Source organism: Oncorhynchus keta, chromosome 8, assembly GCF_023373465.1.
Source record: "Oncorhynchus keta strain PuntledgeMale-10-30-2019 chromosome 8, Oket_V2, whole genome shotgun sequence".
Classification (NCBI taxonomy): Eukaryota; Metazoa; Chordata; class Actinopteri; order Salmoniformes; family Salmonidae; genus Oncorhynchus; species Oncorhynchus keta.
In genome coordinates, this window is record NC_068428.1 from 21,583,053 (window position 1) to 21,648,052 (window position 65,000).

The 65,000-nt window shown below is 42.5% G+C and overlaps 2 protein-coding genes, 1 long non-coding RNA gene and 1 other non-coding gene across 8 annotated transcripts in view; 2 read left to right on the forward strand and 2 right to left on the reverse strand.

The window, feature by feature from the left end:
* LOC118387001 (adenosine 5'-monophosphoramidase HINT3-like) overlaps nt 1-1,297 on the reverse strand; it is a 12,574-nt gene extending 11,277 nt beyond the window's left edge. For both annotated transcript variants that reach the window (XM_035775077.2, XM_035775076.2), the window contains exon 1: nt 1,148-1,297. In XM_035775077.2, the coding sequence (XP_035630970.1) occupies nt 1,148-1,285 (138 nt within the window). In that variant the 5' untranslated portion in view covers nt 1,286-1,297. The remainder of the gene's footprint in view (nt 1-1,147) is intronic.
* Nucleotides 1,205-9,776, forward strand: LOC118387002 (uncharacterized). Of its 3 annotated transcripts, none has more exons than XR_004826327.2 (8): nt 1,205-1,354; nt 2,771-3,273; nt 4,312-4,885; nt 5,038-5,425; nt 5,544-5,722; nt 5,833-6,032; nt 6,148-6,425; nt 6,594-9,776. It is a non-coding gene; the product is annotated as an uncharacterized LOC118387002 (long non-coding RNA). The 3 variants fall into 3 exon arrangements; XR_004826326.2 differs by having other exon boundaries at nt 5,041-5,425; XR_008140814.1 differs by having other exon boundaries at nt 5,041-5,425; nt 5,839-6,032.
* Nucleotides 9,777-12,391: 2,615 nt separating this feature from the next.
* LOC118387003 (nuclear receptor coactivator 7-like) lies at nt 12,392-51,798 on the reverse strand. Of its 2 annotated transcripts, none has more exons than XM_035775080.2 (17): nt 51,272-51,798; nt 48,054-48,200; nt 41,461-41,621; nt 35,247-35,308; nt 34,674-34,781; nt 34,507-34,599; nt 34,279-34,404; nt 34,014-34,198; nt 33,421-33,542; nt 32,606-33,241; nt 32,363-32,525; nt 32,097-32,247; nt 23,545-23,673; nt 23,264-23,416; nt 23,090-23,185; nt 22,888-22,961; nt 12,392-15,836 (listed from the first exon to the last, which is right to left on the reverse strand). In XM_035775080.2, exons 2-17 carry the CDS (start codon nt 48,089-48,091, stop codon nt 15,701-15,703), a joined length of 2,433 nt encoding a protein of 810 aa, XP_035630973.1. In that variant the 5' UTR covers nt 48,092-48,200; nt 51,272-51,798; the 3' UTR covers nt 12,392-15,700. The 2 variants fall into 2 exon arrangements, with proteins under 2 accessions (XP_035630973.1, XP_035630972.1); XM_035775079.2 differs by having other exon boundaries at nt 33,421-33,575.
* Nucleotides 51,799-53,644: 1,846 nt separating this feature from the next.
* trnae-cuc (transfer RNA glutamic acid (anticodon CUC)) lies at nt 53,645-53,716 on the forward strand. Its single transcript has one exon. It is a non-coding gene; the product is annotated as a tRNA-Glu (tRNA).
* The last annotated feature ends 11,284 nt before the right edge of the window (nt 53,717-65,000 follow it).

The window sequence follows — 65,000 nt, forward strand, 5'->3', positions numbered from 1 at the left end:
TACCAAATACTAATTGAGTGTATGTAAACTTCTGACCCACTGGGAATGTGATGAAATAAATCAAAGCTGAATTAAATCATTCTCTACTATTATTCTGACATTTCACATTCTTAAAAAAAACATGGTGATCCTAAATGACATAAGACAGGGAATTTGTACTCGGATTAAATGTCAGGAATTGTGAAAAACGGAGTTTAAATGTATTTGGCTAAGGTGTATGTAAACTTTTAACTTCAACTGATAAATAAATATATATGCCGATTAATCGGCACTGGCTTTTTTTTGGTCCTCCAATAATCGGTATCGGTGTTGAAAGATCATAATCGGTCGACCTCTAGTATAGACAGGAGTATGCTATTTAGGCTATATCATTTTGGCAATTTAATTCAATTCACTGCTGGGGAAAACTTCCTGAGCCTTATGGACGCAATTACCATAAACTAAATGTGATTTCTGCCATTCTGAGCACAGTGGGCCACATTTTCCTAACGGTCACTCTGACCAAAATCACACAGGGTTCAGTGACAATGTCATCCAAAAACATGGCACCTTCACTCAATAATACCCACAAAACATAGCAGTCAGACAGATAAACGCTTCCAATTGTTCTTTCCATCATTATAAAACGAGGTCTGTGGGAAAAATGAATGGTGGAGAAACAATGGGAACCATTTCCTTGTTTGACCTCTAAGTTGTATGAGTATTGTAATGAAACAGCAGGGAGCAGGGCTCGAACCCTCGATCTTCGAGCCCGAGATCCGGAGCGCTATCGACTGTGCCGCAAAAGCATGCTCGTGCGGCAGTCGTTTTCCGCGATTATAAACCTAGGGTCGTTACAGTATTATGACTCCTATTGTAGTACTCTGTTGGATGTATATAAAGTATAAATTGTTATTATCTTCGGCTATGTGTGATGAAAAAGTTTTTATTTTAAGAATTAAATTAATGTTTTGTGCACAAAGATGATATCTAGTGTGTCTTATTAAGAACTTTCACATCTCTATGTGGACGTTTATGGAAATTGCGTCAGATAACTACAGTACCGAATCAAAACTGTAGCAGCAGCCGAAACAGTGCTTTTAGACCCGAACCCTGACTTGACCGCGAAATGCTTGCGTACGAGCCCATCCCCACGAAATATTATTACCTGTTTAACAATTTCCGTGTCCTTGTCTTGGTTTTCAGCAATCATACAGAACACGCAGGTGTCTTCCATGTCGCTGGATAAATGACTTTGTGTATCTTCGTGGCGTTGTTGTACAATGTCCCCTGCGCTGTTCTCCATTTAGCCGGTCCGGTTCCCGAGATCTATTTCCTGATGGCAGCCGTTTTCGATTTACCGCTTCCGTAACAGGTATGTCACAGATAGAACAATGATATATATATTTTACCTGATGTATAAATGTGAAGCATCCGCTTGGCGTTTCCGTTCACTACCAAATTTAGTATTGAGAAGAATCCCAGTGGACAGCAGTGGGAGAAGATAGATTTTGGACGAATTCTGCTAATTTTCTCATCGATGAAACATTTGATCTCAATACAGTTTTCTGTTCCCAAAACTAAAATCTGTTAACAGAGTGGAAACAGTTTTGTAGACTTTGCCATTTGCCAAAATATTTTAAAAATCATGTTGTTCAGGAGTGAAAATGCGAATTCACGGAAATATGGAGATGAATGCTCGAACAGGCAAATGTGATCTTGCTAGCTCGTGCTTGACTCTGCCCACCTCCCTACTTGTTCTGCACACTGACACATTTGTTCGCATTGGAAACGAAAGGATGTGGTCTATCTTGGTTTAGTTATACAAATCTGTGGATATGTTTACGTAGTAGCTCTAACGGTCCGTCTGCTTTGTATAGCTCCCATATATCATGGTGATACTGTAGTGTATACAGTTGCGCTTTCAAGACAACTTGGAACTCGGGGGGAAAAACGAGATCTCATACGTAACGTATGAGTATTTAATATGCTTATTGGTCACAGTATGTATATAGTTAGTATGCCAAAAATGCCCAAAATTCCCGGATGTCGTAATACCTTAGCCAAAATACGGACTGCATTCCAAACACGTAAAAGACACACCCTCTCCCCTCAAATTAAGTTCTGATGACGTATAAGACGTCTGACGAGTTGACAATTGCAGGGAAGGGGACGAAACCAAGCTTACTAGTTACAACATGTTGTATTACCACATAACATTACTATTGTTTGGCAAGGCAATGATAGAATAACTGAACCAGTCAAAAGTTTGGACACACCTACTCATTCCAGGGCATTTCTTTATTTTTACTATTTTCTACACTGTAGAATAATAGTGAAGACATCAAAACTATGAAATAACACAGGGAATCATGTAGTAACCAAAAAAAAGTGTTAAACAAATCCAAATATATTTTATATTTGAGATTCTTCAGATTCTAGTATCTGCAGAGCTATACTCATGTCAAAATTATAGGTTGAGCTTTTTTTTTTTTTTTTTTACCTTTATTTTACTAGGCAAGTCAGTTAAGAACAAATTCTAATTTTCAATGACGGCCTAGGAACAGTGGGTTAACTGCCTGTTCAGGGGCAGAACGACAGATTTGTACCTTGTCAGCTCGGGGATTTGAACTTGCAACCTTCCGGTTACTAGTCCAACGCTCTAACCACTAGGCTACCCTGCCGAGTTCACAACTAACCATCACAGTTTACCCGTAACTAAGGCAGGAAATGTACTTTTAATGAAATATTGTGACTAACCAAATTATTGTACTTGTTTTTTATCTTATAGGAAGAATTGCAGCATGTTGTTCACCTCGAGCACTCACAGAATCCACCCCTGCAGATACGCTGTAGTTCCACATGGCTGTCCACTGCTTATGTACAGCCTTCCACAGCTGTATGGGGCCAGGGATCACCTGAAAGGACTCTCTCAACAACAAATACAGGCTTGTAGAGAGGAATGCTTTCAGAGGTCCATACCATTGTCATGAGACTGTTTTTGACATTTCATGCCTTGCAATGGCAGAGAACAAATCTGCCTCTACCCACTACTTCCAATGAAACTATGGAATTGTATTTGTTCTTACGGGCTTACATGCTAACTCATCTGTAACACAGAGGACTAGGGATGAACTCTGTTATCCTGACGCTGAAGGGGACAGACCGAGGTGGCTGCCCTGCTGATTGAGAGGGGCGCCAACCTGGAGGAGGTCAATAATGAGGGATACACCCCACTCATAGAGGCTGCATGAGGGGGGCAAGAGGACATGGTGGCACTATTTTTGGCACAAGGTATGGGCTCTCTCTCTCGCTCTCTGGGTTTAAATTAAACTAGTTATTCTGTTTAGAGATTTCAATCATATTGACCGCCCAAGCTCATTGTTGAGGCAAAATAGGAAACCCCTCTTTTGAAAACAAAATGATCAAGTGATTATATTAAGTTAAGGTCATTATCTTACTGAGTTGATGCAATAGGAACAAGCTTGCTGTTCCAAAACAAATTGAAATCATTTTTCAATAGCCAACAGTGTGAATAAATTAGTAGCCCTTTAGTAAGTATGTTCCCAGCCAAGCCATCTTCAATCCTTCCTCTGTACACTCTTAGAAAAAAGGATTCTTAAAGAGTTCCAAGTAGAACCCTTTTGCATTCCATGTAAAACCCTCTGTGGAAAGGGTTCTACATGGAACCAAAAAAGGATATTCAAAGTAGAGGTCGACCGATTATGATTTAAGCACCAGCAGCTCACAGATTAATGCACCGGTACATAGCCCATCTATAATTTAGCCCAAACAACTACCTCTCCCCCTACTGTATTTATTTTGCTCCTTTGCACCCCATTATTTCTCTCTACCTTGCACATTCTTCCACTGCAAATCTACCATTCCAGTGTTTTACTTGCTATATTGTATTTACTTCGCCACCATGGCCTTTTTTTCTTGTTGCCTTTACCTCCCTTATCTCACCTCATTTGCTGACATTGTATATAGACTTATTTTTCTACTGTATTATTGACTGTATGTTTTTTTTACACCATGTGTAACTCTGTGTTGTTGTGTGTCAAACTGCTTTGCTTTATCTTGGCCAGGTCGCAATTGTGAATGAGAACTTGTTCTCAAATTGCCTACCTGGTTAAATAAAAGGTGAAGAAAAAAAAATTAAATTCACAAAATGTCAGTCCAATAGTAAATACAGGTCTAACTTTGTTAATTCCCTGACCAAGAAGACAACTAGACAATAGTTGAGTGCTCAAGGTATCAAAGCGTTATAATGATTGCTGTAATATTGTATGGTACAACCTTGTAGCTAACTGGTTGTGTTGTCTTGTGTAGCTGTCTCAGACGGCTTCAAGCAGAGGCCGAGCCCCTTCCAGGGTAACCCACTTGCTGCAGACAGTCCAGACACAGATCTGCTGCCCCTCTTCTACTTGTACCAGCCCCTGGAGTGAGTTGTGGAAGAGACGGAGAGCAAACTGAATGAGTTCAGCCAAAAGTATCTCAGCCATAGAGAAGGCTGAGCTGCAGAAGAAGAAGATCCTCAAGAAGAAGTTCACCAAAGAGTGCATGAAGGCCGAAGTCCTGAAGGGTGACCCGGGGCAGCCACCTACCTCTGTAGACCAGCTTCTTACCTTGGCCACTCAGCATTCTAGACTTTAGTACAGCAGACTACACCAACATCACCTGCCCTGCCCTACAGAGGCTGATGGTGAGCCAGCAGTAAATGTTGGGACAGTAGTTGACAGGCCTGGGACCTGGGCCTTCTCACTCAGGCCCCCGACAGACTCATAGTGGCCTTCCCCACACAGACTGTCACTGACACGCTGGTAGACATCATGGCAGTTATGTGAGCAGTTACTGTAGAAGCTGGTTCTTCACTTTCTTTCTTCTTCTAATAACAAGTAGTAAGGTGAGTGTTCTGTCCCCCATCCTTTTCCTTAATGCTGAACATGGTTTCAATACATTCAACATAATTCCCAACTGCTTCTAAACTAAATCTAATTTGATTTAGTTATAGGTTGAACGCTCTTTTATGAATTGTTCTCTCTCCCTCTGTTACAGTAGCAGTGAGCAGTAGAGTGTCTATGTTGAACACTACAACCTCGCCCATACCCACAGCACAGATGCCCATCAATTCAGTGTCCCCCCCCCCATGCTCCCCCTCTGGACATCGATGCACATCTACATCACACCACCTAGCTAGATTATTATATTTATATGTACATTTTTCTGGGAAATGTATAGTTTCTGTGTAGAAGTGGGAGTCTGTGTATGTAGGTGTTGGAGAGTAATCTCTGTCCCCTACTTTCACTCCTCTAATCCTGGCTACTAGAGCGGATCACATTGCCGTGGTGGTGATCCTACTGGATAAAGGCGAGGACATCGAAGCCCAGTCTGAGAGAATCAAAACACACCTCTCTCCCTGGCCTGCTCTGTAGGAAGACAAGAGGTGATGCGATTCACTAAAACACATTCTTCCCTGAACATTACATTAGTTAAATTGTTACCTTTTTGATAAAACACTAGTGGAAATTCCCCAATTATAACCTGTGGTCCATTCCTTCCAGGTGGCAAAACTGTTGCTGCTGCGTGGGGCCAACAAGGAGCAGTGTAGCATTTCAGATTACTCTTCTCAGCCTGGCCGCCTCAGGGGGCTGCATCAATATCAAGATCCTCATGAATGCTGGTGCTGAAATCAACTCCAGATACGACAGTTTATCAACCTCTGAAACACACAACCATCCCTGTCAGTCACAAAGATTTTTACCACTCTGAACTGTGTGTAATATCATCTCTGTCCACATGTTTCCACCTCTCCCTGTCTGTTCCTCTCTCACTGTGTGTGTTTCCTGTCAGGACTAGAAGTACATTGGGTAGCTCTCTGCTGATGCTGGCTGCCATGAATGGTCACGTCCTTGTGGTCAAGCTGCTGCTGGACATGGGCTCAGACATCCACACTCCCGTCGAGACCAAGCGCAACGCAGCACTGACCCTGGACTGCCAACATGGAGCACCGCTCCAAGTTGAGAGCAGCCACCATCAGCTGAACTTGGCAGGTCATGTTATCTGGGCTAGAGTCAAAGACATCAGAAATGAGGTTTGGTGTTAGACAGTGTGGTGTCCGTGTGGGGGCAGGATGTCACTGACCCATATGTTCTCTCTTTTAGACAGGTCTGACTCCTCTCATGGGGGCTGCATCGGGTGGCTAAGCTGTGGTGGGGCTGGTGCTGCTGGACAAGCACTATAGTGTGTGTGACATGGCGTCTCAACAGACCATCCTAAGTGGTGAACTAGACTTTTACCTCCGACACATTACATCAGCACCCGTCATGAATCTCATTATCTTCCTGAGTCCAACTTCATCCAACCCTCTGATATATAGCTGGAAATATCAGAAATTCTGAATATCTGCCTGCTTTTGTGGGGATGCCTGCAGTAACTTCAAAAGTGTAGGTACCTGCTTATCCTTTTTCCTCTAGAGTGTTTGTGACAGCACTTCTCTTGCAGCATCCAACACATTATCATATTATTGTGGTGTGAACTTCAATGTCCAGAGGGGTTGTGGAGTGACCTTTAACACCTGGAGGGGTTTGTGATGTGACTTCTGTCTTCTGCAGGGCATGTGGTGTGACATCTGTTGTCTGGAGGAGTATCAATTATAAAAGCGATCAGGTACTGTAAGGGGTCTAGGTTGTGTAGCTAATTCTGTTGGCTATATACAAATACCAGTATGTCATCCAGCTGATACGGAAGGGGTTCTCCAATGTGTGGCACAAACTCTCTCTGACACAGTTGAAGTCAGAAGATTACATACACATACAAATACATTTAACTCAGTTTTTCACAATTCCTGACGTTGTAAAAAATCCCTGTCTTAGGTCAGTTAGGATCACCACTTTATTTTAAGAATGTGAAATGTCAGAATAATAGTGGAATGATTTCAGCTTTTATTTCTTTAATCACATTCCCAGTGGGTCAGAAGTTTACATACACTCAATTAGTATTTGGTAGCATGGCCTTTAAATTGTTTAACTTGGGTCAAACATTTTGGGTAGCCTCCACAAGCTTCCAACAATAAGTTGGGTGAATTTTGGCACATTCCTCCTGACAGAGCTGGTGTAACTAAGTCAGGTTTGTAGGCCTACTTGCTTGCACACGCCTTTTCAGTTCTGCCCACAAATTTTCTATGGGATTGAGGTCAGGGCTTTGTGATGGCCACTCCAATATCTTGACTTTGTTGTCTTTAAGCCATTTTGCCACAACTTTAGAAGTATGTTTGGGGTCATTGTCCATTTGGAAGACCCATTTGCGACTAAGCTTTAACTTGATGTCTTGAGATGTTGCTTCAATATATCCACATAATTTTCCATCCTCATGATGCCATCTATTTTGTGACGTGCACCAGTCCCTCCTGCAGCAAAGCACCCCAACACCATGATGCTGCCACCCCTGTGCTTCACGGTTGGGATGGTGTTCTTCGGCTGGCAAGCCTCCCCTTTTTCCTCCAAACATAACATTGGTCATTATAGCCAAACAGTTCTATTTTTGTTTCATCAGACGAGAGGACATTTCTCCAAAAAGTCCGATCTTTGTGCAGTTGCAAACCGTAGTCTGGGTTTTTAATGGGGGTTTTGGAGCAGTGACTTCTTCCTTGCTGAGCGGCCTTTCAGGTTATGTCGACATAGGACTCGTTTTACTGTGGATATAGATACTTTTGTACCGGTTTCCTCCAGCATCTTCACAAGGTCCTATGCTGTTGTTCTGGGATTTATTTGCACTTTTCGTACCAAAATACATTAATCTCTAGGCGACAGAACGTGTCTCCTTCCTGAGTGGTATGATGGCTGCGTGGTCCCATAGTGTTTATACTTGCGTACTATTGTTTGTACAGATGAACTTGGTACATTCAGGCATTTGGAAATTCCTCCCAAGGATGAACCAGACTTGTGGAGGTCTACAATTCTTTTTCTGAGGTCTTGGCTGATTTCTTTTGATTTTCCCATGATGTCAAGCAAAGAGGCACCAAGTTTGGTAGGTCTTGAAATACATCCACAGGTACATCTCCAATTGACTCAAATTATGTCAATTAGCCTTTCAGAAGCTTCTAAAGCAATGCCATAATTTTCTGGAATTGTCCAAGCTGTTTAAAGGCAGTCAACTTAGTGTATGTAAACTTCTGACCCACTGGAATTATGATACTATGAATAAGTGAAATAATCTGTCTGTAAACAATTGTTGGCAAAATCTCAACACCCCAAATGTTTGTACTGTGTATACAGTTCTCCCACAGTTATGCCATCCTTCAAGAACACTTTCTTGAAAGTCAAAGATTTCATTAGACATCGTCCCATGGTCCTTGGATTTCCAGTGGGAAAAACAATGGGAAAAACAGTTGTTCTTTGACCCAAAAGGTCCTTTTTCCAATAAGTTTTTGGAACATTGATAATTTTAAATAAGTTCATTAGGCGCAGAGTTGACTGATTTCCTTATATTAACTGTAACTCAGTAAAATCATTGAAATTGTTGCATGGTACGTTTATATTCTTGTTCGGTATATCAGTCTGCTAATACAGGACTAGTAAAGCCCAGTGCACTGCTTTTGTGAAATTGTAAACTAGATGTATTTGTGATTACCATCATTTGTAACATGAGTCTGATAATTATCTATACAAAACAGTTAATCTGAAAATACTTGTGGAATGTAAAAATACTTGCTTGATATGTTTTCCAGTTTCTTGGAATACTTTCTAAATGCAACTTATTTGAAAATGACCTGTACCCTCACACACTGACTCGGTACCGGTACCCCCTGTATATAGCCTCGTTATTGTTATGTACATTTCTTGTTACTTTTTGATACAATAATTTTTTTTAGTAAACCCTAGCATTGCAAGCGCAATGCTCTACCAACTGAGCCACATCATCACAAACCAATTGCTGTCTCTAAGTACTAAATTACTGTATAGATCTTCATGGTGATGGAAAGTCTACAGGTACAAACCTAGATGACTAGCCTCTGTACAATACCGTTATATACATTTTACATTGTGGTTTGTAAGGATGGTAAATTAATACTGCACAAAATGTGGTTTTCCATGTTTTTTGATCAAGAAAAATATTTAACTTAATGTGGATGTTGTGCCTTTGCAACTTGATTTTTACCTAATTTCCCCCCCAATTTTGTGAATACGATCTTGTTTCATCGCTGCAACTCCCCAACGAGCTCGGGAGAGGCGGAGGTCGAGTCATGCGTCCTCCAAACCGCGCTTCTTATTAACACAAGCTCCCTTAACCCGGAAGCCAGCCGCCCCAATGTGTTGGAAACACTGTTCAACTGGAATATTTGTTTTGCTCTTGCTGTAGACATCTATATTGGTCCGTCAATACTAGTAAAGGCCCAGTGCATTACTTTTGATAAAAATATTTACAAAATAATATTTTTTAAAGATTTTTCAGGGGGTGCTGCACCACTCTCAGCATGGCTATGTGTCTATGGCCACAATGCAACAAGGGTATATTTGTGTGCATGCTGCCCAAACTGCAGCCATACCGTTAACTGCCAAAATAAAGAAAGCCCTTGAGTAAACAAAGGATACAAAGTATACGTTATGGTGTGGGGTGCATTTTCCTGGCCCACTTGTATAATCTATGCCAAGGTGCATTGAAGCTATTCTGGCAGCCTAACACCCTTTTAAGACGCTGTTGGTGTTTCCTTTATTTTGGTAGATACCTGTATGTGCTTGTGATTAAACTTAATCCAGTTATTTTGTTTAATAAACTATTGATCCTCTGTGGCTAAATTATGCTCGGATATATTTTTGAACATTGAGAGCGGGCCCCTGTGGTCTAATATATACACACACACAGGCTTGTGCCCAGCCCGACTCATACAATTGACCAGTTACAATTATTTATAATGCTTTTTTTATTTTTATTAATCACTTACCCAATCAAGGCAGGGCTCCCCAGTTACCCACGTGGGTCCCCTACCTCCTCCCCTCATCTGATGATTAGCAGAGCGGAATCACCCACTCATTGAGTGCGGGCTCCTGTGTCCCCCAGTGGTTGGCGGTTGCAGTTTAAAAAAACAATAATAATACAACACTACATATTTTGGGGTTCTGAGGATATGAAAATATACTTGTTCATGTTCATGGAGTGCTGAGGTTTAGAGGGTCAACACCAGAAGTTAATGGTTATAGGAGGAAGGTATATAGTGGGTGCAATTAAGGTTGGAATGTTTAGGGGAGCGATTACATGGGGCAGGCATTGATAAGGGGAGAGAGCCATGGATTAGTGATTGAGGGGGGTTGAGGTCAGGTCAGGGTCACCTTAACCTCTCTGGGATCATTCGGGACGCTAGCGTCCTCCTCGCCAAAAGCCAGTGAAATTGCAGGGCGCCAAATTCAAAACAAAAGAAGTCTCATAATTAAAATTCCTCAACCATACAAGTATTTTACACCATTTTAAAGATACACTTCTCGTTAATCCAACCAGTGTCCGATTTCAAAAAGGCTTTTTGGCGAAAGCAGAACATCATTATGTTAGGTCAGCAACTAGTCACAGAAAGCATTCAGCCATTTTCCAACCAGAGAGGTGTCACAAAAAGCAGAAATATAGATAAAATTAAATGACTAACCTTTGACGATCTACATCAGATGACACTCCCAGGACTCAATGTTACACAATACATGCATGTTTTGTTCGATCAAGTTCATATTTATATCCAAAAACCTCAGTTTACATTGGCGCCATGTTCAGAAATGCCTCCAAAACATCCAGAGAAATTGCAGAGAGCCACATCAAATTACATAAATACTCATCATAAACTTTGATGAAAGATACATGTTTTTACATAGAATTAAAGATAAACTTGTTCTTAATGCAACCGCTGTGTCAGATTTCTAGAAAAGCTTTACGGCAAAAACACAATGTTCAATCATCTGAGAACAGCGTTCAGCCACAAAAGTAAGCCATACAGTTACCCGCCAAATTGTGGAGTCAACAAAAGTCATAAATAGCATTATAAATCTCCACTTACCTTCGATTATGTCCATATTTATGTCCAAATACCTCTGTTTTGTTCACTATTCCAAAGGCACAATGTACGAGTGCAAAATCCAGAGGAAAAGTCAAGAGTTCCATTACAGTTTATAGAAACATGTCAAACAATGTTTACAATCAATCCTTAGGGTCTTTTTATAATAAATCTTCAATAATATTCCAACCGGACAATAGCGTGTTCATTACAGAGGAAAAAGAAGGAACAGCGTGACCGCGAAGTAAATAACTGATTGGCCTAAGCCTAGTCCATTTGTTGAAACAGCTCTTATTTGACACCCTTTCACAATAGAAGCCTCAAGCAACTTTCTGAAGAATGTTGACATCTGCTGGAAGCCTTGGGAAGTGCAACCAGGCCCCATAGACACAGCATATTGGATAGGCAATCACTTAAATGAAACTACAAAACTCCGATTTCCCACTTCCTGGTTGGATTTGTCTCAGGTTTTCGCCTGCCATATGAGTTCTGTTATACTCACAGACATTATTCAAACAGTTTTAGAAACTTCAGTGTTTTCTATCCAATACTACTAATAATATGCATATATTAGCATCTGGACAGAGTAGCAGGCAGTTTACTCTGGGCACCTTATTCATCCAAGCTACTCAATACTGCCCCCGTGTCACCAAGAAGTTAAGGGAGAAATAAAAGTTTATGGCCCGTATCACTAGTGTCCTGCCTAGCAGTAAAGAACGATGTTTGTACAGATGTGTAGGAGGAGACTCAGCCTAGGAGGAAGGGTTAAATATCAGTGCTTGTGTGAAAATGTTTTTGTCTAATGCAGCTGTGTTGATCCTCTGGGAAGAATACACTTGGTTAAGCTTTCATAATGTCCATTGAGTTTTTACTCTGCGAAATTAGAATCTAACAGTATTATATATACACACAGTACACATTTTCTTCTATGATTACTTTTTTCTTCCAACTGGCCTAGGCCCAGCCCCGGTAAACGCCTGCATTAATTCGTCCCTGGCCGCAAGTTGAGTGCAAATGCCCTGGTCATGGCTAGAAGGGATGCATCTTTTGTCAAATTAATGTCAGATTTTACTTTTCGTAGCAGGTTAGGATAATTAGGTTAAGGTCAGGAAAAGGGTTAGCTAAGATGCTAAATGTTTCTACTTCTGACGTTAACTTGCCAAATGCTGGATCCCTTCTAGTCATGACCGTAGATGTTGAGCGATTTACTCAGTTAAATCCTAAACTACTTGTCAAAATTGAGTCAGCTTTACTTATTAGCCTATGGGATAAATACACAAGTTGCATTTGCCTATGTAGCCCACATAAGACAGTAAGTAAGCAAGCCAACCTTGGACAAGTAAGCAAGTGGGGGGAAAAAAAACAATTCTCAGTATGTAACGCTATTATTTGTTTATTTCGTTTTAAACGTGGCAACAACAGAATAAATACATCCCTGGTGGTATTCACATATGATACTATGGTTTTTGGATTCACAGGAAATAAAACACTGGAAACATTCACAATGAGAAGAACACGAAACATCTATATGACAAAAATACATAAAACAAAGCCATACCTGTAAGGATTGTGGATAGTGGGAAGGCAGGAACAGGTTCAACAGTTACAGTAGTCATATCATGCAGTAGGCCCAGTCATCTTACAGTAACTAGAGACAGAAATTAACACTCCCTTTATCGACATCGGTTTGGAAAATAAAAAGGAACCCTCAGTTGCACAAGATCAACAGAACGTGTTGAAAAAAGGTATATCCCTTTCTTTCCCAAATAAAATACCAGTGGTGACCCATCCTTCCCTGTCGTAGTGGTAGAAAGTGACAATAGTGATTGATGTTAATTCCACAGACCAATCACCTCGAGTTATTGAACTGTCCCACAAGCCTGCAGTGCAAAACGACATCCCTCCCTACTTCCCTTGTCTCAATGGACTAAACCCTCTCACTCTGTAGCAAATCACCCTACTTACCAAAATGCATTACAAAACCAAGAGAAGGTACAGTTGGTCAGAGATGTGACAGACTAATACTGCCTTGAGAACCTTCAATCTATTTCCTGCTTGGGATTTATCAACCTTGTGGCCGATGATGGGACTTCCTTTAAAACAAAACAGAAAATTGAAACGCAAAACAAAAAAACATACAATTCTATATGATGAAACAAACAAAACAGATACAAAAGTAAAATAAAACATTTGTTCATTACAAAAACTCCCTCTTTACAGTACATTCTGAAAGTATTCAGACCCCTTCCCCTTTTCCACATTTAGTTACATTACAGCCTTACTCTAAAATTGATTGAATTAATGTTTCCTCATCTACACACACACACCCCATAATAACAAAGCGAAAACAGATTCAGAAATGTTTGCAAATGTATTACAAATAAAAAAAACTGAAATACCTTAAGCATTCAGACCCTTTGGAAAGCACACACCTGTCCATATAAGGTCCCACAGATAACCATGCATGTCAGAGCAAAAACAAAGTCATGAGGTTGAAGGACTTGTCCGTAGAGTTCCGAGACAGGATTGTGTCGAGGCACAGATCTGGGGAAGGGTAACAAAACATTTCTGCAGCATTGAAGGTCCCCAAGAACACAATAGCCTCCATCATTCTTAAACAGAAGAAGATTGGAACCACCAATACTCTTCCTAGAGCTGGCTGCCCAGCGAAACTGAAGGGCCTTGGTCAGGGAGGTGACCAAGAATGTGATGGTCACTAAAACAGAGCTCTGGAGTTCCTCTGTGGAGATGGGAGAACCTTCCAGAAACAACCATCTCTGCAGCACAAGCAGGCCTTTATGGTAGAGTGGCCAGACGGAAGGACATGACAGCCCGCTTGAAAATTTGCAAAAAGGCACCAAAAAGATTCTCAGACCATGAGAAACAAGATTCTCTGGTCTGGTGAAACCAAGATTGAACTCTTTGGCCTGAATGCAAAGTACTGAGAGAACCTAGTTGAAAACCTGCTCCATAGTGCTCAGACTGGGGTTCACCTTCCAACAGAACGAGCCTGGACTTGAACATCTCTGGAGAGACCTGAAAATAGCTATGCAGCGACGCTGTGCTTCAACACAGTACTGAGTAAAGGGTCTGAATACTTACATAAATGCCATAGTTCCGTTTAAAAAAATATATATACACATTTGCAAAAATGTCTAAATCCGTTTTTTGCCTGGTCATTATGGGTTATTGAGTGTAGATTGATGGGGAATAAAAACATTTTTTTAATCCATTTTAGAACAAGGCTGTAACATAACAAAATGTGGAAAAAGAGAAGGGGACTGAATACTTTCCAAATGCACTGTATGTTCCCTTAGTGGGCAGTTGTTTTGGAAAGCGAGGGTCATGAAATGCAACATTCTCATTCAGTCTATATAGGACTGGAGACATGAGAACAATACAACCTTCAGTGAATGCAAACCTCTTCTCTTTGTAAACAATTACTCCTATATTTAAAGTGGGTTTGGGGCAAATGTGTGTGTTAGAGAGAGAAATTAGTCTCAAAAGCACTACCTAAAACTTCTTCCCTTTCACCTGCTTTCTCTTTTCACATCAGTTCCTAATATCTCAGGGAAATCAGATTATTCTGGTTGATAACAAAAAGGAGCAATCTGATTGGCGAGAATTGATGGTTATTTATTCACTTCACCAGATGCCTTATTCCCTTTTGATAGGCATTGTACACACTATTCGACACTTCCCTAATACAAAAATCTCACAATGAATTGTTTTAGTATTGTGGTTTACAGTCACCTATGACGGACTCAATAGCAAGGACAATAGCATCAGAATCGCCTCTGATCCTCCAGGAACTTGAGTCACTCTACTTCTCCCCCTCCGAGTGGGTAGAAGTTGAGTTCTGCAGGCAGGCTGCATGCTGGGATAGCTGTGGCATTGTAGGTATAAAAAGGTGCCTGCATACTAGATTCGGTTTGCTCCTAGCAGAACTCAGCTAGACGCACATCTGTGCCTCACATACTCCCTTAAATGACTGCTTGAAAATGAAGAAAAAAAGCGGCAATATTGTGTTTTGTCCCTCTTGAGACGCCGTAGCAACATAGTCAATATACACTTCCTCAAAATAGTTTGAATAAATCAGAGAAATTAACAAATGTGTAGTTATTTTTAGTTTTTGCCGAGGTCTTCGTCATGCAATTTTACATCTAGCTAAGATGTTTGGTGCAGTATTTTAAGTGAATAAATGTGCATGAAAAGTTGTAGTCTCTCGTTGAATGACAAACACTTCAATGAAGAATCACTACTTTTGACCAATCACTGACAAAGGCGAGTAGACTTCGGCTAGTGAACTTAAACTTGTCTCAAGAAAACAAATGTGTGTGAACAGTTGGAAAAAACCCTGCCAAACACCAAAACTAACAAAAACGTCACAAAATCTTGTCATAATAAATGCGTAAACCAGCGCGCCACATTTCGACTAGGAAGCATGCGAGAACCATAAGGCAGCAAATAGAGAGAAAGGGAAATACACCAGCCACAGCTTTTCACACCTCCGCCACACTCAGGACAAACCAGGTTCCAACCACATCAAACCGGCTGGCATAAACCATGACATACACCATCTGAAATCGTCAGCTCCGCATTCTGATAAAGGGGTGGGCGTTGAAGCTAGGTCTAGGTTCCCACAAGTGTGGGTGGGGTTTGGCAGAGACTGGAGGTGGAGGGAGGCTACTCGAAGGCCCAGACCTCCACACTGTGGATGGTGAAGTCCTTCTGGATGGCGAGGGGCTGGTTGTGGAAGGTGGCACAGCTAGAGGTGGTGCCGTGGTACAGGTCAGCATCCACCCACAGCCCTATCTGACCTCTAGGGAGAGAGACAGGAAAAAAGGTCAGACAAACTCATAACGACATGGCAACTAAGTTGACTTCAACAGAGAGCAGGTCACACAAAGATGCTTACGTGGCTTTTTGTCAAGCAAAGCATGACAGCGAGGGTACAACGCTGCGTACAGAAATATGAGGCAGAGACGGGCTACATCATCATGGTTCAGAAGAGGGTGAGTAAAGAGGGAAATGTAAAGGGAGGTGGAGTGTGAGCAGTAGCTACATAGTGTGCATAAAATAACACATGCGCAGAACATGATCTGGATCCTTAGCTTTCAGAAAGAGGTTTCCGTAGGGGTGGGGGCTAAAACTTAGTCACAGCCTATAATTTAATAGGCTAGCTATTTCAGGTGATACACAGACATCAAAATATCTGTCATGCCATTCCCTAACCTGATCACCAGAGCTTTTGTGTATATAAGCTGCCATTTGTTGTCATTCTTATAAGGCCCAGTGCAGTCAAAAACGAGTTTTGTATGAACAAAAATAAACGCAACAATTAAAGATTTTACTGAATTACAATTCATATAAGGAAATCAGTCAATTGAAATAAATTGATTAGGCCCTAATCGATGGATTGCACATAACTGGGAAAACATATGTATCTGTTAGTCACAGATGCATCCCCCCCCCCAATTTAAAGTTAAGTTTTCTTGTTTTTCAATCAACCAACAAAACACATTCCACATTCACAGATGTGACAGGCTTTAAAAAAATAAGTCAAAAAATAATACATTTGAAAAAATAAAATTACAATTAAAATGAATGATAGTCAAATAAAAGCATTTATTTTTCTTAATCTATATATTTTCCTTGGTACATAACACACACACACACACACACACACACACACACACATACACACATACACACATACATACACGTACTCAAAAACCAAATTAAAATAAAAACACACAAAAAAACATAACACTTGCAGCAGCACTATGAAGGTTCTTATCAGCTATTTCAAGAATTCGCTGAGACGACGGGCCAGTAATTAGTTTAGGTTTTACAGTACCTTACACAACATGTATCTGCACATTTCCCTAGTCACCCCATTCACTCTGTCCAGTTTGAAATATAGTTGAATAGTGGAGACCAGAGTCTATCAAACTTGGGCTGTCTCTTGTGGACATCATAAGTGAGCTTTTCAAGAGGAAGAAAGTCAACAATCTGGTCAATCCACATTTTAAATGTCGGTGGGGGGGTATTAGAGGCCCACAATAGAAGAATACATTTCTTAGCAAAGTATGTAATAGTCATAAGCAAATTTTCTCTGTCAGGATCAAGAACAAAGTCCTGCTGGGCATTAAGAAGATAGATACACGGGGTCATATCAAACTGTACCTCTAGTATTTTCTGTGCAGCAGTATGTACAGATTGCCAGAATCTGGCAATCTCCCTACAGCTCCAAAATACATGCATATAGGTTCCACTTTCAGAGGTACATCTTTTAGTTAGGAGACATATCTGTTTTCATTCTATGGAGTCTCAAAGGCGTATAATAAAATTTGTACAAAAATGTGTAATTAGATTCTTTCATTTTTACACTGGTAGAGGAGCAGTATACCCTGTCGCAAACCTCCGCCCATAACTCATCACTGATAGTCAGACCAAGGTCCTTTTCCCAGATTATTTTCAAAGGAGTAAAGGAGGAGCTTCCTTTCTCAGAAAGGAGTCTATAGATGTAAGATATTTTGCCTTTAATGGATTGTGCTGTGACAAGAAGGGTTTCAACTTCATTCAACAGAGTTCTAAACCTCCTCTTGGAGGTAAATGAGGAAATGACATGTCTAATTTGAAGATATATTTTTTTAAATGGGATCTTGGAACATCGAATTCACTGCAGAGCTCTTGAAAGGATTTCAGTGTAGTGGTTTTCTGATGAAATAGGCCTGAAAAGGTCCTGATTCCTAGAGTATGCCAAAGATTAAAGTTGGCATCCCTCAGGGCTTTTGGCAAGTCTGGGTTGCCTACTATAGGCGAGTGAGAACATATTTGGGAGGAAATGCCCAGGTATTTCTTACAGTCCCTCCACGCTAGTAGGGTGCTGTAAATCGCAAAGGTTTTGGCTAAGTTATTAATGAATATAATTGAGCTTAAGGGCAATGAACCACAGGATTGGGCTTCTATCTGAATCCACGTTGACTCGTCTGTTTGTGATCCATGTTAGCATGTTGCGGATTTGGGCAGACCAGTAGTACAATTGAAGGGAGGGAAGGGCAAGACCACCTTTAGATTCAGGTTTTGATAAAGTGGAAAACTTGATCCTAGGTTTTTTATTGCCCCATATAAATTTGGTGATGCTTTGGTTAGTTGTTTTGAAGAAGGAAACTGGGAGATAGCATGGGAGCATCTGAAATAAGTAGTTCAGTCTAGGGAGGACGTTCATACGCATTACATTAATTCTTCCTACTAAGCTAATTGGGAGGGAGATCCAGGTTTGGAGATCGTTCTTGATTCGATCCAGGAGTGGAAGATAATTTTCCTTAAAAAGGCTATTCAGATCTGGTGTTATGAAGATCCCGAGGTATTGAAACCCCTGTGTTTTCCATTGGAAAGGACAAAGTGTCTTCATAGAACTGGTGAGTGTAATATTGAGAGGGCAGACAGTGGATTTGTTAAAATTGATCTTATAACCTGAAAACTTGCCATACTGAGCAATTGTGTCTAAAATGAGAGGGAGGGATTTCTCAGGGTTGGATATGTAGAGCAAGACATCTGCGTAAAGCGAAATCTTGTGCTGCAGGCCACCTGCAGAAACACCCATAATACTTGGATTGCTCCTTATCAGCTCTGCCAGAGTCTCCGCCCCCAACAAGTAGAGCAGCGGGGACAGCGAGCACCCTTGTCTTGTGCCCCGTTCCAGAGGGAATCTGTCAGAGTTCAGTCCATTAGTAGTCACCATGGCATTTGGATGAGAGTATAGTGATTTGATCCATTTAATAAAATTTGGGCCCATATTGAACTTTTCTAAGACTGAAAACAGAAAGCTCCACTCCATCCTATCAAACGCCTTCTCAGCATCCATTGAAGCCAGCAGGACAGGAGTCTTTTGTGCGTTTACTTGATCAATAATATCAAAAAGACGGCGAATGTTATCAGAAGAGTATCTGTCTCTAATAAATCCAGTTTGGTCCGCTTTTATTATTTTGGGAAGAACAGTGTTTAGTCTTTTGGCAAGCAATTTGGTAATTATTTTATACTCGAAATCCAACAAGCTTATGGGCCGGAAGGACGAGCAGGATAGGGGGTCCTTGTCCTTTTTTAGCAACACTGTAATGCGAGCTGTGTGCATTGAGTCTGGGAGAACTCCGTTTTTGCAAGAATCCTCCAGCATTGGCATGAAGATGGGGCTGAGCTGGGACCAAAAAGCTTTGTAGAACTCTGGGGAATCCATCTGGGCCTGGGGACTTATTAGGTGGCATGGAGGTAATTGCCTCCAGGATCTCCTCAGGAGTGAAGGGGGAGTTGAGATCTTCCTGGTCAGTCTCTTGATAGTTTAGGTAGCGAGATTCCCTCTAGGAAAGAGTGGAGTTCTGCCTCCGTGTGTTTTCTCTCAGAGGTATATAGTTTGCAGTAAAAATCATGAAAAGTTAAATTGATCTTTTTTGGGTCATATGTGATCTTGTCCTCTGCTGTTCGGATGGCCATAATTGTACGCTCTGACTGCTCCTTTTTTAATTGGTAAGCAAGCAATCTACTGGGCCTATTGATCTACTCATGGTATTTCTGTTTAGTAAAGAAAACCTTTTTTTATCTCCCGAGTATAGTCCAAATTCAGTTTGGCTTTGGCTGCTTTAAGATGACTCCAGGAGGTGCTGTCTAGGGATTGTTTATGTATTTTTTCACAGCATTCCAGCTCCCTCTCAAGATCTAGCCTGTGTGCTTCCATTGCTTTTTTATTAGAAGCATATGCAATTAGATGACCTCTTAGTGTGGCTTTAGCAGCATCCCACATTGTGGCCGGAGAAACAGGAGAATCTTTGTTGTCTTGTGTGTAGTTGTCTATCCATGTAGTTACCAATGTATGGAACACGTCATTTGATAGCATGGAGGTGTTGAATTTCCAGCTCTTTGACCTCTGGATGTTTTTGCAGAGGTCAAAGCGGAGGTGGACAAAGGCGTGATCTGAAAGTGCTATGGGTCCAATTGTACAAGTGGCTGAATTTATGAAACTCTTTGGGATAAAAATGTAATCTATACGGGAGTAGGTGTTATGGACATTAGAGTAGTATGTATAGTCCATAGATGAGCTATTATTCTCTCTCCAGATATCTATCAGTCCCATCTCTTTAGTAAGAGAGTTCAACATCTTTGCAGATCTAGGATTTGTGGTGGGGACTTGAGATGATTTGTCTAGGGTTGGGTTAAGGGTACAATTAAAATCTCCGGCCACCACACCAAAGGAGACACAATGCTCATTGAACAGGGTTATAATTTTTGACATGAAGGCAGGAGTATCTGTGTTAGGGGCGTATATGTTTAATATAGTAATTGGTTGACCATATAGTGACCCAGTTATCAAAATAAATCTCCCCTCCGGATCAGATATGTTTTTGTCTATTATGAAGGGAACATTTTTATGGATAAGTATGGCTGTGCCTCTACTGTTTGATTTGAAAGATGAGAAATACACCTGTCCCACCCAAGCTCTGCGGAGTTTGGCATGTTCAGCATCACAGATGTGTGTCTCTTGTAATAGCGCAATGTCTGCTTTTTCCTTTTTTAGAGCACATAGTATCTTTTTTCATTTTATTGCATGCCCTAGACCATGGCAGTTCCATGTCAATAGATTTAAGGTACTAGTCATCGTCATCGAGCAGTAATCGAACTTTAGTGCAAGTCATCTCTGGGTAAAAGTGGATAATAGTTAGAGCTGCGTTCACATAAAATAATAATCTCTGAACACCCCAGCCGAGTTCCCAAACAACTCGACATCCCGTTGGATCTATTACCCCCCCCGCTCAGTCTCAATTCTGTGTTCCGAATGAAACAAAAACCGGGAACAGTTAGCAACGCACAACGTCTCCCTCTCCCCACCAAAGAAATGCCTCATCCTCTCCACCCCGCATTGAGTAAATAACACAGTTGCCCTCGTCCAGACCACAGTAAAAGAGGGGAGAAAAATAAACTCAATAGCCCAGCCTACATATACCTCCCCCAAGGGACATAGGGAACCCCAGATAATAATAGCAACAACAAAAAAACAGGGAAATAAAAGTAGGCTGAAACATTAGTAGTCCTAGGTTAGGCTATACAGCCCATCCCTCTCAGTTAAAGGAAAATAAATATAAATTGGACGGCTATAATGACATAGGGGGTGGGTCTCTGGATATCGGCTATATGTCGTCTTACCTCCTTTAGTAATGGCATTAATCGCATTTAGTATTTGGTCTGTTTCTCATTGGCCAGGATTGTCTTTCAAAAAACGTTTTGCCTCTTCGGGAGTTTTGAAGTGTCGCAAGGCTCCTTGGTGAAGAATCCTGAGCTCGTTTGGGTATTTGAATCCCCTGAAGATGCCTCGGTCAATGGAGTATTTCTTCACTTCGTCAAATTCTCGGCGCTTTCGGCGTATTCCAGCTGACAGGTCCTGGTGTAAAGCGAGTTTGGCGTTTCCCACTGTGATGGTGTTGTTTTTCGCCGCCTGTAGGACTCGTTCCTTGTCGGTGAATCTCAGGAAACGTATGGTGATTGGGCGCGGTGGTTGTCTGGCTGCTGGTGGGGGCCTCAGTGCTTGGTGAGCTCTCTCGAGTTCTATGGGCCTGTCGGTGGACAGGTGGAGCCACTCGGGAAGTTTGTCTTGCAGGTAGCGGATCAGTGGCATGTTTCCCTCTTCTTTTTCACCCAGATTGAATAGAACACAATTATTCCTTCGCCCCCTGTTTTCCAGGTCCTCTGTTTTCTCTTCCAGATGCTCAATTTTCTTTTTAGCATATGCTATTGTTTCCATGGCATCTGTCAATAAGTTTTCCATGGATAGGATTCGCCCCTCTGCCTCAACCATAAACGCGGGGCGCCTGGACATCTTGTTGTTGATGTCAGGCAAAGCGTTTTCCAGGATCGTCACCTTGCCCCCTATCGCACTGAGCTGAGAGTTAATGGCATCTAATTTGGTGTTTAGTTCTGTACGTTGGGATCTCAACTCAGAAAGGATGTCTTCGACAGAGTGCGAGGTTGGCATTCGTTGTGCCTCGTGGGGGAGCGGGTTCTCTTGCTCCTGGCTAATGGCGCTAGTTTTCTCTGAAGCTAGCTTCTTCTTGGAGGCTTTTTCCGTCGCTAATACTAGAGTCCGGGTAAAAATGTCACCTGTTGTGTCGCCTTTTGTAGCCGCCATGACTTTTTCTTACTAAAGCTAAATGAGTGTGAACTTGGAGTGGAGGTAAGATTAGGAATTGGAAACTACTTGTGCGGAGCTCTTAGTTCATGCAGCCATCTCGTTCAAGGGTCACGTGATCCCCCCCATTTTTTTGTTTTTAAAAAGGTAGGGGCGTGGATCAGAACACCAGTCAGTATCTGGTATGACCCCCATTTGCCTCATGCAGCATCTCCTTCACATAGTTGATCAGGCTGTTGATTGTGGCCTATGGAATGTTGTCCCACACCTCTTCAATGGCTGTGCCAAGTTTCTGGATATTGACAGGAACTGGAACACGCTGTTGTATACGGCAAAATATGTGATGGCAGCGGATGAACGGCATGACAATGGTCCTCAGGATCTCGTCATGGTATCTCTGTGCATTCAAATTGCAATTGTGTTCGTTTACCGTAGCTTACTCCTGCCCATACAGTAACCCCACCGCTACCATGGGTCACTGCAAACCACTCGCCCACACGAAGACAAACTTGTGGTCTGCAGTTGTGAGGCCGGTTGGACGTACTGCCAAATTCTCAAAAACAAATGAGGTGGCTTATGGTATTGAAATGAACATTGAATTATCTGCCAACAGTCTGGTGGACATTTCTGCAGTCAGCATGCCAGGGGCACGCTTCCTCACATTGCTCAATCACATATATTCAAATACACTCACCCTCCTCCTCCCATCTGAAGAGAATCTATGTTGCCTTTAACAAAGTAGGAGTTCTCCCCAGTCCAGCGGTACATCTGAGCAAAGGAAAAGCAACACATTGGAAGTCAGGGAGCAAAGCAAATGGCATTCAGCTCATATAAAGCATTAAACTTGAACATGGCTATAAGGATAACACACAGAGATTAATATGACTATGTCTGACCTTGATCTCAGGGCAGAAGCTGAAGAGGAAGGTCTCTCCCGTGCCATAGCAATGCTCACTTACTCTGAAAGGATGGGTAGAGTATCCCCCAAACAACTAATGGGGGGGGGTAGAGAATTTTTTTAAACTCAAGGTTCCAATACAAATTGGGCACCATTGTCAGTGTTTGTGTACCTGGTTGTCCATGTCTTTGATGACCAGTAGCACAGGGCTGTCCACATCCAATAGGCTCCTGTACAGGGTCTTTAAGCTGGTCCCGTGTTCTGCCGTACTGTAAGCCAGTCTCCATGGATACCCCTGCACCCGCGCCGGCAGCCGACACGCAAGCTGTGGGGAGAGAGAAAAACAAATTCTGGGAAGTGTGTGTCGATGTGCATTTCTGCACAGGTTGTGTAGGTGAAGTCACATGTTTATTTTCTTGATTGAAAGTGTTGTGAGTCATGGCGTGTGTGTACCTTCTCTATGTGTGTGTCCTGTAACAGAGTGCTAGGGTCACTGAGCATGGGCAGTAGATCCCCCGAAGGCTCCTCCCCTTCGTAACTGCCAAAAGTCTGCCTGCGCGTCGCCTCGTTGATGGTGATGATCTACGAACACAACCATGTACTGTTAGATACCTTAACCGTACAGTCAAAACATACTTAACCGTAGTATGTGAGGATCTTAAAACATCTAAGGTTAAAAAGATGCATTCAGTATTAGTTGATAGAGATTGATAACATTCATATAATTGTGTTAAAGTTCAAATCTGTCAAAGGGTACGAATTGTGAGAGTAATGTGTAAACGTTATATTGATTACTTTATTTTGTGGTGCCTAAAAGTGTTAATCTGTGATCTACGAAATGCTCTTAAGCTATGAGCCGGAGATCGATTGCTCTGGTCTCCACGCATATTCCTGGGGAAATTCGCGGTCTTTTCTCATTTAACTAAATGTTGACTTGAGAATACAACACCGTATCACTCTCGTGATTATTTCTCTCCTGTTTTCAGGTACTTTATTGATGATAAAAACAGTAATTTAAATGTTATAACTAGCAAACATGTCAAGAGTGTTTAAGGTGTGTTTTAGTAACGTCTTGAGGAAGTTAGAGTTAAGTTTGAAGAGAGTAATATTAGCCCTGCTCGGTTGAAGTGAAGAATAGCATCGTACTGAGAGTAGCTGCCATTTTATGTCGATTGTGAATGAACATGCGTGTTGTTAATAAGATATTTTGCTGTGTTATTTGTATAATGTGTTTTTCTGTTATGTAATGTGTTACTTTTGTGAAATGATTGAACTAAATGTTGACTTGAGAATACAACACCGTATCACTCTCGTGATTATTTCTCCCCTGTTTTCAGGGGCGTAACATTTTTGGAGGCTCCGCTGAGATTGCTGCTCAGATGTCCAGTTTCCACACCCTGGCCGCTGAATTCCGAGCCAGCTAAATCTCCACATAACAACTCAGGCAGGCTGCAGTGAGGAAAGTGTTGCTGTTTGGGGGAAGTTGGAAGTTAGTGGTTAAGTACGTGTCAACTGATGCCATTGATCGACCATCAGAGACAGTAAGGACCATCTAATTCAGAGTCAACTCCTGCACAGTAAAAGTTCCTCCTGTTCTGTCAACATGACAAGCGCCTTGGAAGAACTACAGGAAGAGGTAGGAGAATTACACACCCTGACTAAAGACAAATTACTAGAGATATGTGATTTCCTTGAAATATCAGGCGAACAGAGAAGAGATGTTAAAGACAAATCCCGCATAGCATTAATGACTCATTATGATGTTCCTTGAGAGAGAGGAAGTCACAGAGTTAGAAGATGGCGGCATGTCGGAATTGTTGCTACTTAGAGACGAAATAACAGAGATGATCATTGGCAGAGATAACAAAACAGGGCAAGTTGACCATGATATTGAACCAGCCGGAACACATCACAGAATAGAGGAACTGAGAACTGTAACCCCACAACAAGGGGTGGGAACTGAGCAGATTACTGCAGCCAAAGTCAGTGATTCTCTGCGTCAGCCCCAACACCATGCCAATCTTCAGGGGAGCGTGCCGCTCTCACCCAATGCACAGCCCAGCTCATACTGGCGCAAAGAGTTTAAAATTTCTGGTCAGATAGGTGAACCGGGCCAAAAAGAAAAACAGATTTTTTCCAGCCTTGCCCATCAGATTGAAAATGGACTTAACAGAGGATATCCTGAGGTAGAAATAGTAGACGCAGTAGTCAGGGCTATTTCTCCAGGCTCACAGCTACGCAGCTACTTGGAAGGTAAACCCCAGCTAACTCTTCCCACACTTAGATGTATCCTGCGTTCCCACTTCCAAGAGAAGAGTGCAACAGAGCTTTACAAACAGCTAGCTTCAGAAGCACAGCATAGCAAGGAGACCCCTCAAAGCTTCCTGATGCGCGTTTTAGATTTGAGGCAAAAAGTACTGTTTGCATCCCAGGAGTCAGAATCAGGGCTTAAGTATGACCCTGCTCTAGTCCAGAGCATGTGTTTACACACAGTCCTTACGGGTCTCCAGAGTGACAGTATCAGGATAGACATGCAGCCTCTCCTGCTAGAGAGCGAAACATCAGATGAGGTTTTGCTAGAGAAGCTTAACATTGCTTGTGCTAATGAGAGAGAAAGACGAAACAAAAAGCGGTTTAATGCCCCACAGCCTGCTACAACTGTAAGTGTAGTCCAGTTAGAGGATATGCCATCTGCAAAGTGTCCTGTGAAGGAAGCCAAAGCTACGATACCCGCAGAACTGTTAACAGAGTTAGCTGAACTTAAGACAGGTGTAGCTTCTCTAAAAGGTCTCAGTGCAGAGATTGCTCAGATTAAGGAGACATTACAGCAGCCTATGTTTCAGTCACAGCCTTGTGCCTATGCCCCACCCCCAGTTAGGAGGCCAGATAGGGACCCCCAGCCACCTGTTTCCCAGCAGCAGTATTACAGCAACTACAGTCGGTCCCAAGCACTTGACCCTGCACAGCATCAATATGCACCTAACCGGTATACCAACCACTCTGCTCAAGCTCCAAGGAGGTGTTTTGTCTGCCAGCAGGCCAGAACAGATGCACGCTGCACACACTGCTTCCGATGTGGGAGTGGAGAACATTTTCAAGCTGGATGTAAAATCCGGGAGCCAGACCATCAAGGGAGGCCCCTTTAAACGGAAACGGGTTACCGCTGAGGGACGAGTGTTAACCGTAGCTACCAAAAAGTCCCAGAAATGTGCAAATTGTGCCAGAGAAGAGTCATTTGAGAACCTGAAACAATGTTCATCATGTAAAGAGACACTGTACTGTTCCAAAGTATGTCAAAACCAACATTGGACTAAACATAAGAAAAAATGCACTCACCTGAAAATTGACTCTACCAGTGAAAGGTTTTCCTGCACAGAGAAAATGCCCACTCCTTACCATCCCTAGCTCAAGGTTGCCACCCCGTAAGGTCACCTCGCTAGTCGGCAGACAGTGCCTTATTGAGTGTCACCTGAATCGTCACCACCTCCAAGCTCTATGGGACACAGGATCTCAGGTATCGGTCATTGATGAACGATGGAAAGAGGAATCTCTCCCAAACGCAAGGCTGAGAGATGTTTCAGAAATCCTGGACTCACCTGATGATCTAAGGTTGACTGCAGCAAATGGGACTGAAATGCCGTACCTGGGATGGATTGAAACAACTTTTCGTCTAGCCTCTGAAATTGACCAAACAAAGGAACTGATCATCCCAGTGCTGGTAATGAAGGGCTGTCACCTATCTCATCCCATCATAGATTTCAATGTTATCGAGCACATCCTGACAATGACCGAAAAGACTAAACGATACAGTACAGTAAAAACAGCTTTCCCAAGCCTCAAAAGAAACAAGGTGAGAGCTTTTATACAGGCTGTTAGCGCAGAACAGACAGATGAATACGCAGTGAAAACCAAGAAAGAGAAGGTTGCTGTACCAAAACACAGTAGCATTCAGATTGAGTGCCGTGTAGCTTCCCAGCCTTTCAAAGATGACATGACAATGCTTTTCCAGCCAGACCTGAACCCGCAGTGGCCAGATGACCATGAGTTCTTTGACACACTAGTCAGAGTCAGTAAAGGTGTTTTTCCAGTTATCCTGCTTGATGTCTCTAACCCCACTGACCACGACATTGCCCTGCTAGGACGCACAATAATCGGTACAGTACAAACCATTATGACTGTGTTACCTGCCCAAGTCTTTGAAAAAACTGTCACCTCAGCCACAGTGAATCACACCAGCGTTCGAACCCCATGTACTGCTACTGAACAGTGGGATCCACCAGTAGATTTAACTCACCTAACCGAAGAACAGAGAGAGGTTGTTAGGCAAATGCTTAGAGAAGAGTGTCACTCCTTCTCCAGATCAGACAATGACATTGGCTGCATTGAACGACTGAAAATGACTATTTCTCTAAAGGACTCTGAACCAGTAAAGCGCACATACATGTCAGTGCCCAGGCCACTGTATCAGGAGATGAAGGGTTACATTTATGACCTCATAGTCCAGGGCTGGGTTAGGAAGTCAAACTCTTCATATTCCTCACCTGTCCTCACCACCTTCCTCACCTCACAACCGGACGGGACCCTCCGGTTGTGTATAGATTACAGAGATCTGAACAGAAAGACACATCCCGACCGCCAGCCCATCCCTCGTGTCCAAGACATCATGGACAGTTTAGGTGGTAATTCCTGGTTCTCCCTCTTAGATCAGGGGAAAGCGTATCACCAGGGGTTCATCTCTGAAGAAAGCAGACCACTGACAGCATTTGTGACACCGTGGGGACTCTATGAGTGGATACGTATGCCATTCGGCCTCATGAACGCTCCTGCAGCTTTTCAGCGGTGTATGGAGGAGTGTTTGGAAGGGCTCCGGGATAACATCTGCATTCCTTATCTGGACGACACGCTAGTCTTCAGTAAAACATTCAACAGCCATGTGAATGATGTGCGAAAAGTTTTGCAGCGTCTCAGAGAGTATGGCATTAAACTCAAACCAAGTAAGTGTGATCTCTTTAAACCCCAGGTCCGTTATTTGGGCAGAATAGTGTCTGCAGAGGGCAGCCGAGTTGACCCAGCCGATTTTGAAGCAGTAAGAGCATTGAAAGAAATCAGACCAGGGACTGTGGGCCAGCTCAGAAAAATACTTGGTTTACTCACGTACTACAGACAGTACATCAAAGACTTTTCTAGGAGTGCCAGCTGCCTGTATGACCTCCTGAAAGCAGATTCAGAGAAATTACCTGACCACCCACGGAAAACAAAAACAAAGAAAGTAAGTCATGTGGTGCCCTCAAACAAGCCAATCCTGTGGACTGACCAGCATCAACAGGCACTTGAACAGCTGATTGAGTGTTTGCTTCACCCACCAGTTTTAGGTTTCCCTGATTTCACTCAGCCATTTGTTGTACACACTGATGCGTCACACCAAGGCTTGGGAGCAGTTCTTTATCAAAAGCAAGAGGGGAAGCTTAGGGTCATTGCTTATGGCTCTCGAACTTTAACAGCAGCTGAGAAGAACTATCACTACCACTCGAGCAAGCTAGAATTTCTAGCTCTAAAATGGGCAATCACTGATAAGTTCCATGACTATTTGTACTATGCTCCCACCTTCACTGTATACAGCGATAACAACCCGCTCTGCTACATTCTGTCTACTGCAAAACTGAACGCAACCACTTCCAGGTGGGTTGCAGACTTGGCTGATTTCCACTTTACAATAAAGTACAGGCCAGGCAGAGAGAACGGTGATGCAGATGCTTTGTCAAGGATGCCACTGGATGTAGAGTCACTGATGAGAGAATGTTCTGAGGAGCTTCCACCAGACACCATCGCCGCCACGATACAAGCAGTTGAGGTACAGAAAGAGGCTGTTGTACCTTGGTCATTTTCAGCTGCATCTATGTCAGTATCAGCTGAAGGTGAGACAACCACTGCAACAACCAGCTCGATCCCAAAAGATGGGATTAGAGAAGCACAAGAATCTGATCCAGTCATCCGTCCTGTGCTCAATTTCAAACTGTCGGGTTCCAAACCGCCAGTTAAAGAGCAAAAGAAATTCAGTCCAAAGACAAAATGCCTATTCAGAGAATGGGACAAATTGACAATAGACAGTGATGGCATTTTGTACAGAATCACTACAGCCCGCAAGCAGTTAGTTCTACCAGAGCAGTACAAAGGTAAAGTGATGGAAGAGTTGCACAATAACATGGGACACCAAGGTACTGACCGCACTGTATCACTAGTACGTGACCGCTTCTTCTGGCCATATATGCAATCTGACATCGAGCACTATGTGACTAAAAGGTGTAGCTGTGTCAAGCAGAAAAAGCCAGCCCATGCAACAAGAGCTCCTCTGACAAACATTATGACAACACAGCCATTTGAACTGGTATGTATAGACTTCCTTCATCTCGACAGATGCAAAGGGGGATATGAGTACATCCTCGTGATTGTTGATCATTTTACACGTTTCACTCAAGCCTACGCCACCACATCAAAGTCAGGTAAAACTGCTGCAAATCTCATCTTCAATGATTTTGCCCTGAAGTTTGGGTTCCCGTCCTGCATCCACCATGACCAATGGGGAGAATTTGAAAATCAGTTGTTCCATCAGTTAAAGAAACTCAGTGGCATGGCGGGGTCCAGGACAACACCCTATCACCCGATGGGAAACGGTCAAGCGGAACGCATTAACAGAACATTGTTGCAAATGTTAAAGACACTAACCGAGACACAAAAGTCAAACTGGAAGGAGTCTCTGAACAAACTGGTTTATGCCTATAACTGCACCCGTTGCGAAGTGACTGGCTATTCACCATTTTATCTTCTGTTTGGGAGATCACCCAGGCTTCCAGTTGATATGCTCTTTGGATTGTGCACAGAGGCAGGTTCCAGTAACCAGCGAGAATACGTGGAGAACTGGAAACGAGGGATGGAAGAAGCATATACGCCATTGCAAATGAAAATGCTCAGAAAGCCGCTGAAAGAAGTAAGAAGTACTATGACACTAAAGTTAGGAGTTCAGTGCTACAGCCTGGCGAGCGAGTTCTGATTAAAAACCTGACACCAAGAGGAGGACCAGGAAAACTCCGTAACTATTGGGAAGATGAAATTCACACAGTGGTGAGACAAATGGGTTCAGACCTGCCGATTTATGAATTGAGACCAGAAAAGGGTAGGGGACGCTCCAGGGTCCTGCACAGAAATCTGCTCATGTCCTGTGACCACTTACCTTTTGAGACACAACCAGAAATGACCAAAGTGGACAAAAGTCAGAAAACGAGGAGACACCAGCCTGCATCACAGACTCTAGATTCTGATGAAGATAGTGGGGATGAATATGACCTTCATCATGAGCCGCTACAGGTTCCCACATCTCCTACAGTACCTGAGGAGAGGAATGCTGAACCAGCGAGAGAGTGGGAACACAGGCCCTCAACAGTGAAACAGACAGTTGCAGTGCCAGTCCCTGATACGCTACCAGCACAGCCTCTTGTTGAAAAGCGGCTGGAGGAGACAACAACAGTTAAAGACCTGCCTGCTGAAAATTTGCCTGATGATCGTCCACCAAGTGCCTTTCCTTCATATACTGATGCTTCTGAACCTGAGGAACCAGCCTACCAGCTGCCACAAAGAGAGAGACACCCTCCAAGACGTATCACCTATGATCAGCTTGGTATCCCTTCCTGCTACAGTATACAGCCACAGTTGTTCCCTGTCTACTCTGCACCAGGACTGGTTCCATGGCTGCCATCACTACAGCAATGTTACTTTCAGCCACCTTACATGTATGGGCTTCAGCAAACATGAGGCTACAGAGTTGACATGTTTGACCATGGACTACTGTCAGATTTCACAGACTGTCAAAAGAGACAATTTACAGACTATGCATATAGATCATTCAAATTGATGGACTGTTGATCAATAGTATGAGAAAATACTGCTTATGTTATATAGCTGGTCAACAGATATGGACTGTGAATATAACTTGTTAGTTATATATGAACTGTGACCCGTGACTTCTGCTCAAGTACTACCTTACAGAAGAGGATTTTCTAGGTCCAGTGCATACGAACTGTTGAAGAAGACAATGTTGGTAATGTTGGGACAACATTTATTTTGTCGGGGAGAGTGTGACAGGTTAAAGGACATATTCATAGCCTGTTATACATTGAAAAGTATTAGTAAGTTCATAGTATGTGAGGATCTTAAAACATCTAAGGTTAAAAAGATGCATTCAGTATTAGTTGATAGAGATTGATAACATTCATATAATTGTGTTAAAGTTCAAATCTGTCAAAGGGTACGAATTGTGAGAGTAATGTGTAAACGTTATATTGATTACTTTATTTTGTGGTGCCTAAAAGTGTTAATCTGTGATCTACGAAATGCTCTTAAGCTATGAGCCGGAGATCGATTGCTCTGGTCTCCACGCATATTCCTGGGGAAATTCGCGGTCTTTTCTCATTGAACTAAATGTTGACTTGAGAATACAACACCGTATCACTCTCGTGATTATTTCTCCCCTGTTTTCAGGTACTTTATTGATGATAAAAATAGTAATTTAAATGTTATAACTAGCGAACATGTCAAGAGTGTTTAAGGTGTGTTTTAGTAACGTCTTGATGAAGTTAGAGTTAAGTTTGAAGAGAGTAATATTAGCCCTGCTCGGTTGAAGTGAAGAATAGCGTCGTACTGAGAGTAGCTGCCATTTTATGTCGATTGTGAATGAACATGCGTGTTGTTAATAAGATATTTTGCTGTGTTATTTGTATAATGTGTTTTTCTGTTATGTAATGTGTTACTTTTGTGAAATGATTGAACTAAATGTTGACTTGAGAATACAACACCGTATCACTCTCGTGATTATTTCTCCCCTGTTTTCAGGGGCGTAACACAAACATTGAAGACAGCTTGGTCCACACACACCCACAAAATACTTGACCACAATGTTAACATAACATCAGTCAAAATGCACTCATCCGAGGGATCATGCCGTGTGAACTCACCTCCCAGCTGTGAGGGGTCACGGGGTCACTGAAGAAGTTATCGATCATGTTGAGCTCGTCCTTCTCCACGACCACGAAGCCCTGCTCCCTGGCCACCTTACCGTACACGTCAGGAGACCATTGGACAAAAAACGCATATAGGTGGTCCACCCTGAAACACACCACACTTTTATGTTTCAGAATATTTATTGAAAGTTTATAAAATTGTGAACACACACCAGTTGTCATCGAGGTTCTGGCTGTGGTCTCATTGGTTGACCTCTCACCTCTCCTGGGGCACAGCAAACCAGTATTCCGGCTGCTTTCCTCTTGTGTGAGCGGGGCTGGATGACCGGCTAAAGACGAACGACTTCCTCATGGGCTTGCCCACCTTGAGGCAAAGGAAAATGGGAGGGGTCTTACTCTTCCTCTCCGTGGACAGAAGCGTGTCTGCAGAGATTTTTGAACAATTTTAAACAATGCAATACAAGAAACGACACAAAATGCTTGAAGTGTTTGTGAACACTCACTTTGGATGGGCGCCTGCATCCGCTCCAGCAGCCAGGACTTCACCTCCGCTTTGTTGCTCCTCTTCCGCTTCTCTTCTTCACTCAGCCCCCCTATCATTGGTCCGTTCTGCAGCTCGCCTGCAGGGCTGGGTTCCCAAGAAATACATTTTCCCGGAGCCTCAGCGGTCTCACTGAAGCTCAGCTTCTGGTTTTGGTCCATTGCGGATTCTGATTGTTCTCTAATGCTAACACTGTTCACTAGTTGCCCTGTAGAGTTGTCGTCTTGGCCTTGGCCTGTGGCTAGGCTAGCAGGCTTCTCCTTCAAGAGTTCACCATCTTTCTCAGTCTCTGATGAGACGGGCAGTGATTCTGTCATGTCCTCAATGGATCTGTTTTGTACCAGTCCTTCATCCTCCTCCTCCCCTCTCTGCGAGGTCAGTGGGACTGAGTCAGAGGGGGACTGGTCCTGGGACTTTGCCCGTTTAGGGGTATTAGATCCTGGAGGCTCTCCTTGCTGGTCCGAGCTTGTAGCACTGGCAGGTGGTCTGGATCCGCTCTTCGGTTCCTCTGCGCTCCATTTCAATGGAAGCTCCAGCTCTGTGAACCACTCATCTGATGGAGACTTGTCCGCTGGATCACACTCTGCTCTCGCTATGACTGGGATATAAGAAACCATGCCGTTTTATTCAAATGACCACATGGATCAAAATATTGCTAAATTATTATTATGCATAAGCTAATTTGTTTTTAACTTGACGTGTATAATGATTCATTTTGATTTGCCATGATTCACCCTGATCCAATACAAGTCATTATGTGTTATCTCCCAGTCATACCCGTCTCTGACAGGGCAGAGTTGATGTCGTCCAGGACGATGGGTCGTTTGGGGTCCAGCGCCTCGTAGCGGCTAAAGGGGTTAAGGTCGCGCTCTGAGGGCAGCTCCTCCCACTCCCCGGGCCTGTACAGAGGACACAGATCCTGGGGTTGGTCTCTGTATAGTGTCAGGGGGCACACCACAAAGCAGGATGGGAAAATAAAAATAATTAAATAAACAAAAATAAAATGCAACTGAAAAACAGAACAGAAATAAAAACGGATTTCAAAAGGCAAAATAATACTACAAATAATAGTAACCAAGAAAATGAACCAGTTCAAAATAAAATAGACAAAAACGAATCCGAGTCGTTTGCCCTTAGAATCTGGTACCGGAAATCAGTTTCCACCTCAGAGAGGGAGGAGAAAGAACAAGTGAGAGAGAGAGGAGTGCAGAAAGAGGTAGAAATAACAAGAAGAAAAAGTGTGACGCTTGAAGAGTCAGTAAGAAAAGCAGGGTTAAGATAAGACCAAGAAAGAGCTAAAAGGGCTAGTTTAAATAGGGAAAGATGGACAGTGTGAAAGAGCTTCTCAAGATGGCAGGGTGGGTTCTTACAACGGCAACGCGTCCTTGAGCTTCATGTGGGAGATGTCGTCGTAGAGGGCCACAGACACCACCTCCTCCATGGGGCAGAGCAGGCCGTACTCCTCACAGCCGTGCTCAATCACCAGGGGGTCAGACTTGTGAGGGTCAAACATGATGTTGTTGGGCGTCACTATCATCACCCCTCCCACCACACCCTGGGAGACAATAAAATACATCAGTTTGAGTCTGCTGTGGTGGTCTTTAATGCAAAATGGCCTACGGTTTGTCCACTTACCATTCCATCAGTAAAGTACTTGCAGCTCATCTTAATGAACTTGACCGTGGCGGGGCTCTCGTCCTCGGACGGGGGCGACAGCACGCGTCGTAATGGTCTTACTGACCTGCCGCTGGAGTCTCCATCCTGAAACATATCGCCAGGCAGCAGGGAAAAGCACAGAACCAGGATCAAAGATTACTTTAGTATGGGTCATCTTAAAAAGGAGAACTGACTTAACTGTAACACCTTCTCTGATAGGCCGCTGGGGAAGGCGGAGTCAGAAGAACCCATAGACTGAGAGTCGGCACCCAATTGGCCCACGTCAGGAACAAACAGCTTCTGCAAGGGTGTAATACAGGCATGTTAGCCAGCATTTACAGCATGAAGTGGTGTGTAATGTGCTAAAACCTCACCTGTCCAGGATAGATACTACGGCAGAAGAGACGGTTGAGCTGCACCAGTTTGTTCGGGGTGATGTTAAACTTCAGAGCAATGCTGCTTAGAGATTCCTGGAGTCCCACCTGTAACATGAAGTTAAACCCTTGGTTATTTTTGATTACCAAAAGTATCAACCTACCCAAAGAAAAATGGAGCATGAGACTAAATCTACAGAAATCTTGCAAAGCATACAACTGGGGTGTCTTCATTAAGCCGATTTTGTCGCAAAACGTTTTGCAACAGAAACTGTTTACTCCAAAACGGAAAACATTTTGCCATGAAAATTTGTTTCTATTGGACAAATTCAGGTAGGTCCCTCTGTTCGTTCACTCAGTTTGCTTCCATTTGGCTCTTTAAAAAATGGAAAACGGTTTCCATTGCTAGACGTAATGAATACACCCCTGTATTTTTTGAAGAAAATGTTTGAGGTTTATTGTCCACATTGCTTTCCTAAGCTAGAGTCTTTGAAGTCAGAACCCCATGGGTTTATGGGAGTTGTAGTGTGAGAGAGGAGTTAGTGAGGCATCACGGAGGCAGCCTGTACTAACGGTATACTCCACTGTCCCGGGGGGCCTCTTCTCACTCTTGGCCTGGCTGCTCCTGTTGCCATCTGAAAGACAGCCACAGGTCACTGACACGGTATAGAGAGATGACCGCCTTAGAGCAGCTCAATCAGAAACAAAAGCATGTATGCACAAACACAATAGTGCTTTAAAATTGAGCTATATTGGAATCTCTCGCTAATTGCCAGAGACAGTTTATTAAAAACACCCTCCCACTATGTCCTCTACTCCAGCTCCTACAGAAACAGTGGAGGGATGACTCAGCATTGTACAGCTGTGAGGAGTCCAGCCGTGGGTCACTGTACATTCAGAGATCACCTTTGGTACAGAGCTGTCACTTATTCACTACTGCATAGTGACTGGTAGCTTTATCAGATCAAGAAATAGTCATAAGATATGTTTGTTTTCTTTCTGTGTCCTGTTGTAGCTCTGAGTGAATGCCGTATAGGACTGAATAGACTCATTGGTCAGTAACTGCATACCTAGGATTTGGGGATATCTGTTCTGATTGAATTTCATTGTTTGTAAAGCCAATATGCAACAACCTTCTAAATTAAAAGGCTGCACACGGTAAAAGGCCTGAGCTTGAATCCTTTATAACCAGGCCTGGAGAAGACAGACAGACACAGCAATAACACAGATATCCGTCTGTCCTTCAGTGAGTTGTCTGTCAGGGTTATGTGGGTTCTTTTGTCTAGATGCCCACACTGGGCTGGAGAGAAAAATTACCGGGTGTAATTAGATTACTGACAGCAGTTTACACAGCTGGCCTGGTACTGACGGTACTGTGGCTAGTAGATTAACACGGGGTTAATGAAAGGTCTCTAAGCTTTACAGACTACAGGCCTCGACAACAAACACTCGTCTGGGACAAGAAAAAAAAATTGTTCTAACAAAAATAGATTTACAGTAAGTTGTCCAAAAAACTATATCAAACCATTACTCCAATCAGAATTGGATCAACATTGGCGTAATATTAAAATCTATTTTTCATGTACACAAATAAAAAAAGTCCTACATGTCAAAGTGTAGGTGATATGCATATTGGCTACAGCCTCATGTCCAAACCGATGACATGACATGAGGAAGGTGAAGTATGTCGTCAAACTTTAATGAGACTTTTAATTACATCAATATAGTGCATTTGGAAAGTATTCAGACCTTCACTTTTTCCACTTTGTCACATTACAACCGTATTTAAAAAATTGACTACACCCCCCCCCCCCCACACACACACACACACACTAAAACAGCAAATTTATTCAACCAAAAAATATCTAAAATATCACATTTACATTCAGACCATTTACTTAGTACTTTGTTGAACCACCTTTGGCAGCGATTAGCCTCGAGTCTTCTTGGGTTTGACGCTGCAAGCTTGGCACACCTGTATTTGGGGAGTTTCTCCCATTCTTCTCTGTAGATCGACTCAAGCTCTGTCAGGATGGATGGGAAGCGTCACTGCAAAGCCATCTTCAGGTCTCTCCAGAGATGTTCGATTGGGTTCAAGTTCTGGCTGGGCCACTCAAGGTGCCTTTTGGCAAATTCCAAGCGGGCTGCCATGTGCCTTTTACTTTAGAGTGGCTTCAGTCTGGCCACTACCATAAACGCCTGATTGGTAGGGTGCTGCAGAGATGGGAGAACCTTCCAGAAGGACAACCATCTCCAAAGAGGAACCCTGGAGCTCTGTCAGAGTGATCTTAGGATTCTTGGTCACCTCCCTGACCCTGGCCCTTCTCCCCAGAGTGCTCAGTTTGGCCGGCGGCCAACTCTAGGAAGAGTCGTCCAAACTTCTTCCATTTAAGAATGATGGAGGCCACTGTTCTTTGGGACCTTCCATGCTGCAGAAATGTTTTGGTACCCTTCCCTAGATCTGTGCCACGACAGAATCCTGTCTCGGAGCTCTACAGACAATTCTGTCGACCTCATGGCTTAGTTATTGCTCTGACAATCTCTGTCAACTGTGGGACCTTATAGAGACAGGTGTGTGCCTTTCCAAATCATGTCCAATCAATTGAATTTACAACAGGTGGACTCCAATCAAGTTGTAGAATTAACAAGGATGATCAATGGAAACAGGATGCACTTGAGCTCAATTTCAAGTCCCATAGCAAAGAGATTGAATACTTATGTAAATAGGTTTTAGTTTTAATAAAATGTGCAAACATTTTCAAAACCCGTTCGCAATTCGTCATTATGGGTTAGTGTGTGTAGATTGACGAAGACATGTTTTTATTTCATCCATTTTAGAATAAGGCTGTAACGTAACAAAGTGTGGGAAAAGTGAAGGGGTCTGAATACTTTCCCAATGCATTAAATAGGCTAAATCCAGTAATGTTTGACAAATAAAAGGAAGTATAATTAACATTCATGTCTAAAGATTTGATTCTGTCAACATACGAGACACTGGCTTGTTCAGATCAAATTGTCATAAGACCGGAGAGGACAGTGCCTGTTGCACACCGCACATCACTAGAGGTCGACCGAATATGATTTTTCAACGCCGATACCGATTATTGGAGGAACAAAAAGAGCCGCTACCGATTATTGGAGGACCAAAAAGGGCCGATACGGATTAAAATCGGCCGATTTATATTTAAAAACAAATGTATTTGTAATAATGACAATTACAACAATATTGAATGAACATTTATTTTAACCTAATTATAATACATCAATAAAAATCCATTTAGCCTCAAATAAATAATGAAACATGTTCAATTTGGTTTAAATAAGGCAAAAACAAAAGTGCAATATGTGCCATGTAAAAAAGCTAACGTTTAAGTTCCATGCTCAGAACATATGAAAGTTGGTTCCTTTTAACATGAGACTTCAATATTCCAAGGTAAAAAGTTTTAGATTGTAGTTAACATAGTATTTATAGGACTATTTTTCTCTATACCATTTGTATTTCATATAACTTTGACTATTGGATGTTCTTATAGGCACTTTAGTATTGCCAGTGTAACAGTATAGCATCCGTCCCTCTCTTCGCTCCTACCTGGGCTCGAACCAGGAACACATCGACAACAGCTACCCTCGAAGCAGCGTTACCCATGCAGAGCAAGGTGAACAACTACTCCCAAGTCTCAGAGCGAGTGACGTTTGAAACGCTAATAGCGCGAATCCGGAAACTGTTTATTATTTCATTGAAATACGGAACCGTTCTGTATTTTATCTAACGGGTGGCATCCATAAGTCTACATATTCCTGTTACGTTGCACAACCTTCATGTTGTCATAATTACGTAAAATTTTGGCAAATTAGTTCGCAACGAGCCAGTCGGCCCAAACTGTTACATATACCCTGACTCTGCGTGCAATGAACGCAAGAGAAGTGACACAATTTCACCTGGTTAATATTGCCTGCTAACCTGGATTTCTTTTAGCTAAATATATACTTCTGTGTATGGATTTTAAGAAAGGCAGTGATGTTTATGGTTAGGTACAGTCGTGCAACGATTGTGCTTTTTTCGCAAATGCGCTTTTGTTAAATCCTCCCCCTGCATTGCATCGATTATATGCAACGCAGGACACGCTAGATAAACTAGTAATATCAACCATGTGTAGTTAACTAGTGATTATGATTGATTGATGTTTATAAGATAAGTTTAATGCTAGCTAGCAACTTACCTTCTTACTGCATTCGCGTAACAGGCAGGCTCCTTGTGGAGTGAAATGAGGGGAAGGTGGTTAGAGAGTTGGACTAGTTAACTAAGGTTGCAAGACTGAATCCCGGAGCTGACAAGGTAAAAATCTGTAGTTCTGCCCCTGAACAAGGCAGTAAACCCACCGTTCCTAGGCTGTCATTGAAAATAAGAATGTGTTCTTAACTGACTTGCCTAGTTAAATAAAAGGTGTTCAAAAAATAATTTTTTTAAAATCAGCCAAAATCGGTGTCTGATTCCATTTTTGTTTCATCAGACCAAAGGACTTATCGCCAAAAAGTACGATCTTTGTCCCCATGTGCAGTTGCAAACCATTGTCTGGCTTTTTTATGGCGGTTTTGGAGCAGTGGCTTCTTTCTTGCTGAACGGCCTTTCAGGTTATGTCGATACAGGACTCGTTTTACTGTGTATATAGATACCTTTGTACCCGTTTTCTCCAGCATCTTCACAAGGTCCAATGCTGTTGTTCTGGGATGGATTTGCACTTTTCGCACCAAAGTATGTTCATCTCTAGGAGACAGAACGAGTCTCCTTCCTGAGCGGTATGACGGCTACGTGGTCCCATGGCGTTTATACTTGCGTACTATTGTTTGTACAGATGAACGTGGTACATTCAGGCATTTGGAAATTGCTCCCAAGGATGAACCAGACCTGTGGAGGTCTACATTCCTTCCCCCTCCGAGGTCTTGCCTGATTTCTTTTGATTTTCCCAGGATGTCAAGCAAAGAGGTTTGACGGTAGGCCTTGAAATACATCCACAGGTATACATCCAATTGACTCATATTAGGCTAATTGACATATCAGAAGCTTCTAAAGCCATGACATAATTTTCTGGAATTTTCCAAGCTGTTTAAAAGGCACAGTCAACTTGGTGTATGTAAACTTCTGACCACTGGAATTGTGATACAGTGAATTATAAGTTAAATATTCTGTCTGTAAACAATTATTGGAAAAATTACTTGTGTCATGCGCAAAGAAGATGTCTTAACAGACTTGCCAGAACTATAGTTTGTTAACAAGAAATTTGTGGAGTGGTTGAAAAATGAGTTTTAATGACTCCGACCTAAGTGTACGTAAACTTCCGACTTCAACTATATACAGTGGGGCAAAAAAGTATTTAGTCAGCCACCAATTGTGTAAGTTCTCCCACTTAAAAAGATGAGGATTGTAATTTTCATCATAGGTACACTTCAACTATGACAGACAAAATGAGGGGAAAATTCAGAAAATCACATTGTAGGATTTTTAATGAATTTATTTGCAAATGATGGTGGAAAATAAGTATTTGGTCAATAACAAAAGTTTCTCAATACTTTGTTATATACCCTTTGTTGGCAATGACAAATGTTTTCTGTAACTCTTCACATTGTTTTCACACACTGTTGCTGGTATTTTGGCCCATTCCTCCATGCAGATCTCTAGAGAAGTGATGTTTTGGGGCTGTTGCTGGGCAACACGGACTTTCAACTCCCTCCAAAGATTTTCTATGGGGTTGAGATCCGGAGACTGGCTAGGCCACTCCAGGACCTTGAAATGGTTCTTACGAAGCCACTCCTTCGTTGCTCGGGCGGTGTGTTTGGGATCATTGTCATGCTGAAAGACCCAGCCACGTTTCATCTTCAATGCCCTTGCTGATGGAAGGAGGTTTTCACTCAAAATCTCACGATACATGGCCCCATAAATTCTTTCCTTTACATGGATCAGTCATCCTGGTCCCTTTGCAGAAAAACAGCCCCAAAGCATGATGTTTCCACCCCCATGCTTCACAGTAGGTATGGTGTTCTTTGGATGCAACTCAGCATTCTTTGTCCTTCAAACACTACGAGTTGAGTTTTTACCAAAAAGTTATATTTTGGTTTCATCTGACCATATGACATTCTCCCAATCTTCTTCTGGATCATCCAAATGCTCTCTAACTTCAGACGGGCCTGGACATGTACTGGCTTAAGCAGAGGGACACGTCTGGCACTGCAGGATGAGGTTTTTTTAAAACGCTTTTTTAAAAATGTGGCTAACAAGTGTCAAAAAAGTTACAGGTCAAGGCCTAGACTAGCTATAGAAGACCTGTTGGCCATTGAAGGAGACTGCCATTTTAGTTCAAAAACAACACTGACAGAAATACTGTTAGATTAAAACAACATTTGATTAGATATATTAGTGTTGAATACTTGAAGACACTTGTTAGGCTACTTGTGACAGTAATATAGGTTCACAAATGATTGATGTATATTAGTTACTCCTTCTTATGCAGCACACTTATAATGTTATCATGATATTGTGGTATGCCATATTGCAAAACATGGAAAATTCCACCTGCCAACTGGCTATTCCTCCATCCAACCACAGGAATCTCAAGGGAGAGCTGAGGATATTCATCACATTGTCCTAAAAGCTGCCAAAAACAACTGCCAAAACTAAAAACAGAAGTTATGAAACTTCCTTGATAAGATGATCATTCTGACCCTCTGTTCCTAACAGGGGGTCATGTGCCTCAGTGCCTAGGGAATGTTCCTGTGTGTGACTGAGTTTTACCTGAGACTCCAGGCAGGTTAGGTTTAATCCTCTCCAGGGGTTCAGAAAAAGCAGGGTCTGGGCAGGAGATGACTGGCATCTTTGCGGACAAATCCAACCGGTTCTGCTCAGCCACTGCCTTCCCTGATTGGCTCTGCTTGAGCTGTCTCCGCCTCTTCAGCCTGAGGTTATGGACAAAGAGGGCAATTTGTTTATTCAGGCTTATAAACATTTGATTTATTTTGCTTGCTCACTCTCTCTACCTCCCTCTCTCTGCTCCCCTTTTCCCTGATTAACCATTGATAGGTCAGGCGATGACGTCATGGCATCTCCCTCTAGGTTCATTAACAGGGGAAGCTAGAACATAGCTAGTCACCCAGTGTACACAGGGATAGTGCTAAGCCTATGGGACTGACTCAAACAGGTTGTAAACAAGGCCCAGGCAGTGTAGGCACAGTATAGAAAGTTGGAAAGAGAGAGATGAGATAGGAAAGTCAACATTCAAGGAAAACCAATGCTGTACAGACAAAGGATGTGTGAAAATGAAGAAGCTGAGAGAGAGAGCATCTCTAATGGAGGAGCACTGGACAGTGGATCAATACATTTGGAGACACGAGACAAAAGGAACCGTTCTGTATTTTATCTAACGGGTGGCATCCATAAGTCTAAATATTCCTGTTACATTGCACAACCTTCAATGTTATAATTTCGAAAAATTCTGGCAAATTAGTTCGCAACGAGCCAGGCGGCCCAAACTGTTGCATATACCCTGACTCTGCGTGCAATGAACGCAAGAGAAGTGACACAATTTCCCCAGTTTAATATTGCCTGCTAACCTGGATTTATTTTAACTAAATATGCAGGTTTAATAATATATACAGTATATCACAAAAGTGAGTACATCCCTCACATTTTTGTAAATCTTTGAGTATATCTTTTCATGTGACAACACTGAAGAAATGACACTTTGCTACATTGTAAAGTAGTGAGTGTACAGCTTGTATAACAGTGTAAATTTGCTGTCCCTTCAAAATAACTCAACACAGCCATTAATGTCTAAACCGCTTGCAACAAAAGTGAGAACACCCTTAAGTGAAAATAGAGCAGTCGGTCTGTAAACGATTGTTGGGAAAATTACTTGTATCATGCACAAAGTAGATGTCCTAACCGACTTGCCAAAACTATAGTTTGTTAACAAGAAATTTGTGGAGGGGTTGAAAAACCGAGTTAATGACTTCAAACTAAGTGTATGTAAACCTCCGACTTCAACTGTGTGTATGGGTGTCATATTTCACCATGATGCAGAAATCCAATTTGAATGTGCACAGCATCCCAGTCCGTTTGTCTGTGTGTGAGCGTTGACGGATGACTCCACTGCATCAGTGCAAGTATCAGGTGTACCCAGTGTAAGTGAGGGCCAGATAGCTACAGAGCACTACTCCGTGTTCACAACGTCAGTCAGTCAGAGTACGCAGACAGAGAACAAGTAGACAGTGCGCAAGATAAGGAGAGGTCTGATTTCCAATTGTTATGAAAACTTGAAATCGGCCCTAATTATTCGGCCGTTCCGAGTAATCGGTTGACCTCTAGTGTGTGTACAGTACCATTCAAAGGTTTGGACACACACTCATTCACTCATTCTTTATTTTTACTATTTTCTACATTGTAGAATAATAGTGAAGACATCAAAACTATGAAATAACACATATGGAATCATGTAGTAACCAAAAATAGTGTTAAACACATCAAAATATATTTTAGGTTTTTCAAAGTAGCCACCCTTCGCCTTGACAGCTTTGCACACTCTTGGCATTCTCTCAACCAGATTCATGAGGTAGTCACCTGGAATACATGTCAATTAACAGGTGTGCCTTGTTAAAATTTCATTTGTGGAATTTCTTTCCTTCAAAATGCGTTGTGTTGTGACAAGGTAGAGGTGGAATACAGAAAATAGCCCCATTTGGTAAAATACCAAGTCCATATTATGGCAAGAACAGCTCAAATAAGCAAAGAGAAACAACAGTCCATCATTACTTTAAGACAATCCGGAACATTTCAAGAACTTTGAAAGTTTCAAGTGCAGCCGCAAAAACAATCATGCACTATGATGAAACTGGCTCTCATGAGGACCGCCACAGGATATGAAGACCCATAGTTACCTCTGCTGCAGAGGATAAATTCATTAGAGAGTTACCAGCTTCAGAAATTGCAGCCCAAATAAATTCTTCACAGAGTTCAAATAACAGACATCTCAACATCAACTGTTCAGAGGAGACTGCGTCAATCAGGCCTTCATGGTCAAATTGCTACAAAGAAACCACTACTAAAGGACAACGATAAAAAGAAACTTGCTTGGGCCAAGAAACACAAGCAATGGACATTAAACCGGTGTTAATCTGTCTTTTTGGTACAAATTAGATGTTTGGTTCCAACCGCTCTGTCTTTGTGAGATGGAGAGCAGGTGAACGGATTATCTCTGCATGTGTGGTTCCCACCGTGAAGCATGGAGGAGGTGTGATGGTGCTTTGCCCGTGACACTGCTGGTGATTGATTTAGAATTCAAATCAAATCAAATTTTATTTGTCACATACACATGGTTAGCAGATGTTAATGCGAGTGTAGCGAAATGCTTGTGCTTCTAGTTCCGACAATGCAGTGATATCCAACAAGTAATCTAACTAACAATTCCAAAACTACTGTCTTATACACAGTGTAAGGGGATAAGGAATATGTACATAAGGATATATGAATGAGTGATGGTACAGAGCAGCATACAGTAGATGGTATCGAGTACAGTATATACATATGAGATGAGTATGTAGACAAAGTGGCATAGTTAAAGTGGCTGGTGATACATGTATTACATAAGGATGCAGTAGATGATATAGAGTACAGTATATACATATGAGATGAGTATGTAGACAAAGTAAACAAAGTGGCATAGTTAAAGTGGCTAGTGATACATGTATTACATAAGGATGCAGTCGATGATGTAGAGTACAGTATATATGTATGCATATGAGATGAAAAATGTAGGGTAAGTAACATTATATAAGGTAGCATTGTTTAAAGTGGCTAGTGATATATTTACATCATTTCCCATTATTAAAGTGGCTGGAGTTGGGTCAGTGTCAATGACAGTGTGTTGGCAGCAGCCACTCAATGTTAGTGGTGGCTGTTTAACAGTCTGATGGCCTTGAGATAGAAGCTGTTTTTCAGTCTCTCGGTCCCAGCTTTGATGCACCTGTACTGTCCTCGCCTTCTGGATGATAGCGGGGTGAACAGGCAGTGGTTCGGGTGGTTGATGTCCTTGATGATCTTTATGGCCTTCCTGTAACATCGGGTGGTGTAGGTGTCCTGGAGGGCAGGTAGTTTGCCCCCGGTGATGCGTTGTGCAGACCTCACTACCCTCTGGAGAGCCTTACGGTTGAGGGCGGAGCAGTTGCCGTACCAGGCGGTGATACAGCCCGCCAGGATGCTCTCGATTGTGCATCTGTAGAAGTTTGTGAGTGCTTTTGGTGACAAGCCGAATTTCTTCAGCCTCCTGAGGTTGAAGAGGCGCTGCTGCGCCTTCTTCACGACGCTGTCAGTGTGAGTGGACCAATTCAGTTTGTCTGTGATGTGTATGCCGAGGAACTTAAAACTTGCTACCGTCTCCACTACTGTTCCATCGATGTGGATAGGGGTGTGTTCCCTCTGCTGTTTCCTGAAGTCCACAATCATCTCCTTAGTTTTGTTGACGTTGAGTGTGAGGTTATTTTCCTGACACCACACTCAGAGGGCCCTCACCTCCTCCCTGTAGGCCGTCTCGTCGTTGTTGGTAATCAAGCCTACCACTGTTGTGTCGTCCGCAAACTTGATGATTGAGTTGGAGGCGTGCGTGGCCACGCAGTCGTGGGTGAACAGGGAGTACAGGAGAGGGCTCAGAACGCACCCTTGTGGGGCCCCCGTGTTGAGGATCAGCAGGGAGGAGATGTTGTTGCCTACCCTCACCACCTGGGTGCGGCCCGTCAGGAAGTCCAGTACCCAGTTGCACAGGGCGGGGTCGAGACCCAGGGTCTCGAGCTTGATGACGAGCTTGGAGGGTACTATGGTGTTGAATGCCGAGCTGTAGTCGATGAACAGCATTCTCACATAGGTATTCCTCTTGTCCAGGTGGGTTAGGGCAGTGTGCAGTGTGGTTGAGATTGCATCGTCTGTGGACCTATTTGGCCGGTAAGCAAATTGGAGTGGGTCTAGGGTGTCAGGTAGGGTGGAGGTGATATGGTCCTTGACTAGTCTCTCAAAGCACTTCATGATGACGGAAGTGAGTGCTACGGGGCGGTAGTCGTTTAGCTCAGTTACCTTAGCTTTCTTGGGAACAGGAACGATGGTGGCCCTCTTGAAGCATGTGGGAACAGCAGACTGGTATAGGGATTGATTGAATATGTCCGTAAACACACCGGCCAGCTGGTCTGCGCATGCTCTGAGGGCGCGGCTGGGGATGCCGTCTGGGCCTGCAGCCTTGCGAGGGTTAACACGTTTAAATGTCTTACTCACCTCGGCTGCAGTGAAGGAGAGACCGCATGTTTTCGTTGCAGGCCGTGTCAGTGGCACTGTATTGTCCTCAAAGCGGGCAAAAAAGTTATTTAGTCTGCCTGGGAGCAAGACATCCTGGTCCGTGACTGGGCTGGGTTTCTTCTTGTAGTCCGTGATTGACTGTAGACCCTGCCACATGCCTCTTGTGTCTGAGCCATTGAATTGAGATTCTACTTTGTCTCTGTACTGACGCTTAGCTTGTTTAATAGCCTTGCGGAGGGAATAGCTGCATTGTTTATATTCTGACATGTTACCAGACACCTTGCCCTGATTAAAAGCAGTGGTTCGCGCTTTCAGTTTCACGCAAATGCTGCCATCAATCCACAGTTTCTGGTTTGGGAATGTTTTTATCGTTGCTATGGGAACGACATCGTCGACACACGTTCTAATGAACTTGCACACCGAATCAGCGTATTCGTCAATATTTCCATCTGACGCAATACGAAACATGTCCCAGTCCACGTGATGGAAGCAGTCTTGGAGTGTGGAGTCAGCTTGGTCTGACCAGCGTTGGACAGTCCTCAGCGTGGGAGCCTCTTGTTTTAGCTTCTGCCTGTAGGCAGGGATCAGCAAAATGCAGTCGTGGTCAGCTTTTCCGAAAGGGGGGCGGGGCAGGGCCTTATATGCGTCGCGGAAGTTAGAGTAACAATGATCCAAGGTTTTACCACCCCTGGTTGCGCAATCGATATGCTGATAAAATTTAGGGAGTCTTGTTTTCAGATTAGCTTTGTTAAAATCCCCAGCTACAATGAATGCAGCCTCCGGATAAATGGTTTCCAGTTTGCAAAGAGTTAAATAAAGTTCGTTCAGAGCCATCGATGTGTCTGCTTGGGGGGGATATATACAGCTGTGATTATAATCGAAGAGAATTCTCTTGGAATATAATGCGGTCTACATTTGATTGAAGGCACACTTAACCAGCATTGTAACCACAGCATTCTGCAGCGATATGCCATTCCACCTGGTTTGCGCTTAGTGGGACTATCATTTGTTTTACAACAGGAACATGACCCAACACACCTCCAGGCTATGTAAGGGCTATTTGACCAAGAATGAAAGTGATGAAGTGCTGCATTAGATGACCTGGCCTCCATAATCACCAGACCTCAACCCAATTGAGATGGTTTGGGATGCGTTGGACCGCAGAGTGAAGGAAAAGCAGCCAACAAGTGCTCAGCATATGTTGAAACTCCTTTAAGACTGTTGGAAAAGCATTCCAGGTGAAGCTGGTTGAGAGAATGCCAAGAGTGTGCAAAGCTGTCATCAAGGCAAAGGGTGGCTACTTCAAATAATCAAAAATATATTCTGATTTGTTTAACACTGTCTATTTCATAGTGTTGCTGTCATCACTATTATTCTACAATGTAGAAAATAGTACAAATAAAGAAAAACGCTTGAATGTGTAGGTGTCCAAACATTTGACTGGTACTATGTGTAATAATAGGATAGAATTGTGTGTATTATATATATGTATTCTACAGATATACTGCCCTATGTACATAGATATGGAACTCAGGTCATTTTAATCATTCTTACACTGTTTTACCCATTTCATATTTATATACTGTATTATAGGCCTATCCTAATCAACTATTTCTGTACATATACTATTCTATCCTACATATTTTTAAGATATACATATTCTATCCACATACTGTCTATACCTACCATTAAATACATACAGTTATACTCCGGACTCTGACATTGCTCATCCTAATTTTTATATATTCCTTAATTCAATTATTTTACTTTCAGGTGTGTGTACTGTTATGAATTGCTAGATAACTGCACTGTTGGTGCTAGGAACACAAACATTTCTCTACACCCGCAAAAACATCTGCTAAATGTGTTTGCGACTAATACAAATGTAATTGAACACAACGTGACAAACAACGGCATAATGGGAGGTCAGTCAGTGCTGTCACGCTGTGCACACAGTGAAGGAAAACATAGTTGCCACATCCTGGTAAGACAGGCCGTCTCGGAAAACACAACACAAACAATTTGGCCTAAACACAGAAACAACTTTCACTTACCTGGAAAAGTATCCAGGCTTCCTCTCCCTCTTCTCCATCAGTGCAGTGGTCTACAGCTTCTTGCACCCCAACACATACACACTGAGCAGAACTTGAAGACTATCCCTTCTCCGCTCCTTTCCTCTTCGCACGGCACTCTTCCTTATCCTAAGGGAGGAGAGAAATGAATGAAGAGAATTATCTGAGTAACTGTGTTGGCTGCAGCAGTGTACCAAATAGCAAGCAAACGACTCCACCAGACTGTTAGAACAAGCTGAGTGATAGCTAATGCCACAAGCCCATCAGCTTAAGTGTAGAGCTGAAAGCATATCGAATGAGCATTTGGAAAATGAGCGCATGTGCCAATTGAATCTCTGATTACGTAGGCCTACATATCCAAATACTTATAAAGTATGGATTTCAGCAGACAAAAAGCGTACAAACAAGTACACGATAAGGGTTTAAGAATTTTTGAAGCATCGCCTGCGTAGTGACTTGGAGTCAGAGGTTTATTTCAAAAACGGGTCTGCGCTCTATTCCATGGAGGAGTTTAGGTACGGGCAGCAGGTGGCTCGAGCGTTGAATTATTAACCGAAAGGTTGCAAGATCGAATCCCCGAGCTGACAAGGTAAAACATCTGTCGTTCTGCTCCTGAAAACGGCAGTTAACCCACTGTTCCTAGGCCATCATTGAAAATAAGAATTTGTTCTTAACTGACTTGCCTAGTAAAATAAAAAATAAAATAACTTGACTAGGGTGAATCACTGCAACAGCTCACAATTACAACCTTGGCAAATGGCTTGTAGTAACTCTGAGCAACTGCATTTCTAAAACGGGCATCTCTGAATTATTCTGTAACCAACAATCCACTCCTTATGTCAAAGGTAAGGAGTGGCATGTAAATGTTAACAGAATAGCAACTGAGAAAATCAGGTTGAGGGGTTGATGGAAAACGGCATCCCTTGAGAGGGCAAGAACAAGATGCAAGTCAGTAGAATTGTAGTATTATCATAAGGAGACATGTACTTGGATTACGGAGGAGGAATGGAGGGAGAAAGACAGGAGGTCAGAGGGAGGAAGAGGGTGAGCTTGAATCGGTAAAAAAATGGCAGAAAAAAGGGAGATTGTGTAATAAAGAAGAAATGTCTGAAAGTGTAAGCAGAGTGAGCTGTACACCGGCTCAAAGACAGGAGGAAACATTTGAGTGAGTGAGGGCGAAGTATCAGAGGTGGTAGGTGTAGTGAAGTTCTCGAAGCCCAAGGCTTGCATCGAACATTGGTCACAAGCATTTCGCTACACTCGCATTAACATTGCTATGTGACCAATAAAATTTGATTTGAGATAAAAAGTGAGTCTGTGACAAGTGAAGTGGACTCTTGCCTTTTGGCTGATCCATTTGAGGTTTCAGTGTGGGTGAAACCAGAGTTGGGTGCTGTGGAATCGGTGAAAATAACCAGAAGTGGTCTTGTGATAATTGTTTGTGTTTCTGCTGGTCAGATGGAGCAGGTTCTCCGTGTTAAAACAAATGGGGACAAGAGATGTGAATTGTTTTGCTCTCAAGGAGTGATTACTGGGGTAGCAGTAAATGTGAAAGTTGACCAACTGAAGGGGAAGATTCTCTGTTTGTGATGCTCGCCGTTTGGTGCGACGCAGACAGGGTGGCGTGAGCGGTGAAACAGAAGAGTCATCGTCTGTTCTTTTGAGTTTTGATGTTGTCTTTGCCTGACAAAAGTGATGTTTTGACTGCAAAGCTGTCAAGGCAAAGGGTGGCTACTTTGAAGAATCTCAAATATAAGATATTTAGATTTGTTTAACACTTTTTTGGTTACTACATGATGATTCCATATGTGTTATTTCATAGTTTGATGTATTCACTATTATTCCACAATTTAGAAAATAGTACAAATAGAGAAAAACCCTGGAATGAGTAGGTGTGTCCAAACTTTGACTGGTACTGTATATGTTATCCCATACAAGCTTTTGTGCAGAATACATTTCGTTGTTACAGGTGTCAAGCACATGGGCATGTGGCAGCAGTGTGTAGGAAGGAGGTTCCTAGGTATGAGAAGTGTGCAGAAGGGCATGAGACAAAGGAATGTGTAGCATTGGGGAAAGTAGTGGTATGTGTTAATTGTAGGCTTGCCCATGGCGTCCGTACGAGAGAGGCAGGTTGGCGTTTCCAGGGTTAGAGTAGTGCAGAAGTTGTCGTATGCTACAGTAAGATGGGATTTTTTGTGTTTATAGCAATGGTTATCAACTGTACTGCAGGGATGGAACTTAGGTCACAGAAAATTGAGGTTGTGGTGGCAACTGCAGAGAGGTATTTGGGTGTAGGAGACTTGAGGTCAAAAGAGTTATAGGGTGTGCTGAGTGGGTGTGTCTGTCCTTTCAGGCTTTTGGACTGAGGTAGGACTAGACCGATTAAAATAGTAGAGTAGGGTGGTGGAGTTAAGTAAGTGTAGGGTTAGGTGATGGGGTGTTTGTTTATTTACTCTTTTTTTTTTTTGGGGGGAGTATAAGGGGTATACTCCAGTCTAGTAGGTGGCGGTAATGCAACATTTATGCCAACTGCCATTAAACCTCATCAATTGGGTACTGGACTTCCTGACGGGCCGCCCCCAGGTGGTGAGGGTAGGTAACATCTCCAACCCGCTGATCCTCAACACTGGGGGCCCCACAAGGGTGGCATTTCTAGTTGTGGAATTACTCGTTGGTTATTACTGCATTATCGGAACTGGAAGCACAATCATTTCGCTACACTCGCATTAACACCTGCTAACCATGTGTATGTGACAAATAAGGTTTGATTTGAAGAAGAACAGATTCGATTAACAGAGAAGGCAACCTGGGAATCTCTGAAAACCTTGAACTGTTATGTTATTTAACTAGGCAAGTCAGTTAAGAACAAATTATAATTTACAACGACGGTCAACACCGGCCAAAACTAGTTAACGTTAGGGACTTTACAATAACTGCATATCGATGTCTGTAACAGGTGCAGCAGAAATTAAACAGCCAACATTGAGCCTTTCGATATCAGTAGACAAAAGAGATCTAACGTAAAACAAAGTTAAACTGCAACACGACAACAAAAAAAAGAGCTAATTTAGCTCTAATCTACCTTTCAATTAACCGTTAGCTAGCTTGTTGGGTTTATAATGAGAGCTCGTTATGTAGCTAGTCAATATATTTCGTAGTTAGTTCAGTCATGCTAAAGCTAGCTACTTAACGTTACCCACCTTTCTGAATCCTGCTTTTCTTGCTTAACGTGTTCCTGGCAGTGATGCAGCAAAACGGAGATTTCCAGATGACTATGGATGCAACTGGAGTCTGTTGTATGTCTGCATGAACGTATGCTGTCTGCAAAACTGGAGCATTATCTACGCAGACGGGACAAGGTCCACACAAGACAACACTGACAGCTGATGTCATCACAGACAGTTTGTTTATAGTGACAAAGGCGGAGGAAAAAAAAGATGGATTCAGTAGCGTGGTTGACAATGTTTACTTTTTTAACGTTAGTTACGACTTGCAAATAGTGGACATGCATAACACCATTAAAATATATTATCTACGCTAGCTATGTGCAACCATGCATTTTCATAATTCTAAATAACGCAAATACGACCAGTACTGACAAATATGTTCTATAACAAAGGAAACGCACGTCCTCAGGTGGGAGGCAGGTGAGCCCATGCTAGCCAATAAGACGGTAGATGTGTGTTACAACTTCGACTTAGTCGTTTATTTTCCTTCTCCATATTTGCCGAAATGCCACGTGCATCCAATTATGTCAGCACATTAGTAACAACCGAACCAAATGAGGCTCACGTAGAAAATTTGCAATTACATTTTTGGGTACAAACCCTCTTCGATTAAGTTTAACCGCGGTTGGCATCCAAAACATGTTGTATTATCGCCACCTACTAGACTGGAGTATAAAAAAACACAGCCATTACCCAATCATCTAACACTACACTGAAATGATAATACATATCATACTCCCCTATTTATATATATTTAGGCCTACTTCAGGCCAACAGCCTGAAAGGATGGGACACCACTACTTTTTTACATGTATTTGTTTTATTATTTATTGAATATTCGAAAAACATACAATATACTTGCAGTGAAGCCGCTCAATAACTACATCATACCAGTCCTCCAACAGACTCCCATTCAGAGCAACACACAGAAGCATCCAGGGTCAATGCCCTGCTCAAGGGCATGTTGACCGATCTACCACCAGGCCAAAACCTGTGAACCAACAGCTGTCCCTCAATCATTCGAGATCTTTCAATTATGCTGTGAAGTTTAACATACATTTCAATCTATTTAATCGAATAGAATCCACAGATTGCGAGTTGAAGATAAATACTTTTACTAAAAGTATTAGTATATTAGTAATTGACTGACCCGGTCTCTTCAGATCTCCTAACAGTACTATTTATAGGGTCAATTTTAGATCAATGCTATGCATTTTCAGCCATTCCTGAACCTGAGACCAGAAACAGGCTACCTGAGGGCAATACCAAAATAAATGGTCTATTGATTCTGTATCCTCACAACAAAATCTGCAGAGCTTTGATGATTTTATGCCCCAAATATTCAACATTTTGTTGGTGGCAAGAATTCTTATATAATAATTTTAGCTGAAAAGCACAAAGTCTTGAATCTTGTGTTTTATTTATCAACGCATACCATGGAATCGGTACATCAAAAATCTCTTCCCTCAAATTCCTGGTCCTCAAATGAAACTGGCATACTTTCCTATTTATGCTATCTTCATTCCTCTACCAGTTTTGATCCTTTATATTGGGCAGACAGACCAGTTCCCTACCTCCTCCCGCTACCACCTGCCTCCTCCATTTTTGGGGTAATTCTGTAATCAATTGGTTGTACTCTTGGATTGAGCAGACCTTTCTGTACAATTCTGATAACTCCATGAAGGACATAACTCTACCATTACAATTTACAATATCATTTAAGAACAAAATACAATTTTCAAACATCTTTCCCATAAATACAGGTATTTTATCAACCTGCACATGTGAGTTCAGCCATAACATTTGTTCTATCTTTTCAGGGGGATGAAATTGAAATTGTAGCCAGCTCTGCAATGCTTGCTTGAAAAAGAGAGTATCAAAGTATCATTTTCAATTAATCGAAAATGAGACGTGGCAATCTGCACAAAGGCAAAAAGGCCACTTTTAAACAATGGATGAGCTTTTCTTAGTAATCTACTTGAGAACCATTTGGGGTTCAAATTAAACTTTTGAATTAATGAAGCTTTTAGAGAGAGGTTTAGTGCTTTTATATTTAATCATCTCAACCCACCCAATTCATATTCACTATACAGATAGACACGTTTTATTTTGTCTGCTTTAGCATCCCAGATAAAGCTAAATAATTTTGCTCAAATAATTTGAAAAACGAATCATCAGTGATTTTTTGATATGAATACCAAGTATGCCAAGTCAGCCCGTTTTATAGGTTAACGGTAGGGTAATGTAAAAGTTGTATTGTTCAAAGATCTAATACATAATATTGTAACTTATAGTAATCATTAACACTACTATTAATGTAATCTACAGTTCGGCTGTAGGTATCCTTCCCTGGTGGTCTAGTGGTTAGGATTCGGCGCTCTCACCGCCGCGGCCCGGGTTCGATTCCCGGTCAGGGAATCTACGTTTTGGTTAGTGCTGCTTATTGTAGAATTTCTCATCTTATCTTTTGACAGTGCTCGTACCATAACTAACACATACTTGAACATTGAAAAACGCGTACGATCCCCTTTACCCAGCGATGGATTTGGGTTAATTTGTTTTTGTCTCCTTTTCAAATTTCACCGTTAGATGGCGGTCTAATCACAGCAATTGCTACTCGGCTGAAATCAAAAGGCGTGGCGCTTGATGAGCTCATGAATTCAGTCATTATGAATGGTCCCTTGCTGTTATTCACAAACAGAAAGTTGCACAGTTGATATAATATGAAGTATGACCCAGCTTTTGATGACAATGAGCGCCATGATTTTACATTGGATTGTTGATTTTAAAAACCTTGAATATCTAGGCTGGGGATGGGCAACTGGCAGCCAGCAGGCTGCAAGTCCCCATTTAAGGCCAAATGATCAATCGCCCCCGACCCCAATTTTATTTTTTATAATAATACATATAAAATACCAGCCAAAAGTTTGGAAACACCTACTCATTCCAGGGTTTTCCTTAATTTTGACTATTTTCTACAGTGTAGAATAATAGTGAAGACATCACAACTATGAAATAACCCATATGGATTCATGTTGTAACCAAAAAAGTGTTAAACACATCAAAATATATTTTATATTTGAGATTCTTCAAAGTAGCCATCCTTTGCCTTGATGACAGCTTTGCACTCTCTTGGAATTCTCTCAACAAGCTGCACCTGGAATGTTTTTCCAATAGTCTTGAAGGAGTTGCCACATATTCTAAGCACTTGATGGCTGCTTTTCTCAATTTGGTTGAGGTCAGGTGCTTATGGAGGCCAGCAAACCAGATGGGATGGCGTATTGCCGCAGAATGCTGTGGTAGCCATGCTGGTTAAGTGTTCCTTGAATTCTAAGTAAATCACTGACAGTGTCACAAGCAAAGCACCCCCACACCATTACACCTCCTCCTCCATGCTTCACAGTGGGAACCACACATGTGTAGATCATCCGTTCACCTACAGTTCTCTGCGTCTCACAAAGACATGGCAGTTGGAACCAAAAATCTCACATTTGGACTCATCAGACCAAAGGATAGATTTACACCGGTCTAATGTCCATTAGTTGTGTTTCTTGGCCCATGCAAGTCTCTTATTCTTATTGGTGTCCTTTAGTAGCGGTTTCTTGACAGCAATTCGGCCATGAAGGCCTGATTCACGCAGTCTACTCTGAACAGTAGATGTTGAGATTTGTCTGTTACCTGTGAAGCATTTATTTAGGCTGCCATTTCTGAGGCTGGTAACTCTAATGAATTTATCCTCTGCAGCAGAGGTAACTCTGGGTCTTCCTAGAGTTTCATCGTAGCGCTTGATGATTTTTGCGACAACACTTGATGAAACTTTCAATGTTCTTGACATTTGACTGACCTTCATGTCCTAAAGTAATGATGGACTGTTGTATCTCTTTGCTTATTTGAGTTGCTCTTACCATAATATGGGCTTGGTCTATCTTCTGTATACCACCCCTACCTTTTCACAACACCACTGACTGGCTCAAATGCATTAACTTTTAACAAGGCACACCTGTTAATTGAAATGTATTCCAGGTGACTACCTCATGAAGCTGGTTGAGAGAATTTCAACAGTGTACAAAGCTGTCATCAAGGCAAAGGGTGGATTTGATTTGTTTAACACTTTTTTGGTTACTACATGATTCCATATGTGTTATTTCGTAGTTGTGATGTCTTAACTATTACAGTTTTTCTCAATTGCTAAAACACTAAAACCCATTGGCTGAACAAAGTTCTCAGTTGCCTGGACTCATTTAGTTAATTATGCAGTCTGTTGTCAATACCTTAAACAATTTCACATGATAAAACACAATTTGCAGATCTCACTTAGACTTTTTAGCAAAACTCTAAACACATTCTCATTCTCAAAACACATTCTGCACTCTAATGCACATGTCATCCATACTGGTAAACACAAGTGGCAACAATCAAATACAAATAGAGAACATATGTCATTGATTGAACACAACCACTCAAAATTGATTTAACCTGTTTCAAATGATGCAACACAACCAATATAAGCCAGTTCAGAGAGCAAACAGGTTGTTGAAGGTGGGAAGGAGAAAGTCTGAGAATGGATACTGTAGTACAGTGCATTTTAGGCTGTATACTGTACAATGGATGAATTGTATGGCCCTGAACATTGTGCTTTCCATTTATTAACAGTACTAACTGCTCAATATATTTTGACTGGTTGCAGGTTCATATCAACAAAGAACAAGAATTACAGTATCACAGAGACAAAGGACAAGTTTGTGAGATGCAGGGTACAGTACTGTAGAAATAGGGGTACAAGGAGGAGGAAGAACAAAAAACAAAATTGCAAAGAGCAAAGCAGAGTAGTAATTTCTGATAAATTTTGAGCTACTATGATAGAACATGTTTTCGTTCATCAAAGGATAATGAGGGAAAAATGTGAATATTCTTTTTGATAAAAAATGTACTTCTCCCTGAGAATTGTATGTTTTGAACAATGTGTTTTCTATTTTTCGGTGTAGTGTTTACTGACTGCTTGAGAGTGTATATCATTTTGATCACTTTGTTTATGATTTGAGAGCAGTTTGATTTTGAACACAGGTAAAACTGTCAGTCAGAGGTTATGTAAATAGTGGTTGAAGATGAGGTTTTGTGTTTAATGTTTTCAGGAAATGGAGCAAGGTTTCAGAAATTGTGTTTTAGCAATTGAAAAAAACTGTAATCTACTATGTAGAAAATAGTAGAAAATAAAGAAAAACCTTTGAATGAGTAGGTGGGTCCAAACTTTTGATTGGTAAATGTATATTGTCATTTTTTGGGGAACTTAGTTGGTGTCTCAACTTACTGTTGGGAGTTACAATAGTACAATACAAAAGGTGTGATTTCAAAATGTGTTTGTACATCAGCAGTTTTTATCTTGTTACGTCAGTCACTGCCAGTCACACAATTAGCCCATGTCAGCTACATTTCTTTAGATTGGTAAATTAGTCTAGCCAGCTATCTAAACTTGTATCATGATCGAATTACCAAACTTTGTGGGGTCCACTGAATTTGTTAGTCACTCTCAGCAAGATAAAATGGGGCCGACAAAGAGGGCTGCTTTGCTTCTAGTCCTTAGGAAACTTTACAGTATTTTGTTTTTTAGTATATTATTTATTACATTGTTGTCCCAGAAAATCTTAAGTGTTATTACATACACATACACAGTAAAGACTATTGGATATCAGAGCGGTGTCAATTTACCAGCGCTACGACCAGTATTGACCAGCTAGTAGCCTAGCAGTTAACAGCATTGGGTCAGTAATTTAAAAAACTTCAAATATTTCTCTCCACCCTTTTGCAAGATTTGTAGAAGTGCAGGAAAAAAGCTATAGAACTTGACATTTTTCTCTCCGGCCCATGGCAAAATGATTAGAATTTTATGGAATTAGTTAAAAAGTCAAACAATGACAAACTCCTAAATCACTTCAATCTCTGAGTTTAAAATCATTGCCACAGCAGCAGTGTCTTCATTAGAGAGAGAGAGAGAGAGAGAGAGAGAGAGAGAGAGAGAGAGAGAGAGAGAGAGAGAGAGAGACCTAGGCCACAGTCAGTGAGAGAGTAGCCTTGAGACAGAGATTCCCTGTGTTTGTGGAACTTGGGTCTCAGAGCCCTCAGATTCTGGAGAGAGACGGAGACAGACAGTCGGCTGGCCATGCAGGTTTTAACCAGTTCCTGACTGCTATGTATCTTGGCAGTTATTTTGACAGCACTATCACAGAGGGGGGTGGGGGAGATAAGCTGTCTAAGGAATCGCCATGGCGCCGGTGTGTCCCTTCCCCTTGCCGCTCAGACGGCCAGCCCCCTGACTGCAGCGGAGGATTGTGGGGGATCGTGGTAGGGAGCATGGTTTGTGTTGGTAAGACCCTAGACTTTTTCTTCAAAAATCATACCATGCACCCCTACCTCCCTTGCCTGCCCACACCCTACAATAACCCCACCCCCGCCACCCGCCACCCACACACACCACACCCCCAAAACCTCTCTCTCCCTGCCACCTTGTCAAGATTTAATTAATAAATTAACTCTTGAAATGCTCTCTCTTGCTGTTTGTCTCATGGCTCCAAACATGTGAGTACCTTAGGGGAAATTGAACCATAGTTTGTCTGCATGGAGATAAAGATGGGAAGTAGGGAGAAAGAGAGAGCGAAAGCCAGACCAGAACATAGCCCAACTGCATTGTAAGCAAACAGTACTAAAAAGACAAGGATGAGCTCCTGTAAACTTTTGACTCTTTGCTGAGTAATGCCTTCAAGATGTGGCCCCTACAGTACAGATGTAGGATCTTAATTTGACCCAATTTGCTAAAGCATGAAAGAATCCTGCAACAACAGGACATTTTAATCATTATGTGGACTATATTTAATGGATATGATACATTTTAGCTTAGGGCAAATCAAGTCTAACATGTTTAAGTGGAAATTACATACTTACAAGCCTTTTTAAACCTTGAATACACTACAATTTTTAATTTCCTGCTGAGCAGAAAATTCTCATCAACAAAAGAGTGATCAAATTAAGATCCTACATCTGTATTCCGTTCAATAGTCTAAGCCCATCTCCCCTATAATCTCTCTCTGCCTCCCTAGTCTACACATGTCCACACACGGGTCATAAGAACAGTATACATACAGCTGGTCCTGTTGTGGGCTCTGATATTTGAATTTTACGGTACCATCCCACCAGGGCTCACAAACAGCTTGGTACCATTACAGAGCAAGCGTTTTAGGATTATTGCTTCGAAGGGAATACAGTATGAGATCAAAGCCATACATACACACACAGGAATTTATGTTGCAGGAGAGGAGTGGAGTTGAGTAAGGGGAGACAGGGGGACAAAAGGGCAAACGTAGCATCTTTTTAGAACTGAAAACAATGTTCTTTTATCATCTGGAATGATAGTTGATTGATAGAGGCATGTGATAATATAAAGGCACATTATGTTCTTTGGGGATTTTATTATGAAACCATCACATTTCTTCAATAAAGGATAGACAGAGAGAGATAAATGATGGAGAGGATGGGAAGAGAGGAAGACTTCAAAGCTTCTGTGCTGCTGTACATGGTTTTGAGACAGTGGAAAACTACCCCTGACATCTATGTCTCAATTCTGAAAATGACCTTTATGCGAAGCATTATGTTATAGACACCAAGGTCTGGCCCAGGGAAGACAGACAGAAATGTTAACCTTGAAAATCTTTTTTCCTCAGACGTCACACTCACAGAGCTTAGACTACAGCCACTGATAACTTCAAGTACATTGTGGCAACAAGAGGCCAAAAAAACCTAAACAGACCAAAAAGACATGTCACAAAGAGGACTGAGGTCACAATGTTACCATAATCATTCATACTCATAACCTCATTGCCAGTAAAGATTGTAGTAAAATGATTTCGTCTATGCATATTTCATAATATGCTTACAATCAGTATGTTGTGAATTGCTGTGAAATTATGTTTGTGTGAAATAAATCTATGAAAAAATTGCGTACTGATATGTATAATTAGTGTACTTTGTTTCTTGTACTTCTCCTAGGTAACACGCTACCCTAGTCAAGAGGGGATCAGGGAGAACCAATGACAAGGGTTTCTATTAAGACTGTTTGTGTGGCCCCACTTATCAACATAAACATACAACTGTGACAGATTTACTAGCGGTGTGTTCAGAGGTAATGAGATGTGATAGAGAGAGATGGAGTGAGATAAGAAGTCAAATACACAGTATTGTAGACCCTCAGTGAGAAAGAGAGAACACACTGCTAGTAAATATGGCATTAGAGCTAGAAAGAGAGGGAGGGATAAATGGCTTGAATAGATCAGATAAAACATAGTGGAAGCACAGGCCTGAGTGACACATGTGGAAGCCCTCATGGTGGGTGGTAGGCCTTAGTGGTCTGTAGGGAGCCACAGTGGTTTGTGGTGGGTCAGAGTAGTGTGAGAGGTAGTCTGTGATTGACCATAGTGGTCTTCTTCCCCCGGTGGTCTGGGAGTGTCCTGTCTGATGTGCCTCTGACTGATAAAGAGGGGCATCTCCTGGGGTCAGCAGGGGGTCGATGAACCCCCCCTCTCTCCCACCAGACAGTCAGACCACCCACATAGATGTATAGAGAGAGAAGAACAAGGTGGGGAATATAGGCGGGTAAAGAGAGGGATGGCATAGACGGAGTGCATGGTAAAAGATAGAGATAGATAGAGAGATACCTAATCATAACAGATACAGATACAAGCCTACTGTATCCTGACATGTGACACGACCACAAACGTCAATCTGCCAATCAGCTGAAGCATTGCAGCATGTGATCTTTGACCCAGGAAGTAAACAATATTAATATATTAAATGTATATTGAATTCTACGCTGTACAGATTCCTTCCAGAGTGTAGTTCTTTGAAGTCTACCACAGGTGAGTGAGACATATTGTAGGAACTGTTGTGATGGTTCCCCCCCTCTCAAATACAAAACATCAATATGAGGCGGAATTGTGGACTGTTGTGTTAAACTCTGGGTTCCGCTTCTAGTATTATTTGCTGAGTCATGTCTTGTATTTGTCTTGTATGATAACTGGCAATTCCCCACCTGCACTTGAAAATATCCAGCCAAACACAGAGACAAAATAGGCACCCATAGGTAGACACACACACTATTACACACCCATTGTTTCTGTATGTGTGTCAAGGCGTCTCGATGTGTCCCTCTGTGTTCTTGGTCACATGACGGTGATGAAGCAATCAGAGCCATGCTGTTTACCCAGCTTATCAATGGTGTTGTAACAAGCATATGACACACAGACTCTGACCCCAGGATACACACACACACATACTTACCACAGTGCACGCAAGCGCATAGGCATGTACACACACCTGTGGTGTTGTTCGGTTTGTTTCATATTTGACTGGACTAAGTTGCCTACAGGTCAATTTTTTTTTTTCAGTAGCTGGTTATGAAAAGACCATATTTTCCAGTGTGACAAATGAAGCCTGTAAACTCTGATGGCCCTAACCGTACAGACATCCTCAGGATCACGCTAGCTATCTGGCTAATGTGAATGATCTAAAGCTACCAGACCTCCGCATGTCACTAATGATGCGTAACCTCATCCCCCATTTTTAAAAAAAGGACCCAGTTCCACGTTCACTTTCCAGGAGAAAAAGTCCTGTACATCTGAATTCAGGTGTAAAACTACAGACTTGTCAACCGGTGGCTAGTAAATCACAGTCATAAATCCCTGCAGAGAAAATGAATTATCACTGGGTTTTGAATTTACTGCAGTACAATAATTAATCTTTCCATGTAATGTAAAAGTAGTAGGTCAGGATTTACAGGTAACATAAGTGTGTACTTACTGTTTGTCTGAGTGTCTACATGTGTGTATACGTGCGTATGTCTGTCAACTCCTTGTGTTTGTGTGTCTGTGTTTGTGTGTGTGTTTGTGTGTACCCCCCACTCACACACTCAGACTCTGGCTAGTCAATCCTAGCGCCACATCACTCCATCATCACAGATATGCTTTGTGGGTAGATAGCAGGTCTGCCGGCTTACAAGATGTTTTGTCCAGCCTGTCATGTTTACTTACAATGATAAGCTATGATGGATCCCCGCAAGCTATAGACGCCACAGCCCCACAGGCACACACGGACCGCTAAAACACACACACACACACACACACACATTACATATTGCAAGTCACCTCGTAGCCAAGAAGACACATTCAGAGAGGAATGTCTTTGACAATGTTACATAATCCACTATACATTTCAGAGAGACACCATGCACCACACACACTCGCACACACACCTTTGTTATAGTGGTTATGATGTTTGGATGTTGTACTCTGTGATCTGTTAGTTGGCCTGCGTAATGTCAGTTTACTTTAGATTGGCGTGAGGCCAGGCGGGTCCGGGATCTGACCACAGACAGCCCATTCTAAATAAACCGACCAATTAAAAAGCCTAATGAGGCCCCTGCTTATCCTATCACACAGAGTGCATTGAGGGGGCACTTCAACAGGCAGAAAGAGGTTCTTAGAGGGTGGTGGATTCAGAGGTGACTAATCTTTATTCTTGTAATGCACACGTATGCCACGGATACCAAGTAGAGTTTATAAACATCTACTTGAGGATTTTGGGCAAAAGGAGACAAAAGCAATGCACCTGTAAATACAATACCATGTAAGCCCTGTCAAATCTAAACGGATCCTTTAGATGTCTGTTGCTAGTCATCGCAACAGATACAGTAGAAATTGAGGCCCAACGCCTAGAAAAAATGTCGGAAACCGAACAAGAGAAGAAAAGGAGGCTATTCTGCTCTTCCAGTTCACCTCTTCTCTCCTCCCTTGCTTCCTCTCCTATGGTTCCCTCCTCTCTTTCTCTCACTTCTTCTACAATTATTTACACCCAAGGCCGCGGTGGCCGCTGACAAAGAGAGTGAGAGAGAATAAGGTGGAGGTGGAGAAGAGGAAATGAGCAGCTCTGAGACACAACTCCTTCCCTCTCTCCCCCTCTCTTTCTCTACCTCCCTGTTACCTCTTTCCACCTCCACCCCCTTTCTGTTTCTTTATCAATTGCTGCCTTTCCTCTCTTTTACTCTGTATTTTGACCTTCCCTCCCTCCTTCTGCCTCCCCCTCTGTATATTCTCTCCCTCTCTCCGGCTAGCTGTTCAAGGCCACACTTCTCTTCCTCCTCCCTGTTTGTCTGAAAAGGTCAGAGGGACTGATACAGTACCAGGGCAACCGTTACAAATCTTCCCCCTTATCGAGGACAACACACAGATAACATTGTCTCCGTTCGCTCATCCGACAGATCCATCTCCGAAAACATCTCCCGGACCCGAAGACCCGGACGGAGCTGGGCCTGAACATATGGAGAGACTGAGAGATTGATGTTCTCACTCCTTTCACTGAGGAGAAAGGAGTGTAATGATGGGAGACAGAAAATACTGTGAGGCTTTGTAGAAGACTGTTTCAGTGTTCAGGTGATTAGGACTTGTGAGATAGTCACTGAAAAGATTAAGGACAGTGCATAAGTTGTTAATTGCAAGCACCTCCTTGTGTGAAAGTGTGTATTTGGGGAGGATTGCACCTGCAAGTAATGACGTGAGATTTTTCCACTTTCACCTTAACCTCCCACTACCCATCTCTCTTTGCAACTTGCACCTGTTAACCCCCCTCCCAACAAACACACACACAGTCTCTCTCCGTTCTTCAACATTTCTAACGTGACAATAGCCATACCCCAGCTCAGGGCTAAGTACCTCCTTAACCCAGCAGTCTCCAGCGATTTATATCCCAGTATAATTTATGTGTGTATAACGACACAAGGAGAGACCCAGATGCAGACACGGGAGGCAGTTGGCTTGAGGTCTGATATTTATTATAGTACAAGGGGTAGGCAAAAGACAGGTCGGGGACAGGCAAGAGTTCATAACGAAGTCAGAGTCCAAAACGGTACAGGGCGGCAGGCAGGCTCGAGGGCAGGGGCAGGCAGAGTAGTCAGGCAGGCGGGCTCAGAGTCAGGACAGGACAGTGTCAGAACCAGGAGGACGAGAAAAAGAGAGACGGGAAAAAACAGGGCCAGGAGAAAACCTCTGGTTGACTTGGCAACAAGACGAACTGGCACAGACAGACAGAAAACACAGGTATAAATACCCAGGGGATAATGGGGAAGATGGGCGACACCTGGAGGGGGGTGGAGACAAGCACAAGGACAGGTATGTGACAGTATGTCTGTGCTGTCAGGGTGTGACAGTCTGTGCACGGTGAAGATAGCTAGCCCTAGAACTGCACAGGCAGACACCTCCACGGCCACACAGGCTTTTACGGAGATGCATATGGGCTGAGCCCTGACGGAAGTACCCTTTCCTTTTTATCACTCTAAATAATGATGTGTTTAATAGTTAAGACATTGCTAGTTATGTAATAAAAGTATTCATCATTGCTTTTTGTTTTCGTGTGTGTGTGATTTTTGATAACACTGCAGAGAGTGTGTGTTGAGAGGTTCAGACGGAGAGCATGGAACTCAAAGTGACATTTGCTATGCAGTGAGCTTGTATATTTTTGTACGTGGTGAGTTCAGTAATGTTCAAAGGTCCAAACTTGGAAAATGACAGTCATAAGAAGTTCTATCATTATCTGGATTCTGTTGCTGGTTTTAGGATGCACACACACACACACACACACACACACACACACACACACACACACACACACACACACACACACACACACACACACACACACACACACACACACACACACACACACACACACACACACACAAAAATGGGATATGTCTAAGTCTGGAGCTGGCATTACTCCTGAACACAGACAAAAACACACACCAACATGCTCTGGTACTGGCTCTATTGACAGACACACACTGGGCCAGCCCATACTCTGGTACTGGCTCTATTGACAGACACACTGGTCCAGCCCATACCCTGGTACTGGCTCTATTGACAGACACACTGGACCAGCCCATACTCTGGTACTGGCTCTATTGACAGACACACTGGACCAGCCCATACCCTGGTACTGGCTCTATTGACAGACACACACTGGAGCAGCCCATACTCTGGTACTGGTGTGTGTGTTGTATGTGGTGGACGTGCAGGGTCAGTGGGTCGGGGAGGGCCCAGCCTCCTGGTTCCCACAGCCCAGAGGAGGCTGTCTCTCTCCCACTATCAGGGTCCGTCTCCGGCCCCCCCTGTCTCCCCTGCTCCCCCTGTCCCCCCCCATCCCCCTTGCTCCCGAGCCCCTGCCTGACGTCAGCCCTGGCCTGATAAGGGTGTCCAGTGGCCCGCAAGGAGAGGGGGATGGAGGGAGGTTACACTAACAGAGCCAGCCCTCTGGATAAGGCCCCAGACAGATAAGAAAGAGCAGTATGGAGCCCTATTGTTTCCACTGCTCCTCCTGTGGCTTCCATCTCTTCTCTCCTACTCCGTCTCTGTGCCTCACCTTCTCTATCGCTCTCTATTGCTTTCTATCACTCAATGTCTATCTCTCACTCGCTCTCTCCGTCTCTCTCTCTGTCCTGTATACGCTCATCCTTTCACAACAGGAATATTCCCTCTCTTATCGTGACGTACTTCCTATCTATCTCTGGATTGAAACACTTCTCTCCTCTCACTTCCTTGTTCTGTTTTTGTTGTCTTTTTCACTGTTTCGACATTAGGAGGAACAGCACTATAAGTGACAGGGGTGAACA

Coding starts and splice junctions, on each gene's coding strand:
- LOC118387003 (XM_035775079.2), bottom strand. CDS start 48,091: ATGGAGAAGAGGGAGAGGAAGCCTGGATACTTTTCCAG. Junction 32,248..32,362: donor TTTGCTGTGCCCCAGGAGAG/GTGAGAGGTCAA, acceptor GGTGTGTTTCAG/GGTGGACCACCTATATGCGT. Junction 15,837..22,887: donor CTTCAGATGGGAGGAGGAGG/GTGAGTGTATTT, acceptor CTCTCTCCCTAG/AGGTCAGATAGGGCTGTGGG.